Raw genomic sequence first — 57,533 nt, forward strand, 5'->3', positions numbered from 1 at the left:
CCTGCCTGTTATAGGGAAGGTTTTTCGTTGCCACCGTACTCTACGGAGGAATTGTTGTAAATGATAAATAAGTCAGAGAGTGTGGTCTATACCTGCTCTGTAAAGTGTCCTGAGATAACTTTTGTTATGATTTGGCACTGTAAATAAAATAAAATTAAATCGAACATGTTAATGAATGAGCGTGGTTAACCTAGCTTAGCATAAAGGATGAAGTAGGGGTAAACGGCCTGTTGCTGCCTAAATATGAGTGACCTTTTGTATCTTGCATCCTCATTATGCACATTTCCAACCTAATACTCTGCTCTTGAATACAGAAAATGAAGTGCTCATGGACATTTGTGTCTTTTGGTGATTCTGCTTTAATAGAAAAAGTGGTTAAGAACATGAATGCTTATCTTGTCTTTAGACTTCCTCTCAAACAGACTCCAGGCCGTCATAGGAGTAGCACTGTTTATTTAATGGAAGAATATATATTTAATCCCCACAGAGAGCACATGTCAGTCTCACAAAGCACATACCGTTACACAACAGCCTTAATCTGCTGGATTTCTACCCCACCACTACTCACCACACTCTCCAGCTCATACGTACGCCCTCACACCACACAGGCACACACATACAAATAAGTCTTGTCGGGCCTGTGCTGCTTCCTGTCACGCACACAATCTCTGGGCAGGTTCACAGCACTTTCCTAACTTTATTGCAGAGGAAAAAAAACACAACTGTTGAGTGATTACATGGTTTTAATTGTTCAGGGGCGTTGCATTTACACTACTACACTGTAAATGGATTTCATGGTGCTATGATGGTGAGCTGCATCAGGATTAATTTACTTTCCAGGCTCCTGCTTTGACTGTTGCTGCCAACTCAGCTTAGCCACCTGAAGTAAACCTGCTGCTAATGTAGAGACACCGCAGGTTTCATGCTGCGCTGCTTGGTACCAATATATCCTCTCACAATCTACGCATGACATGCAACTTTCACTTTGTCAGTCCAGACTGCCCAAGATTCTCTTCCGTCTGACATTGACATTCGCTGTCCTTTAGGCAACTTTACTAAGAATTCTGAAATAAAAGGGGTTGCCATTTTCTTAACAATATTGTCCTTACATGAAGTTGGGGGATTTGTAAGAGATAGAATCAAAAAAGTACACTTGTTCTGACATCAATACCAGAATTGGAAATGCTGATACTGCTAAATATTGGCATTGGTATCAGAGAGTCTATGCACCTATCTGCCCAGATACATGGTGATCGGACCACAGACTGTATGAAAAAATGGACGTAGCATACCGGTTGAGGTCCATTCTCTCGACTTAATCTAATCGTCCTCGCCTACAGGAGTCTCCATCTGTCAGACTTTGACTCTGCCTCATTTCCTCTTCCCAAAAAAGGGCATGTATGTGACGTTGGGGGGAGGGACATACGTCCATCTGGCTGAAGTTTACCTCCGAGGAGAAGTGAGGGCCAGAGGCTAGGCTGTTGGTAGTGTGTGGCTGCTGCTAACTTTACTGTGTGCTGTTGAGTTTTAATAAAGTTGATTCTGCAGGTTTGGAAGCTGTGCCTCACACTGCCTTCTGGTACAATGACGTATGTTTCTTAAGCATTTTTAAGCAGATTGTACCTGTTTTTTTGTTTTTTTACACATTTCTGTGTAGTTTTACCTATTGGAGGGCTGCCTGAAGATAAATAGATGGGTAGATGAGCTGTCATATCATTTGGTTTTAATAACTTCATGCAAAGCCGAAACAAAAGAATCGCCGAATGCAACGTCTGTGGTGAGAAAATAAAGACGCTGGATCGACCACATCAACTTTTATCAGGCACCTGAAACACCCAGATAGGTCAGTCAAGTTAGCAAACATGATAAGCTCAGCTGCATAAACGATCAACATTAGCTTTCATACTAATGTTAGCTTTGTGAGAGGTTTACTTTTAGATTGCCGTTCATTAAATTACATAGTTTTGAAAAGTGTTTTCTTGCAGGTGCTGTCTCATAGGCTGCTAACGCCGTTAAAGCGGGAGAAATACTCATTAATTATTAATGTCAGCTAAAGGCAAGTTTACGTTACAGGTTTATTGTTGCTGTTAATGCTACTGCCTTATTACACTGCATTTGATTGATTTATTATTTATTGATTTAACAGTTATTTAACTGGAACAGCTGGCTGACATTACAAATACTGTGTCAAGACAAGCAGCAGCATGACTAACAACGCATACTTCTTTCTCAGTTTCTATCTCTATCCTGTGAAATTTTTTAATGTTATAGTATATTTAAACCATAACAGGCTTGATTAGGACTTGCTACTGCCCTCAAAGAATTGAGACTTGACTTAGACTTTCAAAAAGTGACTTGGGACCATCTCTGTCAGATCCTTTTAGAGCTGTCGACCCTTACTGTATCTGCAAAACGTAATTATCATTTTGAGCACCAGCAATAATAACAAACAGGCTCAAAGACTTTATAAACTGCGTATGTTACTGGTCTCATTTTTGAATGACACAGGATGACTTTAATGCACATGTCAACTGGAAACACATGCACAGAACAGATGAGACGTACACACCACCATCTGCTCTGATAAAAATAACATACTAATTAAAACAATAATTCCAGCCCATTCTCATTCTCAGGGCGTATGGTATTTTCACTCTCGAGACATCTAGTTAATACAGGAGAAGTATGTTGAGAAGTTCCACCTCTAACAGCTTTTAGATCTTGTTCTAATTTGATTGACTTGCTATAGAGAAAAAACAGTTAGCATGAGCGATAACACCTATGGCTAAACAGATCAGGAACAGCAGTTAAGTTAATATATTCTGACTTTTTAATGAATTTCCAGCATTTCCATTGTTTTTTATGCGCAAATGTAAAATGCATAAACAAACATGTGGACTGAATGTTCATTTTTACTCACACTGCTGACTGACACTATCACTACCTTTAATTAAAAGTAGCTCCTAGGGAAATAAAGTAAAACCATATCTGAGATCAAATAGTCTGAGCAGCAGTGCAGATGTTATCCCCCCCCCATACACCAACAGTGAGATCTGTAGGGAGTGCAGTGCAAAAAAACACACCAGTAAAAACCTTAAAACCAACTTAGGACAAAATGGAGGCAACTTCAGAATCAGATGACCACTTTAATGATAAAGAACTGTGGTAAAGTTCAGTGCATCCATTTATTTTGGTTAGCACCTTCTCTGTGCTAAAGGTGAGGATGACAACAGTGTATAAGCTACACAAACACCTTATTTACATGTGGAAAGTAAAACCAATGAGGAGAAAAATCACACAGGTAGAGTTTAGATTATCTGTCTGAGTCTGAGCTCGGCCAGACCCAATCCACACAATGCGCACAGCACACAACCTTTCTGCTCCACTCGCACACATGACACAGGGTCCTGATTTGCTGTGTGTGCACTGTGTAGCTTAAAAGTGCAAAATGGAGCTTGAAGATGTAAAGACAAAAATGAAAACAGAAGAATAAACGTTGAGTTTGGACTTTATCACAGTTTCCCTCACTCCAGTCAGTGCAGGACATGTACCCAGAGCTACAAGAGAAGCTGGAGACCCGCGGTGAGCTTGAGCCGATAAAAACATTGCAACTGACACACTGAGCTTTCTGGTCTCCTTTTTGGAGCCATTCTACAACAATTCCCAGAGAGCTGGAAGGCAAAACAGATAGGCCACCATAAACCTGTTTGCCTCTGACATGAGAGACTGAAGAGACACTGCAAGCCCTCTCCCACCGACTCTCTGCAGTAAGCTTTTGGAGTTGAAAAGGTCAGTTATAATGGCCCACTTGTTTAAAAATATGTCGCGTTTAAATTTGGCTGACGCTCATAATCACAAATAATGGGTCAGGCCAGACAGAATGCGCACAGGCTTGGGTTGGGTCAGGCTGGATTTTTTGGGCTGGTCACCAAGAGATTCTCATCAATGGAATAGTATGATATCGATATTATATAGTGTGAAATATGACGTTCTATTTAATGTTGTGAAACGAATTAGACCAGCGATCCGGATGACGTGCTCCATTCGTTTATCCACCAGCGGGGCCAACTGGTAGATTCAACTTTTACCATAACCAGTCGGCAGTACAGTAAATACATCCTTTCTTTGGAGGAATTGCTCCAGGGCAAGTTTCTGCTCAGTTTTCAAAGTAAACTTGCCTTTTAAAGCTGCAGCGGCAGCTGCATCAACGGGTAGCGGTTGCTGCGCTTTAGTGGCTGTCATGTTGAATGTAAATTGTAAACACAAAACTGCTTGCGATGCTTCTCTGTCCTCATCTTGTTAACCAGCCAAAAGCGCGCCAGGTGAAAAAAGGTTGGTGATTGGATCCAGAATAAAGGGATAGGAAAACGCAGGAATATACCTGCTCTGTTGCAGACCCAGGTGCAGAGGGAATTCAAATCACCGGCATAAGGGGGTGGGCCACCAAGTCTACCTCTCTACGTGGATTTTGCGGCTCTTACACTACATGATCCGATGTCCTTCTCTGCTCTGTTCATGATTTGTACAGTAATAAATATATGGATTACATATAAATTACAGGGCATTTCCTTTCATAGGTTTATGTATGAACAGTGAATGGGGACAGCCTGAACACACACACACACACACACACACACACACACACACACACGCACACACACACATAATATGTTCTCTTTGGAAGCCCCTTGGGGAGATGCACTCTGGAGAAAACCTATTATCAGGTCAGGAGCAGACACACAGCCACACACACACACGCACACACACGCACACACACAAACACACACCAACCCCACAGAAATAAGGCTTTCATCATTCTATTTAAAGCCCCGATACAGCTGAATGAACTAGAGCGGAGCAGCAAGACAGGCAAACACACACTCACACTCACACACACACACACACACACACACACACACACACACACACACACACACACACACACACACACACACACACACACACACACACACTTACTGACTGTTGTGTGTGTGTGTGTGTGTGTGTGTTTGTGTGCATGTGTCACAGATGGCACAATCAGCTGCTGCACATGTGAGCCATACAGATTGCAGCACACTGATGATGTCACACATGAGCCCAGAAGTGCCCAAATGATGTCAGTTCTCAAGTAAAGGAGGCAAGGAGATCAGCAGGGACCCACTGGGCCTCATTTATCAATCCTGCGTGAAAACGGGCACAGATCTGAGCGCAGAATTGGTCCTAGGAAAGGAGCCACGTGTGATTTATGAAACATTCGTATCTGACCAAACTCACCGTACGAATGAGCGGGCCTTGATAAATGCGGCGGCTGTATTCGATCGTCATTAACATGAGCTGAAAGAGACACTGTAACTTTAGCCAACAGGTGGTAATTATAGGATAGTGTAAGCATTTTTATTCATGTAGGGCCTTTCTTGATCAGAAGTCACAAGTGTTTCACAATAAAAGTTATAAAAGCTAAAAATGTAAGACACAAAATACAGACAAAAATGTCACAGTGAAATCCCCATTATTCTATTGAGTTAGTAGCTTTAAAGATATACTCGTAAGATTGTTGAATCTCCTGGGAATGGATGAAAGGGCAGCACTGTAAACTGGAGATAAGTGGTGTCTCAGACCTCCTCTGTTTAGGGATGGTTTTTCTAATTTTACATAGACGGCTTCTTTTCCTCCTCTTTCAAATCATCTGTCCTCTCTGTCCAGGATGTGGACATTGTTGTCATCAAAGGAGTGGGCTTTCTCCTTGAGTTGTGAGTTGACAGCAGAGTCCAGGCCTGAGGGGTTAGCTCTCCTGTGTTGGGCCATGCGTTTATTCAGTGGTTGTTTTGTTTCTCCAATGTAGAGATCTTTGCATTCCTCGTTGTATTGGACAGCATAAACCAGATTGCTTGTGTGTGTGTGTGTGTGTGGTGTTCTGTCCTTGGAATGTACTAGTCTCTGTCTGAGTGTGTTACTGGGTTTGAAATACACAGGGATGCAGTGTTGGTTGAAGATCCTCCTGAGTTTCTCTGATACCCCAGCCACATACGGGATGACTATGTTGTTTCTCTTTTTTTTTGTTTTTCAGTCACTTTGGTTTGCTTTCTGGAAGCAGCTGCCGTTTTCAAGGTCCAGCTGGGGTAACCACAGGTTGTGAGAGCGCCTCCTCTCAGGTGTTTGCGTTCTTCCCCTTGGGGCTGTGAGCTGGTAGGGACGTTATCAGCTCTGTGTTGCAGGTCCTGATAACTCCAAGCTTGTGTTCCAGGGGGTGGTGGGAGTCAAACAGTAGATATTGATCCGTGTGAGTGGGTTTTCTGTAAACCCCAATGTGGAGACTCCTGTCATTCTCCATATGGACGTCACAGTCTAAGTTTATATGTTCAGTAAAAGTTTGAACCTCTTTGGATTTGATTTTAACCCATGTGTCATCCACATATCTGAACCAATGGCTCTCTGTTATTCCTTTAAGGGATTTCAAAGCCTTGTCCTCTACCTCCTCCATGTATAGATTTTCTACAATCGGGGATACTGGTGAACTCATGGCACAGCCGTGTTTTTGTCTGAAAAAGTGCCATTAAACTGGAACATTTACAATGCTGCCCTTTCATCCCTTCCCAGGAGATTCAACAATCTAACCTCAAAGAACAACTGTTCACAAATGGCCTCCTGTGACTCCAACAACTGTCGTTAAGACTCAATAGAGCACTAACGAAGTCAAAACCAACTTCCCACCAACGACTGTCACTCTAACGACGGTCGTTGGCACTTGGAGCACAAAGGGTTCCAGTGACATCATCGGCCTTGTGAGAGGTTAAATACCTGGATCTCCACACCAGTTAGTTGGACCAGTCCCACACTGGTCAGATGCGTACATGAACTGATGAAGCCTCTTGGATGAGAGGTCAAACGTCTTCCAAGACAAATAACAAAGTCCAGTTGCTTTTGACTGAAATTGCTTTGGGGATAAGATGGAAATATGCCTCCATGTTAGTGGCGCTGCTGACCGCGGTTGGTCGGTCCATAGACATATAAACATAGACGCTGCATTGACTGTGGAGGGACGTGCCTAAAGCGCAGCCATCTTGGAACAGGGTTAGCAGAGGCAGCGGTGCATCAGCCTACGAAGGGAAGAGGTACTCCTCAATCTCTAAGTTGAATTATTTGCTTGATTTTGGAGCAAATTCTAAATGTATTGATTTGTTAAAACTGTCACAGATGTAGCTATGATACAAGGGCTTGGATATTTTAAAAATGCTGGTTTTACTACCCAAATACAAATTCTACTTAATGCTATCAGCAGACAAGCTTCTGACAGAAGATTTATGAAGACAGCAGACCTGGAGACAACACATCCTATGGCTACTATAATAACAATAATTATAATAATCATAATTATTATAATGATAGTGATATAATAATAATAATAATATAATATGAATGTAGTAATAATAGCAATGGCAACAATAATAATAATAATAACAATAATAATAATAATAATAATAATAATAATAATAATAATAATAATAATAATAATAATACTAAAAATAATAATAATAATAATACTACTAATAATAATAATAATGATAATAATAATAATAATAATAATAATGATAATAATAGCAATAATAATGATGTAATGCTAATAACACCAATAATAATCCTGTGAATATTCTCATTTGTCCAGGTCATCGTTATCCCCAATAACCAACAATATTATATAATATAATATAATATAATATAATAATAACAGATTCACCACTTGAAGAAAATATACAATGCAACGTTTGAAGATAACCTTTAACCTCTGGGGAAGATGAAGTGAACCGAAGCCTGCATGGCTCCAATCATCCTGTTTTTACGCAGCCATAGACTGTTTCTCTCTTTATTTAATCTTCATTGAATAACAGCCTGCTTCTGTTTAACCATCAGCATCATTTAATTTAAGTGTATGCCCATTTGTTGTTGTTCATTATAGACGTTCAATCTGACACAGTCTGACACAACTTCAGGCTTGTAGTCAGGGCGGAAGTGTAATAGGAACATGTGTTTGTGTGTGTGTGTGTGTGTGTGTGTGTGTGTGTGTGTGTGTGTGTGTGTGTGTGTGTGTGTGTGTGTGTGTGTGTGTGGAACATATAGGGGACAGACCAGAAGTAAAGAGGTGAATGTGTTTCAATAAAGTTTACAAAAGAGCAAAACAAAAAGTCGACAGATGGAGGCTCTGAAAGAACAGGCTCACATGCAGTTACATCTTACTGAGAAAGATAGAAACAAGGGATCGGAAATCTTACAGATTATAACTTTAAGTGCTAATAAATGCATAATAATATGTTTGATTGTGCTTATAAATGTCTTATAATCTAACAATAAATACATTTCTGATGCAATTATTAACGCTTTAGTCTTAACACATGTTAATGTTAATAAACATCTTCTTAGGACATATAAGGCCCTTATTACCTATGGACTAACGCTTAATACAAAGACCTTAATTAAAGTGTTACCGTTTCACCTTGCCCAACACGCCCAAAAGTGATGCTGACTGCAGTCAGAGGTGAGCTCTGTTGTACCTGTAGTACAGCCATCAGTCATGTCACACAGTACAGACACATCCTGGAGTACAGTTCTACATCATTACAGCAGGAAACAATATTGAAGCACTGGAGGTCGGCAAAAACGAGACCTGCAGCTGCAGTTAAGTTGTTCTTTAAACAGCTTGATCTCGCAGAAATATGTAAAAACAATGCAAATGGAAAGTCCCTGGTCAACACAGCCATGTCTCAAAGTCCACCAGGGGGAGGAGGTCTTGGATGGATGGATTAAACAAACAGGTGCCTAACTTCTGTATGCAACTTAAAGGTTGAAAAAGATAATACACCCACAGGGCGTTTTGATGTTTTTTCCGGAATGAAAAGTGAAAGGGGGCGTTATTTGTCCCAGCAGCTAAGTGAGCGAGGCGGGCGAAAACCAGAGTCAATATAGGCCAAGCATTCACTCCATGGACTGAGAGAAAGGAGAGAACCGCCATTAAAACGCACGCCCAAATGGCTACGTTTCTCCTTGATTGCTAACATCACTTTCATCTTTACTTAGCTGGAACGGCTAACGCTAAGTGTCAGTCAAACTCCTCTAATACTTATTTTTATGGTGTGATTTGCTGGAGGGGATGGGTTCAAACAGGTTCAAACAGACTCCGGTCTCCTGTAGCTACTGGGTCTGACCAACCTGGCAACCCGACTGCTGCAATTATTTTTTGTTGTTGCGACTACGATCTTGAGACACTAGATGGTGGTGTTCTGCTCATTCTCTATATTCAACCTCTAAGTGGTATAACCAACATACTTATTTCAACCCAAACACGATCTTGTTGCCTAAACCCAAATTGTTTTCATGTTGCCGGCACTTAATGTGTCACCAGTATTGCTGTGTTCAAAGGTCATGGTAATTTCACATATTTCAATGGGATCAGGTTGTCTTTGAAGACATCATCCCATAAGTTTTTGCAGTCTTCATTTATCTGCCCCAAATAGTTTAAAGGGAACTTGCAGTACATATTGTGACTCATATTTTCATCCCCTCCTCTGTTGTAGAGATTACTTTGTAGAAACGAAGGCTCCTATGTTCGTTTTTATTGCTTTAAAAAAAACTTTTTCTAAATGTTTTTTCTTAATTTAATATTTTCCTTTTACAAATTATAAATTGTCTCTTGCATGATGTGTTTAACATTCATTTGGCTGCTAAAACAATTGTTTTGAAGGAAACTTCAAGAAAATAAGTTGAAACGTTTTGAAACAGATGAGGCTCAGGGGTTGCACACATTCCTCACTCATTAAATCAGCAGCAGATTTTACTCTATTGTTTGGAGAAGTGTGTCTAAATGTATGAATTAATTGGCAAACAATAAAGAGCAGCTGCTAAAACACGCATTCTGTTTGTGTGGGTGTGTGTGTGTGTGTGTGTGTGTGTGTGTGTGTGTGCGTGTACCATAGGCTATCCCATCATCTATCTTCTATTAGTGATCGTTGAAGGGGATAGTGGACATAACTGCAGTTGCATACGTTACATAATTCTAATTTCCTTGGTGACAGGACTTCCCATACAGAAATAAACACGCACACACACACACACACACACACACACACACACACACACACACACACACACACACACACACACACACACACACACACACGCACACATACACACACACACATACACACACACACACACACACACACACACACACACACACACACACACACACACACACACAAAGCGCACAACACGTCAAATACAGCACCTCTCATTGGCTGTTATTCACGACCTGCATCAAGTTTGTCTGGGTGAAATTACAACATTAAGGTTCATTTTTTTACAATTGAGAGCACATTTTCCATATACAGGTATGTCAACCTACCTCAATTCAAAAGTGTATATTTAACGGTGGAGGACGTACTGTACGGCTCAATATTATATTAAGAGACGTTACATTCCTTAGTCTTGCTACTGTTTTTCCAGAAATAATGCTGAAATACATGAAAACCGCTGTTGTTTTACCAAAAGTCATCACTCTAAAGGCTCTAATGTGAAATACCTATTGAAAAACATTCCAACACATCCCTCTGTATGCAGTGCATAAAGAAGGAGAATACGCAGGCCAAACCAGGCACTTCTAATTAGAAAGAATGGTCTGCAGTCAAGCAGCAATGAAATTCAAAGCAGCTGAGCTTTATAAGGCTGAGCCATGCCTGCTATTTTTAAAAATGAAAGTGACCAATGGTTGCTACTGTGACTAGGGCCTTGCATGGTATTTCTGAGGCAGAGCTGTCCTGGTAGCAGAAACAATCCCAATGGTTCACTAAAGCTTAAATGGATGGATCCCAACAACAGCTTTTCTGCCAAATCAACCAATCAAGTCAATGAAGCGTATGACGTACTAACAGCATGGAGGCAAAGCTAAGAGAGCAAACAAACATGTGGGTAAAGGATATTTTCTGTTTGTGAAACGTGAATTTACGGATCAAAGGCCCAATTTCAGGAGCCCGGTCCAAATTCAACAGAAGGATCCAGATAAAAAAGAGTTAGTGAGCGGCTTGCTCCATAGCTGCTCGTCTCATCTGTGGAAGCCGCCATGTTGTTTACACTGAACAGTGTCTTCTCGTTTCTTCACTTAAATCAACCTCTAAACCAACGCTGATTGGTTCGGTCGCTGCTCAAACTTCTCCAAATTTCCTCTGCTGCACATTGCCAGAATGATCTGAGAGTAAAATACAATAAAGCTCAGAGATCAGGATGGACTCACGGTGCAACGGAAAATGTCCCGTATTTTCAAATCCCAGTCTTGACAGGCATGTGCTAAAGTCCACATGCTAACTTGTATGCAATGACAATGCTAACATGCTGAAGGTTAGTAGGTATAATGTTTACCATGTTCACCATGTTAGTTTAGTTTGTTAGTATGCTAATTTGCTAAATAGCACTTAACACAGTACATGGTGGGCTGATGGGGGTGTCATTAGTTGAGCAGGTATTGTATTGTAGGTATTTTGTCATAAAACAAAGTAGTTAAGTAATAATAATTCCTCCTGTGGGGGACATGAATGTCTCAACTACATTTCATGACAATAATTTCAGTCTAAATTAAAAAAAATGCCTGTCTGCTGGTGGCGCAGATACAGGTCAGGGAAACACCAAAGATGTCCTCAAAGCGTCATGGTGATTCATCTAATGTTTGTCGAGAAATATGTGGAATGAGTACGCCTTAAAGTGTAGTTCAGGAGAAAAACTTGCATGCATCAATTGAGTCATCGAGACAGTTTTTTTTTGTGTATAAACTATTAAAGGATTGCATTTGGTAATTGACTTGAATGGACTTTACTATGAGAGGAGCTGGTACAGGGGCCAGTAGATAAGTCTTTAAAACACTCTTTTAATAAACTCTGGGTTCTCTAACTACATTGTTGGTGCTTTGTTTTCTGTGTAGGGACTCTTCTCATGCTGCTGCAGAGGTTTGGTGTTATTTTGAGCAGTATTAGTGGTTAAAAAATATGTTTAATGCCTTCACCGTACTGCCCCGAGCTTATCACTGTTATCACTGATTTCTCCTTTAATACTTTATACATGACAAAAAACTGTCACCATGGTTTTTTTGATGAATGTAAGTGTCAAAAAAGACCATGGGATGATTTTACGCCGGAATTACTATTTAACAAGTAGACTACAAGTACATAGAAAGCTGTTCAACAAGAGTAATTCAGTGGTTCTCAGTAGTTTGTTTTACTGCTGTGGAATTCTGTGGCAATTCTCCAAATAAGAACGACAAATATAATCCTTTGTCACTGGGTCCCGTCAGACAGCTGCACACTGAATCTACAGCAACTGAAATCAAATGGGACCTGAACTAAATGTGATCAAATGGATCTGTCTGTGACATGAAAACATGAGAGATGAATGCAGTAATGGGGAATTGTCATTATAATTTGTCACTCTCACCTCCCGCTTGTCCCTCTTTTGTCTCCTCCTCCCCCTCCATCCCTCCCTCCTCCTGTCCTCCTCCCCTCTCCTCTGCTGAGTGCTGATAACAGTCGTGATGTCGATTTCAGGCCCGGATGTAAGAAACTCTTTTGTGTCTCACTTCATAATGATGCTGGAGTGTATTTATGCCTCTGTGGTTTGAACTCAATAACAAACAAGTATCAAACGACTACACAGCAGGATATTATAGTATGATTACTGTATATTATATGAGTGTGCTGAGTATCTGTAAAATACATATGCGTTGTTGAAAATAAGTGTATATCCTTAGAACTAAATAGCACACACATTTGTATTTATACTGTCAGAAAACACTTACCATGACTATGTAAGTGACTGACATAAGCCCTAACATGAAACAATCCTTAATATTACTCATTCCCAAGGGTTAGGTTAGTTGTCAGGTTCTTTTCTTTTAACTAGAAAAAGCACATTTATGCATTCTTGTTGTCCTAACTAGGATGTGATCGTGTGAATCTGTCTCACCTGCATTCACAACACATTATGTAGATTCAAAGGTTGCTGAAGAGGTAGAATACCAGTCATTTGTGAATTGAGCCTACATCTACCTGTTGGCTCCATACACCAAGACTTAGAGCACACTCACACTGTCCATCTGTACCATGCCCCGTGCTTTAGGGTACTTGTCCCCCCCTCCCTCTCCCCTCGTGGCCCAGGCCCGTTTGTACTCATACTACCTGGGCCTCGGCGAATGCTTCTTGCTGCCTATACGTCATCCCCATTTGTAACCTATAGCACCCTTTTTCTATCCACACGAAATGACTGCATAAAGGCTCACTGAAGTACACTGGTGTGTTTCCTACTATGACAAGTCAAAATGTCTGTATGGAAAAAAAGGGCCTTTGCGTGTACTATCATGGTTTGGAGTAAAGTTGTGCAACAATAAAGGCCTATTCCCACTGCCTGTTTGTTGTGGCGCTATTGCACCTTTACTATGCCTGTTATGTCACATTAAAATGCCCAGCTTTGTAGCAGAAATAAATATGTTTTTTGGATTAGCCAGAGTCGCTCACTTTGAGCTTCATTTTGGCTCTTTATAAACGTCCACATTTTATAGTCTATACTCAACACCAATCTCTACCAACTTCCTGTTTAGAGGCTCTAATTTGCCTGTGTTCTCTCTATTTGTGTCCTTTCTGTATGTATTATGTATAATGTGTCTCTTACTTTTGTAACTTTGTTTTAAAAGGTATAATCTTGCTTGCTTGCTTACTTATTATTTGTAATGTGTTTGGAAGGCACTAACAATAATCAGGGAGATCACATGGATTGTTCTGGAAGACACTCTCAAATGACCTCCTAAGGTCAAGGAGCTTGTTATCTTTTGGTTATAGGCAACCTTTAACCTGAATCATATGACATTTTGATAAAGTTTAAGTCTTTATTTGGTTGTTCAGTGGTAAGGGGTGCATTGTGAGTGGTGGGAGTATTCAGTTACATGATGGCCTAAATGTCTTTCAAAAAGTGCTCCACCTGCAGATGGATGTCATTTGAATTCAGACATATTGACTATCCGTACAAACTAACCAGTCCAAACATGTGAATGGTTGCAGCCTAACAAAAGTGTCTATCCAAGCTCACAAAACTGCCCTCCAATTTCCCTCTTATTGCTTTTGTTTCCTTTGTTGTTGTGCCCACCCCTGGTTGGATGAGTCTGTAAGGGCAACGTCCGGAGTGAGAGCTACATGTACTGTAAGGACACACACTGGCCATTAGTACACACGTGGCCAGTGTTTCACGGAGAGAAGATATAAAGGCAAAGTCCTAGAAAAGCCTGGAAGCTTCAGACAGCAGAGCTGAACTGGGCTCAGTGAGGAGGACATGTCAGCTCCTTCTGAGTCACTTCAGTGAATCACACAGTGAAGCTCATGTATGTTGACCAAACCTCTCAGCTGTTTCACCTAGAATACAGGATATGTATTTTTAAACCCTTATCTAGAGAAGGTTTTACGCCATGCATGCTCGATTTCAGCTGTGCCACAGTTCACACTATTGACACATTTAAATTTCTGAACAACGATTCTGATGGTTGTTTGGAGGAATAATTCATGAACACGTTTTTATGCTTCAAGTGCAGCACTCTTTCCTTCACTGAGAGTAAAGTGAAACTGTGAATGTGCATTTGCTACATTAATAAGTGATTCAAGGAAGACTTGAATGAGGATTTAATTAATCTATACATAAAGAATTGACTGAATCTAGTCCAGAGTGGGACACTTTACACTTTCACGTTATGCTAACAGCAAATAAATGAATACAATGGAAATAGTGGACATCGCTGGATATTAAATGTACATTAAAATATATTTAAGTAGAAGTAAGACTTTGTGAAAATACAATCTAAAAAATGTAGGTTTAAATGTGATACTCAATGCAGTTGCCATTATCACTGAAAGAAGTAAGTGATGCTTATTCCTATGGGTTGAATTGAATTGAACTGAATCTTTTCCATGGATGAAAACAACTTTTTGGGGTACTTGCAATTTTGAGGTAACTTTTGCTACCATCAATGTTAAATGCAGTCTCACTAACCAAACCTGCTACAGTAATGTTAACTGGACAAATCAAGTTAGTCAGTAAGTAGGCTGTCAAGTAACTTTAAGTGAGTCATGATACATGATGATACATTTCCAAAATGTTGGACATTGGAAAGCTTGTCTGTTGTCACGTCAGCTAACGTCTGTGTATGACAACGTTGGTTAAGAATGAATCAGAAGACTTTGTTGAGTTAACTCAACTCCCACTGCATCTGTATTGTTACCTGATTTTTATGTCCGTAACTGTCCTAAGTTAATAATTGAGAGGGAAATAATAATGAACACGTTATGAAACAAGACCCACCGGTGTGGTTTAATGAGCGACCTTGTTAATTATGCATGCATGTTAACATGATTAGTGTTGTTTGTCAATGTATTCAATTTCCATATTTAAAAATAGTGAAGCATTTTTCTTTAATGTAGTGTTTAATATTTACATATGAGGTTCACCCAAGCCCCCACCACAGCAACTTCCAGGTTGATCCAATAGGGAAGTGCCAAAAACTGCAGTTTATGAATCATTAGGGGTGTGGCCTATTGAGTGACAGCTAGCCTCTGGCCCTCACATCTCCTCGGAGGTAAACGTCAGCCAGATGGACATATCTCCCTCCCCCAACGTCACGTATATGCCCTTTTTTGGTAAGAAGAAATGAGGAGGAGTCAAAGTCTGACAAGATGGCGACTCCCATAGGCGAGGACGACTGGATCAAGTTGAGAGAACGGACTCAACGGGTATGCTACGCCTGTTTTTTATACAGTCTATGGTTTACCTTGCTCATATCTATTGTTATTTGATTCTTCTTCACTAGTATAGTAGGTTTCATGTGGGGCAGTACCAGTCAAACGTTTGGACACATATCACCTTTTTAACCACTTGTAAGTTTGCAGGTCTGTATTTAGATGGAATCAGATCAATATGTGTCATTAAAACTTCGGTTCAAGTCTCCCCATAGTCCACCAGTTACAAATATTTAATCAGCCAACAGTGCAGTAAAGTACGTTCTATATGCTGCTCTGCGTCACATATTGTAGGAAAGTCTGAACCTGTCTCCTATTTGTGAGAGAAAATGTGTTTGTCTGTCCACAAGAGCAAGAGCAGGATATCCTGACGTTTACACACACACACACACACACACACACACACACACACACACACACACACACACACACACACACACACAAAACACACACACACACACACACACACACACACACACACACACACACACACACACACACACACACACACACACACACACACACACACACACACACACACACACACACACACACACACATGCACACACACACACACACACACCAACCTCCAAAAACACAATGCACCTTTCACACTCTGACCCTGAATACATAGTTTCTCCATTATCCTGCCAACAGAATGACTTGTTCCACCCTTACACTCAATGGCAGCTCTATCTTAGAGGCTACACTATCCTCTATATCCACACACCATAAAGACACCATAGACCTGCCATGCTTTCTTTCTCTTACTGTCTGTCTCTGTCCCTAACTATGAAAAGGCCACACACACACACACACACACACACACACACACACACACACACACACACACACACACACACACACACACACACACACACACACACACACACACACACACACACACACACACACACACACACACACACACACTGTCTCACAGTCTTTTACACATATGCATAAGACAGACAGAATAAACTGCATCACTTAAGCTGATTGGCTAAAAAAACACAACCTTCCTTTCTCTCAGAGAGATTCCCTCTCCCTCATAGAGACAAGCCCAAATTACTCTGCTCTTCATGTCACTGGGGTTCGTTGCACACTGCAGTTCATCCACTGAAAGCCTTATCAAATCTTAGGGTAAAACTCCACTTAACTACACATACCGCAAAAAGTTTGACATGCCTACTGTAGATTTTCCCTAACGGCCCAAGTGCTGGTGTCAGGTGTGGTCACTGCAGCAGTGAGCAGCATGGAGGGGGTGCTTCGCTCAAAACAACATATGTTGAAAATGATGCCAAACTATTTTCTCAACAACTTTTAGCCTACATCCTAGTGTTTTTTCGTTCTGAAATAGTATTTTGAACAGAAGATTGTCTTAGGCTCCGTTCACACTGCAGTACCAAGTGACCTGAGTCTGATTTTCCCCCTATGTGACCCATATCTGATTGGCTTTTGAATCTGACATTTCCAATCAGAATCAGGCCACTTTTAAATGTGCTACTGAATCACATAGGTATCTGATTTTTTTTAATGCGACCACAATCTGAACAGCTGGGTCTCATTTAATGACGTCATTCTGACCCGAGCTGCACTGTTTTGGAAATGAATGACAAATAAAGTTGATTGAAAAAAAAAAAAATTTGCCACAGCCGGGAGCCAGGAACAGAATCAAAACAAACATGGAGGACAGCAGTGACACAGGGGGGAGTCTCGGGGAGACGCGCTGACAAATGTGGTGAAAGGTATTCCTCGACATTCTAAAGTTCTAGAAGAAATCCTTCTCGGTGTAACTAGCCACAGCCCGATTCCACCACTCCTGGCATCCAAACACTCCTCTGTACGGATGTTGCTGCTATTGCTCCGCACTGAACCATCATTAAAATATGAATTTGCTTTCCTGATTTCAACCACTCACAAATTTGCCGGCCGCCCCCACACAATGTTTTTAACATTAATCCATAATGTCCTACAATACGGGTTGCCGTTGCCGTTTTCTCTTCCGTAACACGGTTGTGGCGTGACGTCATCAATAATCAACTGTGCATGTGGGTCACTTCAGGAGCGTGGCCACATCTAAAGACGGAATGTGAACAGCCACACAAAAAATAAATAATAAATAAATTGGAATTGTGCATTAAGAGCTGCAGTGTGAACAGAGCTTAACAGTACTCTCCGGTAAATTCATTGATGTCAGGTTCAGCAGCGGTTACAAATATCTCTGTTTTGGGGCCTGGAGACGGCAGAGGAGTGAGGATGCCAGGTGTGAACGTAGCAAAAGATATGAGTTTTTAAACAAAAACATAGTATTCTAGTCCAAGTTCAACTGGAACACAGCATCAGTGCTAACATTAGCAAGCTGCAGGACTTGGCATTTGGAACTGGAGGGACTGGATTGTACTGGCAGCACCGCCTGGGACCTGCCTCTGTGCCCTGTGCCTTTCTCTCTGTTAAGTCCTAATGTAACGCCCTTTCAAAATAGGATTTCGGGCCCCAGCTAGTCCAGGCCTCGTATTGATAACATGCTGCAGTACTGTGTTCCCCTTTGTCTCAACAGATGTGAGTGAAACAGAAAAATGTAATTGTCACTTTTCCCTACCAATGAAAAGATGTCTTCTTGAAGAAAGGAGTGATCGCAATCAGCTGTTGTTGCTTTGTTAAACGGAGCGTTCGGACTGGGAAATCTTATTTTGAAAGGGTGTTACGTCAGACTTAACAGTCCAATGGGCAGCCCCCTCTCTCTGACATCTCCCCATTTAATGCATGTGTATAAGTCCTGTTTGTGCACGTGTGTATTTCAGGCCTGTGTAATGCGGGAAATATGAAACTTTTCCCTTCAAGGGAACAACAATAAAGGTATTCCTCCCATCTTTCTTTCTTTGAGTTATTCTGCTTAAGACCTGCAGAAAGGCCTGAAATGTCAAAGTAAAGTAACCCAGAAGACTTCTCTTCTTGAGTGTTTACAACCTATGAGGGAAACAGCAGGAGACACACAAAGAAATGACGGGGAGCTTGTTGTGGTTGATGCAAGCTTCACCTCATCTCAGTCAAATTCAAGTTTGCTTGTGCATTCAAAATCATATGCACCAACATGCATGCTTTGGATACGCTGAATATGTGTGTGTGTGTGTGTGTGTGTGTGTGTGTGTGTGTGTGTGTGTCAGGGAGCCTCTCCTCACCTGGGCCATGGTGTTCAGCAGGACTTGGGCTGGCTCTTGGTCCTCAGCATGGCTTTTGAAACCTCAGGTTGCTTCTTGGTAGATGGTGTCGGGTTTTGATGATGAGGGTGTGAGGGGAGTTCACTTCTTACACACACACACACACAAACACAGACACACACACACACACACGGATCACTCGTGTCGCTGGTGTGTTGCAAACCGACACGCTCACACACATCACCTCTACCTCCTCCTCTTCTGTGACAGCACCGTCCTCTGAAACACTCGCTCTTGGAAACACAGTACTGCTCCTCTTTCCTTTTCTTCTTCCCTTTAGTCTTACTCTTCGCAACTCTTCCTGACCACAACCTGCGTGTAATCCCCTCTTTTTTTCTTTTCAACTGACACAGAAGGAAAGAATATTTCAGAGGAGCTTTTATCCCTTTATTTCTGTCCTCCACGCTTCTGTCTTCCCTGCTTCAGTATCTGGTTGGTTGTAATCTGGGCTCACACTGCACACTGCCTCTCCTTTTCCTCCTCCTCTGGTTTACTCTGCTCTCTCTCTCTCTCTCTCTCTCTCTCTCTCTATCTCTCTCTCTCTGTTGCACCCCTCCTCCTCCTTCCTTTAAAAAACCCTCCCTCACTGTACACAGCATTAGAGAGAGACAGAGGGGAGGGGAGGGGTGGAGGGATCAGAGGGATAGAGAGAGAGAGAGAGTGTGTGTGTGTGTGTGTGTGTGTGTGTGTCTTTGTGCACCATGTGACCTGATAGTGTAGTAGGATTCCCCCAGCAGCTGTCACACTCATTCCTTCAGTGCTTCACTATGAGCTTCATGCACTTCCATTGATGAGCAGTTTGTAAACTCAGTAGAGCAGGGAACTTTGTTTTGTTTTTAATGGCCCACACGTTTTTATTAGTTGGTTACCAAGTGGTAACCTCCGTTGCTGAACAATGAAGCCAACACACGAGTGCCAAAAACTGCAGTTCATCCAGTATCCACTTGAGGCTGGCTCCAAAATTGAATCAATCCCCATAGAGCCTCATCTTAAAATGTCCACCTTTACAGCAGAAATACAGCCTGGTCTATAGTTAAAGTCTGTGTAAAGCAATGGCAAAAGTTCATCCCAAGCGCAGAAAAATGTGTTATAAAAGAGGGCGGCATGAGGGTCTAGCGCCATGCAGCTGGATTGACATTCACGAGAGAACACCCAAATTCTTTTCAGAGATGAGAGCAGGTTCACACTGAGCATGAGCCAGGTGTGGAAGACTCTGGAGATGCTGTGGTAATTCTTCTGAGCTTCAAAACCCCACAGGTAAATGAAGCTTGTCTTCACAATAACACGAGATAGGATTAAAAAAAAAACACCGTACTCACGTTTAAAATGGATGGAGCGTCCACTGTCCAGCACCCTTTCCTGACATTAGGCATTAGAATCCTGTCCTTGGTGGAGCGGAACTTTCCTTACCGGTTTAACCTTCAGTAAGGACTCAGGCGCGGTCAGCTGCGCATCCATCCCGTCCTCAGCGCCAAATTATGAAATAAATTCTCTGGAGTCCTCAGTGTTTCTCAAATCATGTCTTTACTGGAGAGATGCTACCACAACCGGGTCAGAAATGTTCTCTGGCTCTCTCCAAGTAACTTCAGCATATATACAGTTACATCAAAGCACCTTACAAACACAAAGACATCAAAGTAATAAAAATGACCCCAGTGGATGTTATCAGTGTTTTACTACTACCAAATGTCACCATTTGCAACCCCTATGTGACTCCTTTCCGCAATCCCCCTACTACTTCATTCACAGCTCACTGTTGTGTTAATCAACATACAGAAATCAAGGATTTACATCATAGAGCCTTCCACAGCTCACTGTTGTGTTAATCAACATACAGGAACCAAACCATAAACTAAAAACACATACAAAGAAAGTAAAAAGTAAGTATTTCCCACAGCATTCACGAGAGAACACCCAAATTCTTTTGATGATGAGAGCAGGTTCACACTGAGCACGAGCCAGGTGTGGAAGAGTCTGGAGATACTGTGGTGAATGTTCTGCTGCCTGTAACATCATCCAGCATGACTGGTTTGGCTGTGGGTCAGTGATGGTTTGGGGAGGCGTGTCATTGGAGGGTCCCACAGACCTCCATATCAGAGCCAACAGTACCCTGACTGCTCTTAGGGGATGAACTTGTGTACCTAACAGCAGTGTGAGTGTTTTTCAGACCTTACTCTGGTGCTATGGGCCCTCGGTTCCTTCGAGTGCAGGACAGTGCCTGGCCTCATGTGGCCGTTCCCCTGACCTAAATCCATTTCAGCACCTATGGAACGTTATCGGTGTATCCGATGCCACAGAGGACTGCCTCAGACTGTCCAGGAGCTCACAGATGCCCTGATCTAGGTCTGGGAGGAGATCCCCCAGGACACCATCCTCTGACTCATCAAGTAAAGATTTTCAACTTGAAAAATTCCTTCATCATGATCTGATGTTTGATTTAAGTTTTCCATGTACATACATTGTCCGTGAACATTTTTTCTGACTGAGTCATATCAGACAGAATTTGACTGCAATGGTGGTTGAAAATAAGGCTACAACTCCCATGAGCCCATGCTACATAAAAGTAATCAAAAAGTCTGTCTCTGGCAGGCCTCTGAAAGGCAAGGTGAAAAGAAAAAACAGATCTTTTCAGCTTAGTTGGCCAAAACCCAAGTTTATCTCGTACATACAAGATACTATCGCCTTTCAGGGCTTCCGTAGTTTCGATAGTGACACCCTTGGCAGCAGAAAGTTATATATTGTAGGTTTAAGGTCATCCTGCTTTGAGTGACAGGTGGGTGCCGTCGCAGGTAGCTAGCATTGACAGCTCTAAACACGCAGATTCATAATTTTAAAGAATGATTACTGTTTATTACAATTATTTTGTATCATCACATCAAAGTCCAACTGTCAGGAACGGTACGGGGATAACACAAAAGGTGGACCCAATGCAGACACGGACAAAAGGTAAAGTTACAAAAGAAACGTTTAATATAATAGACGGACAAACGCAAAACACTACAGAGAATATAAATACAAAGACTAACTAAATGAACACGGGAATAACAGGAACAGGAAGACGACGGAAGATCAGGGAGACGGACGGGAAATGGGAACACGGGAAACTAAGGAGAAAAACAGAAAACAAACACGATTAATCAACTTACTTCGGGGATCGTGAAAACCACAACGAGGAAAGGGGATGCCAGTCCGGGGGAAATAGTTTTACCAATACAGGGTCGACGATGGTCCGGCGCTGCATGCCTGTCAGCTTCAGGTATTTATGGTGGTGGAGTAATCAGCATAACAGGCTGCAGGTTGAGGGAAATGCCTCCCGGACCTACACACAGACAAGGGAGAGACACATGCAGGGAAACACAGACAGAGGGAGATAAACTCACACAGAACGGAAGAGAGGAGAGCACTGGCAGACACAGATCATGACAGTACCCCCCCTCAACGAGCGCCTCCAGGCGCTCTACCGGGCCTCCCAGGGTGAGCCCGGTAGAAATCCCGGATCAGGGACGGATCTAGGATAAGGGCTCGGGAAACCCAACTCCTCTCCTCGGGACCGTAACCCTCCCAATCCACCAGGTACTGGAACCCCCGGCCACGACGTCGCACGTCCAAGATCGAACTGACCGTGTACGCCGGATGGCCGTCAACGGTACGGGGGGGTGGTGGGCCGACGGCAGGCGGGCACAACGTGCTGGTGGTCACGGGCTTGACTTGGGAAACATGGAAGGTCGGGTGGATTCTGAGGGACGCAGGAAGCTTCAGGCGGACAGCACTGGGGTTCACGATGGCTTCGATCTCAAAGGGTCCAATGAAACGTGGGGCGAGTTTCTTAGACGAGACACTCAGGGGAATATCACGAGAATTCAGCCACATCTTTTGTCCAGGTCTGTATTTGGGTGCAGGGGTGCGATGACGATCTGCCATCTTGCGGTTCTGCTCCGCCGTTCGGAGCAACGCCCCATGGGTCTCCCTCCAAATCCGACGCACTCTTCGGAGATGGTGCTGAACGGATGGCACCGCTATCTTGGCTTCCTGGGCCGGGAACAAAGGGGGTAAGTAGCCCAACGAAGCCTCGAAGGGGTGCATACCTGTAGCGGTGCTGGTCAGGGAGTTGTGGGAGTACTCGACCCAGGAGAGCTGCGAAGACCACGAAGAAGGGTTGCGGGCACAGATGCAACGAACAGCAGTCTCCAAATCCTGATTCGCCCTCTCCGTTTGGCCATTCGACTGGGGCTGGAACCCCGAGGATAAACTGACCTTGGCCCCTAAGGCCTGGCAGAAGGCCTTCCAGACCCAGGAGGTAAATTGCGGACCACGGTTGGAGACGATGTTCGCAGGTATCCCATGGAAGCGAAACACGTGGTCCACAAGGATTTGTGCCGTCTCCATGGCCGACGGCAACTTCGGGAGAGGAACAAAGTGCACCATCTTTGAGAAACGATCCACTATCCACTACTAACCGATGGTGTCTTTACCTACAGACACGGGGAGTCCGGTAACGAAATCCAATGCGATGTGGGACCATGGTCGACCGGGGACCGGGAGAGGGAGACCAGCTGGAGGTCGATGAGATGCCTTCCCTCGTGCGCAGACGGTGCAAGCCAGGTCAAACTCCTTCGTATCCGTGGCGACGAAGAAGTTTGAGGGTTCTGGTGATTCCGGGATGGCAGGAGAGACGACACAAGTGTCCCCACTGGAGTACCTGAGGGCAAACACTGGCAGGAACAAACAGGCGTCCTGGTGGTGGACCACCAGGACGCCTGCGCCTGCCTGACCAAAGCCTCGATCTCCCAGGTCAATGCTGCCATGACACATGACAACGATGTTCTCCATACCAAATTCCTCCTCCTCGGCAGGTCCAAATTGCCGTGGAAGGGCACCAGGCTTAACGTTCTTACTTCCTGGAATGTATGTCAAACTGAAATTAAAGCGACCAAAGAACAAAGCCCATCGGGCTTGGCGGGAGTTAAGCCTTTTGGCCGTCTGGTTATAGGCCAGATTCTTGTGGTCCGTCCAGACCACAAATGGAATCTCTGCCCCCTCCAGCCAATGCCGCCACTCCTCCAACGCCAGCTTCACAGCCAGCAACTCACGGTTTCCGACATCATAATTTCTTTCTGCAGGAGAGTTTCTTGGAGAAGAAAGCACAGGGGTGAACCTTATTGTCGGACTTGGCTCGCTGGGACAAAACCGCCCCCACTCCCAGATCCGAAGCGTCCACCTCAACGATGAACTGAAGACCAGAGTCAGGCTGCACTAGCACAGGAGTGGATGAAAACCGCTTCTTCAAAGTCAAAAAGGCGCTGATGGCGGCAGGGGAGCAGTCGAACGGAGTAGCGGGAGAGGTCAACCTGGTCATTGGAGAAACTACCTGACTGTAGTTACGGATAAATCGTCGGTAGAAATTGGCGAAACCCAAAAACCTCTGAAGTTGTTTGCGAGAGGTAGGTGTGGGCCACTCAGTCACAGCTGTGACTTTCGCAGGGTCAGCCCTCACCTGTCCGCTCTCAATAATATAACCCAAGAAGGCTACGTCGATACATGAAACTCGCATTTCTCGGCTTTCACAAGTAACCGATTCTCCTGGAGACGCTGAAGAACCTGACGAACGTGTACCACGTGTTCGTTCAAGTCCTTAGAGAATACCAGGATGTCTTCTAGGTACACAAATAAGGAACGGTTGAGCAGGTCCCGAAGCACGTCGTTAACTAGAGCCTGAAACACAGCCTGAGCATTGGTTAACCCAAAAGGCATGACCAGGTACTCGAAGTGCCCGAGTGGCGTATTAAAGGCTGCCTTCCACTCGTCCCCCTCCCTCACCCTCACGAGGTGATACGCGTTGCGGAGGTCGAGTTTCGAGAAGACGGTTGCGCCATGCAACGGCTCGAATGCGGAATTGATCAACGGTAACGGGTACTTATTCTTGATGGTGATGTTATTAAGTCCCCGGTAATCAATGCAGGGACGCAGGGATTTATCCTTCTTGGCTACGAAGAAAAACCCCACTCCCAGTGGGGACGACGAAGGGCGAATAATCCCTGATATAAGGGAGTCGTTAATGTAGGTCTCCATCGACTCTCGTTCGGGACCTGACAGATTGTAAAGACGACTAGTGGGGAAAGTTGATCCGGGCAAAAGCTCAATGGGGCAGTCGTAAGGACGGTGAGGAGGCAAAGATAAAGCCTTAGTCTTGCTGAAAACCTCTGCGAGATCGTGATACACGGGCGGTACGGAAGACAAATCAGGCGGATCAGGGACAGCGGAACTGAGAGCACTAGGACAACTAGGAGGAGACAGGAAGAGTGACAATGGTTACTCCAACTCACAATCCGACCCGTTATCCAGTCAATGACCGGGTTGTGAGTGATGAGCTAGGGAAGACCAAGAACTACTGGGGCATAACATGAAACGCTATAGACTCAGAGTGATTACCAGCCAGAGACATATTTAAGAGCAAAGTCTCAGCGGAGATCTGAGCGTGTTCGCTCCCACTGAGACTGTTAACACTTAAGGGAGTCTCCAGCTGGTTCACGGGAATAGCGTTAGCGGCAACAAAATCACAGTCGATTATATTAGTGTCGGCACCTGAGTCAATCAGTGCCTGAAGGGAATATTCCCTGCCCTCACAAGTCAGAATAACCTCCAGATTTATGCGCTGACGGGAATTATTTGGGACCACTGAACGACTCACCAGAACCCCGCCTGTAGACTGGTGAGTCTGACCGTTTAACCGTCTCTGACAATGAGCTATCTGATGATCCGAACTTCCACAATAAATACATAGCCTATTACGAAAACGTCGCCAATCAGCATAACAGGCTGCAGCTTGAGGGAAACGCCTCCCGGACCTACACACAGACAAGGGTGAGACACATGCAGGGAAACACAGACAGAGGGAGACAAACTCACACAGAACGGAAGAGAGGAGAGCACTGACAGACACAGATCATGACACCAACAGGGAGAAAACACGAGCAGGCGGACAATCAGACAGATCGTAAACAAATCAACAGTTAATCCAGATCTAAACCACTTTAACTGGAGATAAACCTGAAATGGTGGAAATAATGGCTTATTACAACAGGTCTGTTAGGTCAAAGAAGAAGCAGGAAGTGGGTTGGTAAACTGTGACTGATGTTTACAATGGACAGTTTGGATATAATCATACTTTTCAGCTGACTCTTCTCTTCCAAATAAATGTGGCTGACCTGTGGTGTGGTTTTTCGTTATCTCCTGTTCTTTGCTCTGACTTCTTCTTTGTGATGTTGCGGTATTCCAAGATCAATTTTCTTGGTGAGTATATTAGTATTATTACAGAAGGCAATGATGGCCAAAACTACAAAAATTAGTATTTCCACTCCAAGTCTGAATGTATGTGCCAGATAGTTGCACAAAACAGCAGGTGCTTAAATCCTTGAGTTGCCATGGCCTAATACTATGACCTTCAAAGCTGTTGTTGGTGGGGGAGCAATGGAATCGGTGTCTGTTAAACAACCTAAATGAGATGGATATTTTGAGTTTGACATCATCCACATTTCATGAATCTTTTTATTATCATTGACAGGATGAAGTCAACAAAAGCTCTCAGATAGAGAGACCAGGAAAGAGTCTTCTTTTCTGACATCAGACGTATCGTCCTCTTGTTGCCTGACCAAGATTTGGTGAACCCAAATGTTTTTTTTCCTTTGTGGAATAGAATGAAAAGAAAACTCAAATCAATGCTCGGAGCCAGCTCACAAATTATTTAAGAATTTAATCTCAGACTTGATATGCATTGTTCTCATGAGAAATGAAAACACACAATTTTATTATTGCAATTTTGGTTCTGAGCCGATGGGCAATGACTTTACAACTAGTTGAAATAAAGAGATTGTTCTGGATTGAGTTTTGGCCCAGGTATATTTTAATGGTCAGCTTTACACCAGAATATTCCAAGTGGGAAATATTTTATAGCATTTAGACCATGGGACGTCTTAGCTCTATACTAAAATCCATGGCACACTACTAATATTAGCACTGCTGCTACTACAAATTAATCATAGTTGTGTGAAATCTCATCATTACAGAATTCAGCTTCAGGGCATCCTTATGACAACTAGTGCAGTTGTACAATAACTATGTCATAAACACACACACACACACACAAACACACACACACACACACACACACACACACACACACACACACACACACACACACACACACACACACACACACACACACACACACACACACACACACACACACACACACAGACACAAACACACACACATAGAGTCATTATATCCTTGAGGAATGAGGAAAAGGACATCCTGTGGTGCTTCCCTTGAGCTGTATAGCTGGAAACTCCCGGCCCACAACAACAGGAACGAGCAGGCTGGCCCACCACAGCGGCCCACTGTTCTCCACACAAATCACTCTCATTACTCCTGTTTGCACAGTAGCTACAGTGCTTACAGGCACATGGTCTGGAAAATAAACATCCAGCGCACTTATTTAATGAATGGCTTTTCTAATGTTTATTTTCCTGCTGATTACCACTAATTTTAGCTACACTGGACAATAAAGCTGTGACCACAGCCTTAACCTTTGGCGTTACTCAGTTTAATCTTGGTATAATTAAACAACCTGTTAATTTACCAGTGAGTTATTATGTGGAGCACAGAGTAATCTCAGATGCTTGAGACAGGTGTGAAAATGCTGCTGAGGACAGGAACTATGGAAGGTTGATGCTGCCATCTGGTGTACAACATGGTAAATGGACTTGAATGCACGGACGCCATGAAAAAATAATAAAACCAGTTGGGCCGGACCTGCTATACTCAAAACTCATTTGAACTGATTTAAACTGGATGTTATTTAATACTATAACAATACGGGTGCCCTATAGCTCACCTGGTAGAGCACGCACTCTATATACAGAGGCTTGGTCCTCACGGCAGCGGCCAAGGTTCAGCTTCGACCTGCGGCCCTTTGCCTTTTTTTTTTTTTTACGTTCAGCTGTCATAAAGGCATAAAAAGCAAGACGTTGGTTTGAATTGATACGACTAGTGGCAAATGCTAGCTATTTTAACCATTTATCCATTATCTTTAGCTAAGTATTTAAATCCATTACTTTTAGATACACGTTTCAAAACTTATCAACTCTTTATTTATTACTTTTACCCAGTAGTAAAAGTTTTTAGATAATTGACTTAAGTAAAAGTTCTAATACCACATTGTGTAAATACTCCACTATAAGTAAAAGTCCTTCATTCAAAACTTAAGCAATGGTATGTAAGTATTTTCAGCAGTAAAAAAATGGAGCCTTTAGATGTTTTCCTATTAAAGCTGATGTTTGTGGATGAATATTTCTGCTGCATTACTGTGAATAATTTTCCTGCTGTGTGTTTGATATCATGATTTTACATCTTTATGTCCAGTTGTTTAGTTTTATCTACAGCAATGTATCACACTCTATAAGATCAACTCTTCGTGTTTTCGGCTTTGTGCTGATGCATTTTCCAGCTGATCCCAGAGGCTTTTAAAAGACTTGAGAAGTAGGAGATTGTTCTCATCACATAAAGGAACACTTCATCCTTCACTTCATCAAAAACATAGTAGCCTACAAAGGCTACCCTGAAGAAGAATTAGAAGAAGAATTCCTTTTATTTATCTCGCAAGGGAAATTAAATTTCTTACTCTGTTATTATTATTATACAGGTTACAGACACACAGGCCCGAAATACACACACATGCACAAACAGGACCTATATACATGCAATTAATGGAGAGATGTCAGAGCGAGGGGGCTGCCAATGGCTCAGCGCCCAGAGCAGTTGGGGGTTCGGTGCCTTGCTCAACCGCACCTCGGCAGTGTCCATGAACTGGCAACTCTTCAGCCACCAGCCACCTATGGACTGAGCTATTGACGCCCCATTTTTTTTGGGCTGGCTGGGCATCCATGGTATAAAGCGGTGTAGCTGCTAGAGGGTAGAAAGAGCGTCTACTTAGTTTATAGTTATGATGTGTAACGTTTCTCAAAAGCCTAGTGTTAAGTGTGTAGTGTTGGCCTACATTACTTATATTTGAATACCTGCTGTTAAGGATGCACTACAGAAACGTGTACTGGACTTGAACAGTAGATGGCGGTGATGTGATTTCTACAATGAATGACAACCGAAGAAGAAGAGGCCGAGCGTCCTCAAGCTAACGCTATGTTTTTAACTTTTTAGCGCTATGACATGTCACTTCTCCCTGGTTCGTTAGCTGTGCAGCTATTAATGCACGACGAACCGGCCACTCCTTAATACAGGAGCCGTAACAGTAGCAGTCAACAGCTTGGGTTCTCAATGTGTCAGTTTGTTCTTCTTTCAAGCTCTTGGTTGTATGAAGTGGCAGCTCAGCGAGCTAGCCTTCCTCAGCTAAAGCTAACTACTAATTCAACAATGGCCGAAAAGACCAGATGTGCTGTTAGAAGGGTAAGCCCAAAAATGTTCATGTTATTCTGGTTGGTTATTTCCCACGTGTAACTTGCCGAACGCGTGAACTGCTTTTTAATTCCATTCAATAAAAGTTCTCGCAGTTGTTTCCTTGGCTACCACTTAACGCACACACCAGACCCGTCTAATGGCGCTCCGGTTAAAGCGACGTGACGTTACACACTGTTCGGTGAACACACACTGGAATAAGCAGGACTCCACGACACTGTAACGTGTGAAAACAACCCAAGTCAAGTCTTTTCTAGGCTATTTTATATGTTCAAAATGTTTTATGAGACAAGACTTTTACTTAACCTGACAACATTCAGAATTCACCCCCAGTGAATTTTAATCTACAGTAGATTTATTAAAGCCGACAGATATGGAATTTTGAGGCCATTTTAAAAGAGGGGGGTAATTCACAGATTACTGATATGGTGGCCGAAATACTTCAGTTTTTCACTGGAATGAATATAGACCATTTCTATGTGGATTGTGTACAGATATTTTCATTACCCTTTATTTAACCAGATTTATTCCCATTGAGATTTAAAAATCTCTTTTCCAAGGGAGTCCTGGTCAAGACAGCAGCATAAACACACACGTTTCACATTTAAAACCAAAACATGACACACAACTTAACATGATAAATCAACAAAATAAAACAACATTAAAAATAAAAAGCAGATCAGTGCTCAGAGACATTACATGTGCAAATTGTATTTAATCCTGCTTTTGAAATGCCCCCTGCTGATGAAGAATTCCAGTTTGAGATGATCCTGTAGTTTATTCCAAGATAGGGGTGCTAAATATTTAAACACAGTTTTGGTTTGAGGAACATTGTGCACTGATTTGACTCTGAAAATGTTGCAAACATTATAAGAGGGCTGCAGTCAGTTGCTGACCATTTAAATAAAGAATGAATCAAAATAAAAATATATTTCTAAATCACCCCATGAATAAAACCAGTGGCATTCAGGAATCTAGAGCAATTAAGATTTATCTGATCTTGCTTTAGATACAAAAATACATTTTCTGTGTTTGCAGACATGGCCAGAGCAAGGTGGGATCTGAGGACACAGCTAGTTCAGGTGGAACGATAAGGAGTGGGGAAGAGGCTCATGTCAACTTGACAAACGCTCACACCCCTCCACTCTGGCTGTGGAGAACACCTCATCATGGCAAAGACAGAAAAGATGGAGCTGCTGAGAGCACTGGTCAGCGAGCGTTTGTCCGCTGCTGCTGAAGAGATCTTCAAGATGGTAGAAAGAACCATTAGAGAATATGAAAGGGAAATGTCCTGCTCAAAGTGGGTGGTGGACAGCCACCGCAGACTGCTGGATGTTGCCAAGTCACATAGTGAAGGTCAGTTTATCAGAAGTTTGCTCTGTCTAAAGGAAATCATGACATGGATCAATGTCTGAAGTAGAGATGCACAGATCCAGTTTGTCTCAATCCAATACAATCAGATACTTGGTCTGAGCGTATCGGCCGATACCCGATACAGATCAGATCCAACTATGAATGAATGAAGCGTATACCTGTCTATGTTAGTGAAGGCATCAGGCTTGATATAAACATTTAGCCTTGTTAAAAAAAAAAGGATTAACACATATAAATGTACTTAATATTATTTCCTAACAAATAACATCAGTGTACATCAGCAGAAAAAATAAATAACACTTCCATGTAAAGTGCAAACAGATATTTTCAAATGTAATATAAAACCCTAACTGCTGTTGCAAACAGAACTGAAGTGACTAGATCTCTGAAACTGTACTGCTGTTCCAGTTAATGAGTCAATATCAGAGCCCATATCTGATCCAGTTAATCAGTCTATATCAGAGCCCATATCTGATCCAGTTAATTAGTCTATATCAGAGCCCATATCTGATCTAGTTAATAAGTCTATATCAGAGCCCATATCTGATCTAGTTAATAAGTCTATATCAGAGCCCATATCTGATCCAGTTAATAAGTCTATATCAGAGCCCATGTCTGATCCAGTTAATAAGTCAATAACAGAGCCCATATCTGATCCAGTTAATGAGTCAATATCAGAGCCCATATCTGATCCAGTTAATGAGTCAATATCAGAGCCCATATCTGATCCAGTTAATAAGTCTATATCAGAGCCCATATCTGATCCAGTTAATAAGTCAATATCAGAGCCCATATCTGATCCAGTTAATAAGTCAATATCAGAGCCCATATCTTATCCAGTTAATAAGTCTATATCAGAGCCCATATCTGATCCAGTTAATAAGTCTATATCAGAGCCCATATCTGATCCAGTTAATGAGTCAATATCAGAGCCCATATCTGATTCAGTTAATAAGTCTATATCAGAGCCCATATCTGATCCAGTTAATAAGTCTATATCAGAGCCCATATCTGATCCAGTTAATAAGTCTATATCAGAGCCCATATCTGATCCAGTTAATAAGTCTATATCAGAGCCCATATCTGATCCAGTTAATGAGTCAATATCAGAGCCCATATCTGATCCAGTTAATTAGTCAATAACAGAGCCCATATCTGATCCAGTTAATGAGTCAATATCAGAGCCCATATCTGATCCAGTTAATTAGTCAATATCAGAGCCCATAGCTGATCCAGTTAATTAGTCAATATCAGAGCCCATATCTGATCCAGTTAATTAGTCAATATCAGAGCCCATATCTAATCCAATTAATTAGTCAATATCAGAGCCCAGATCTGACCGGGGTTTCAGATCCCTGCATCTCTAGTCTGAAGTTTATAGTGGTTCATCAGTGTTTCCCACAGAGCAGGTAGCAATGTGTGGTGCAGGGCTGTACGGAGACCTTTTGAGGAGCAGGGGCTCTGATCTCTCCCCTGTGCAGACTCTGACAACAGATATGTGAACTGCTCTTATCTGAATCATAATAAGCAAACATACATAACTATATGTCTGTGGGTATAGCATCTTTTTAAAACCTCAATGTTTCTTGGAACTGAATAATCACGATCCCATTTGAAGTTTACAGTGTGATGGGACTGACATTTATGTGATTAAGACATCTATTAGACTATACTTATACTTATACTTATATTTATGTGGGACACATTAGAGCCACCCAGTCCCTTTGATCTGCAGAAATACATTTTTATTTGACTGAAAGATCTTTTTGGCACCATGACGGAAATGACAGAGCTTTTCTTTTGCTTTATTATCGTATTTGTTTGGACAATCTTTAACCAGGCCAGGTGCCTGACAACAGTAACAGGAACAACGAGAACAATAATGCAGCTGGACCAGAAGCCTGTTATTAAACACAGTTGAAGGAGACTGATCAGTAGGGATGAAAGGATACACTGACTCTACCATTGGATTCAACGTTACTGAGTTCACGATACGATGTTTTTAACAAAAGGTGATCAAATCTACAAATATAATGGCTATTCTCTTCTCTTTTTTTTTTTCAAATTTAAGAATGATTATATGATTCAATGATTAGGTATAAACTGCAAAACAGTGCACGTTTCCTTTTCTTTGTGAAAGTTAAACTGAACATATATATATATTCTTTTAAATAACAAAAGCAATAATTTAATTAAATACTAAGGAACTAAGGCTTGGCCTGTTTTCCTACAGTAGTTTGGAATTGACTGATTTGACTGTTTTTTCCGAATATCAGCATATCTATATTTTCAGAAGCTGAGATCTCTGCACATTCACAAATGAGTGCGTTTACATGGACATGAATATCTAGTTCATGAGGCTTATGATCATATTCAGGATACGGTGTTTACATGAGCACAGAGAACTCAGGTTATTCATGTTCCCGTACACATGATGAATACCATTCTGTTAGCAGAGGCGCTGTTTACGGAGCAAACGAGCGTCAGGAAATATGAAACATTTACCAAAACTTAACAACTTAACTGCTAAGTTCTTCTCCCACCATCAGCAGCTACAGCTGTGTGCTCTGAGTTCATCCTCCGTCTCTCTTCACCTGCACACACACACACACACACACACACACACACACAAACACACAAACACACAAACACACAGACTAGCGTCCATAGAGTACTGAGCTATTCCAGAACTGATCTACGTAATAACCTGCTCTGCACTGCTGCCAGCCTGTGTCACTGACAGCGCGTAGGACAGGAAATCAGTGGATGAAGATACACAACTTCTTTCACTTCCAAAAGCATGTCGTGCTACGGCTGCGCCATCAGGCACTGATGGAGAACACCAACAAACAAAGTCAAAAATAGAAAGCAGCATCTGATTTATTTTTCATCCGAACTAACACACATTTCACACATTTGAATCGATTTTTAACTGTCTCAAGATGCATCGTTACATCCTGAGCTCAGATTTCAGCACCAAGCAGAAGTTAGAGCAAAACTGTGGACACACACACACCGCTGACTTGCATATATGTCTACTCTGTGTAACTGAACTCGACACACCTAACCAAATCAAAAAACTGACTAAGGTGAGATAGAGTTGCGCAATTCAGCTAGCATGACGACTGAGTTCAAAATCATATACTGTTTCTTTTTACTCTTAGTATGTACTGCAGCTGCTCTTACAAATAACACACTGTTGCATGCACTATGTGCACATTATTAATACTTGATTTATTCTGAAATATTATATTTTATTGTCCATAATGTGATAGAATATATTCTGTGTCTATACCACTGCCGTACTAGCATGTTTTTTAAATAGCCAAGGCACTTTAACAAAAACCTTTATTTTGTGAAAAAAAGCAGTGATCAAAATTAGAAAACAGTAACCACTGTGTCAGAAGAGAAGATTTCAACAATGTTTTCTTCTACTGAAAAATCCGACCGGACACAGTAGGACATTCTGGTATTTGTGACATACTGCCTTTGACATTAGAACTGGGTAATGCCTACAACCTCACAATACAATACATATCATAATACAGAGCTACAAAACATATCATGATACAGAGCTACAATACAATACATAACATAATACAGAGCTACAATACAATACATATCATGATACAGAGCTACAATACAATACATATGATACACAGGTACAGTACAATACATATCATGATACACAGATACAATACAATACATATGATACAGAGCAACAATACAATACATATCATGATACACAGGTACAATACAATACATATCATGATACACAGGTACAATACAATACATATCATGATACACAGATACAATACATATCATGATACACAGGTACAATACAATACATATCATGATACACAGATACAATACATATCATGATACACAGGTACAATACAATACATATCATGATACACAGATACAATACATATCATGATACAGAGCTACAATACATATCAGGATACACAGGTACAATACAATACATATCATGATACACAGGTACAATACAATACATATCAGGATACGCAGGTACAATACAATACATATCAGGATATACAGGTACAATACAATACATATCAGGATACACAGGTACAATACAATACATATCATGATACACAGGTACAATACATATCATGATACACAGGTACAATACATATCATGATACACAGGTACAATACAATACATATGATACAGAGCTACAATACAATACATATGATACACAGGTACAATACATATTATACACAGGTACAATACATATCATGATACACAGGTACAATAAAATACATATCATGATACACAGGTACAATACATATCATGATACACAGGTACAATACATATCATGATACAGAGCTACAATACAATACATATCATGATAAACAGGTACAATCCATATGATACACAGGTACAATACATATCATGATACACAGGTACTATACAATACATATCATGATACACAGGCCCGGTACAATATGTATCGCAATCAGTGTTGGGCAAGTTACTTTAAAAAAGTCATTACAGTTACTAGTTATGTCTCCCAAAAAGTAACTGAATTAGTTACTGAGTTACAAATGATAAAAGTAACTCGTTACTATGGAAAATGACTATTGCGTTAAGTACATTTTTAAATGCTCAAATGTGGCAAAGAATTTGGACCCCACCTCCACCCCTCTTTCAAATCTAAACTATTTTAATGTTGCTGTGGGACAAAGTGAGACTAGTCTCCGATCAAATTTCATGTATTATTGTAGATATTATAATTACCATATTTAAATAGTCAATAAAAATAACAAAAGATGTTTTGGAACTTTGATATATTTATATTTTATATTGAGAGAAGTCACAGTGGAACTGACATGTACAGAAGAAGGAGCATTACAGGGCATGATGTGCATTTCATGTATACATTTGTTCCATTCATTTCATGTAAGGAAAAGTAATGGCTATACTTCCAGTTCAAGAAGGCTGCTCTGGGATTATCTGGGCTTGCTTTTCCTGTTGTTTCTCGTTGAGTCAGGCCTCGTCCACAAAACAGATTGGATGAAAACGATCTGTTTCCCACCCCCCGTTTTTTAAAAAGTTTTCCGTCCACACGGCCTCAAGGTAAATCTGCGTCCAGACGAAACCACTGAAATTCCAACTCTTCCTTGATTGGCTTTCCATGAAAGGTTACTCTACCTCAGCCAATCATCATCATTTATGCGGTTGTTTCGTCCTCCTCACCAAGGAAGAACAGTCTCTGGCGTTCCGCTTAGATATCTAGTTGGTCAGATGAAAACAGCTTCAACGAGCTAATAATAATAGGATCGTGCCGCATTTTTTGCCAGTAACGTTGACGGCATTATAACGATGGGATGAGTAATCAGTTAGACTTAATTCAATTCAATTCAATTTTATTTACAGCTCCAAATCATATCAAAAGTTATCTCAGGACACTTTACAGAGAAGGTATAGACCACGTTCTATGACTTATTTATGATTTACATAGACCCAACAATTCCTCCATAGAGTACGGTGACAATGAAGACCTTCCTTTTAACAGGCAGGAACTAACAGACCCAGCTCTATGGAGGACGGACATCTGTCTGCACCGGTTGGGGAGGAAGAAAAGGAGAGAGAAAGAGAGAAAAGACGGACAGGTGGACAGAGAGAGACAAAGACAGACACACTTCCAGAGATGCAAGCAACCACAAAAGTAACAGTGACATAGGGATAGCTAAAGGTAATGTGAATATGACTTACAAGTTACGGCAGTTAATATAGTAGAATAATAAGAAACAGGCACAGCTAGAGTGACAGAACATGGCAAGGATTATAATTATGGAGGCAAACATGAAGTTGAATTAGTAACATGCATTGATGAGACATGAATGATACAGACAGAGAGGAGAGATGGTCAGAGTATCAGGAAAAGTATTATCCCCCAGCAGACTAGGCCTAGCAGCAGAATTAAGCAGAACAAAATCAGCTTAAAAATAACAACATTGCTAAGGGCTTGTAAGCCATAGCTGTAAGCTTTATCAAAAAGGAAAGTTTTAAGTTTACTCTTAAATATGGGGACAGTGTCTGCCTCCCGAATAACACTTGGGAGTTGGTTCCACAGGAGAGGAGCTTGGTAGCTGAAGGCTCTGCCTCCCATTCTACTTTTGGAGACTCTAGGAACGACAAGTAGCCCTGCATTCTCAGAGCGCAGCATTCTAGTCGGGTAATACGATACTATGAGCTCTTTAAGATGCGCCGGAGTCGACCAGTGAGAACTTTGTAGGTAAGGAGAAGGGTTTTAAATTCTATTTTAGATTTTACAGGTAGCCAAAGCAAAGAAGCTAATACAGGAGAAATATGTTCTCTTCGATTTGTTTTAGTTAGTACACGAGCTGCAGCATTTTGGACCAACTGGAGACTTTTAACAGACTGATTGGAGCAGCCTGATGATAAGGAGTTGCAGTAGTCCAGCCTAGAAGTAACAAATGCATGGACTAGTTTTTCTGCATTTTTCTGATAAACAATGTTCCTAATTTTCGCAATATTACGCAGGTGAAAATATGCAGTCCTTGTCGTTAGATTTATGTGAGAATCGAAGGACATATCCTGATCAAAAATAACACCCAGATTCCTGACTGTGGTGCTGGAGGACAACACTACATCATCCAGAGTAACAATATCTTTAGCCATTGAGATTTGGAGGCCTTCGGGGCCAAGTACGATAACTTCAGTTTTATCTGAGTTTAACATCAGAAAATTGAAAATTGTTGTAAGGGCAGCAGAGGTGTATTAAACTGTGACTCTGCATCCTGATCCAAACCAGCAACCCCAGAGAGATCTTAAAAGTTGAATATTCTGTTTCTATGCTGGCGTAATTAATAAATGAAGATAACATATTCAGACATTTTTAAACTTAACATGCTTGAATGAATGTTTTTTTTTAATTAAGACATGTTTTCACGTTTGTGAAAATGTGGATTGGCCTTGGCTGCCACCTACTGGATGTATACAGTACAATACGTCTTCAACAATAGGCTTTTCAGCAAGGATATATATTTTTCTTTCTAGTATTATGCAAGAATGGGTATTGGAAAGCAGGGGAAATACGCATGTCTTTTCCCAATGTGAACTATTCCCAGCAAAAAGACAGAGCAAGGCTGGCTGACTGTTCAGAAAGCTCGAAATCTCAGTAGCCATTTGGTTATAGGATGAGTGGCATTGACCAACAACACTTTCAAGACCCTACTTATAAATCGTGGTTATTTTGAGCCACCTGTGCGTTAAAACGTTTACTGGATATTCACAAAAATATTATATTATCTTGGGGTTTTTGAGATGTTCGAATCGGGCAAACTAAGGTTAAAAAAGTATGGATACTTCAAAACTTCTCAATACCACATTTTAAGACGGTATCATATCGATAGTATATTATATATAAAAAAACAATAAAAAAGTAATTATCCTATTTTGTGTGCACAGAACCTTTTTCCCCCTTGGTATCAAAAGAGGTATTGATTTTTTTTCTTATTCTAATATTGTATGTTTAAAATTCTGGTATCATGACAACCGTAGGGCAAAACTTTTTAAAAGTATGAAAAGGGTAACTTTACTCTCGCCAGATGAATTTCGTTCTGTCTTGACTCTGCCTAGCTCCACTCAACCATCTGGGATTGATCCATTGCAGAGGGATTTCAGGGTCCGTAAAAAATGGTCAGGCCAATCAGGACCACCGGGCGGGGTTTTATAGATGTGACGTAGCAGAGAAACAACTGAGGCTGCTCGCATGGAAACAGACGTCAACATGGATGCTGTTTCATCTGTGTTGTCCAATCTAGAGAATCTTTCTTCTTTAAAAGAACACCAGAGAATGGCTCTGAAGGCGTTTGTTGGTGGAAACCATGTCAGCTGTTCTGTTTGGCTTTTTTCCTGCATCACTCTCATCAACATCACAGGTTGGTTTCGATGTGAGTGGTTGAAGTAGCACGTCTATAAAGATGATGGACAAGTGGTTTATCCATCATATGGAAGGGTTTTTGATAAGGCCCAGCCTCCTGAAATCACTTCCCAGTTGAGCGATCCCAGATGGATGAGTGAAGCAAGTAGGAACGAAATTCATCTGGAGAGAGTCGAGTTATGAAAAAGGTATCAGTTTACAAAATAAAAAGGTACTTTACTGATTAAGAATTGTGCATCTGTGAGAGGAAGATAAATACAATTAAAAAGAATGGTCAAAAGCATCAGACAGCTCCTGCCTGTGAAATTAATGTTTCCTCCTTTGCTCCAGGCTCTCTCCAGATATCTGCTTCAGATGTGAAGGTACAGTGCAGTCAGAAGCAGCCTGCTGCCAGTGTCAACGTCAGTGTGTGCTGGGAGGGACCAGAAAACACTGGGTCAGAGCCAACACAGGACTGTCCCAACATGAATAACACTCATCCAGACACCTCTCCTGCCGGGGAACATAATCAAAGTGATCAGGAGATATTGATTGATATTGAAGATGATGATGTGAAGCAGGAGTGTGACCTGGACATGTCTTTGGCAATCCTCAAAGTGAAGAAACCATTCAAATGTCCCATTTGCTTGAGTGGTTTTTCTTCCAAAAAGTTGATGGTACGACACATCAAAAAACATCCAGAGCACAGTTTGTCAGTCTACCAGTGCCTGTTCTGTGACAGCTACTTCTGCCAAAAGTCTGAATTCATAATTCACAGCGAAACACACACAAGCGCCAAACCATACAAGTACCAAGACTGTGAGAAAAGCTTTGACAAGAGGGAGAGTCTGTTCGTTCACATACAAAAACACACTAGGGAGAAACCTTATCGGTGTTTTAGTGAAAAGATGGAGGCTGAAGCTCACCTCGGATCAGTGACACCTGCCGGTAAGAGTGAGGAGCTGGACTGCAGACAGGATCCATCTGACTTAAAGACATTTCCACTTACTATCAGTCCCTATGATAGAGGTGAGTTTGATCAGGAGTCTCTGCAGCCCCTGTGTCTTTACCAAATCCACACTGTTGCTGATATAGATAAAGACTCCTCAGCTGCATTTACACTTGATCACATTCGAACAGAGCCCAATGGAGCTGATGGTATAGTATCAGACAGCACCACGGATGATCAGTTGCTCCTTTCAGTGAACCCAAGTGAAGAGTTTGGTGGTGAGACAGAGCCCAAACATCTCAGCGTGAAAAATTTCCTTCCGAAAAGACCTTCAGGAAAATCCGCAGAGCTCCTCATGCAGTTTCAAGCAGGAACGTCACAGAAACCCTACAAGTGTCCTTGTTGCAGCAAATGTTTCTCCTTGACTAAGACTTTAATGAGACATGCAAGGATCCACACAGAGGACAAACCGTATCAGTGCCAGTTTTGCGGGAGGAACTTCTGTCAGAAGTCCGACCTGATCAATCACACAAGGATACACACAGGAGAGAGACCATATCAGTGCCAAGAATGTCACAAATCATTTGCACAGAAAGGCAACCTGGTGGTTCACATGAGGAAACATATGAGGTAAACCGTATCAGTACCAAGAGTGCAGCTTTAAGACTGGGTAACTGAGTGAAATGTGTAGCAAGTTAAGACAAGAGCTCATGGTCGAACTCATCTTATTCTTCCTATTTGAATCAAATAGCTTACCACTTAAAAACCTCGAGGTCCATGAGAACAGTCCCAGCTGCAGCCTCCGTTCTGTCCCCTGACAAGGCGGAGTTCACTGTACAGGGTTCCTATACATTTTCCACTTCAAAATTCCATAATATTCCAGACTCAAATTCCCAGACTTTTCTGAGGATTTTTCAGTCAATATTAAACATCTGAATACCAGTTGTAAGATGCTTATGTAAATAAATATGTTCAATTCTGACTATCTCTGCCATTATGTTGCCCTGTATTACAAGACATTTTTACATACGTGTTGTAGATCATATTAGTGAATGAACTCTGTTCAATGCACAGCATTTTATTCAAGCTAAATGCTAAAAGAGTGAAATGAATAACTGTGAACCTGTAACTCTACAGACAGGAACAGTAGAGATGGATAATTAAATGAACAAGTGAACCTGTAACTCTACAGACAGGAACAGTAGAGATGGAGAATTAAATGAACAAGTGAATCTGTAACTCTACAGACAGGAACAGTAGAGATGGAGAATTAAATGAATAAGTGAACCTGTAACTCTACAGACAGGAACATTAGAGATAAACATTAACCAGGAACTAGAAAAGAAAACACAAGTCTTTGCTTCATTGGTTTTAGATGGAGTAAACATACTGTAAATACATAAAATAAAGAGAGATAAATCTTAAATAAAATGTAGATAACAAGTTTGGAAAAAAATTAATAAATGAGGGAAATGGTAACCATGGTAACCCTGACACCGTTCTACAGCAGCTTGATTAGTTTCATATAATCTACAGGTCAGTTGTGTCACGTTAGTAAACTTGTTTTGATTTGTATATATGAATATATTTTATTTTAGAAAGTGAAATAATAGTCTGGAAACAACACAAACATTTTCCAAACTCTTTTCCCTTTTTCCAGACTTTTCCAGACTGCATAGGAATCCTGACTGTTAACGCGCCCATTCAAGTGCCATCCGCTCTATTGCAGGGTGTCATCATGAGATGGGGCTTCCTTTGCTATAGCACTTTAACACAAACCAACGTTTGAGTCGTGTTTATTTAGGCCATGATTAGTACAGTATGTTTCCCAGAGTTACAGTAGTTACTGTAACTTCAGTAATATTTGCCATCACTAGTTTTACCAGTAGTTATTATTTATTAAATTACATTCCTTTGGCTGATGCTTTTTTCCAAAGCGACTTACAATATGTGCATTCGACCATGAAGTTACCACCCAAATATAAGAGTAAATTATTCACACGTTTTTAACAGCATAGCCTGATTTCACCCACACATTTCAACTTAATGACTCTGAATGTGAAAAGTGAAATGCAACAAAAAATAAATAAGTAGCAGCTGATAACAGGAGGGACTAAAATGAACTTCATCTGATTTGTGGGGTGGATAATGTGTAGTTCGTGATGGATTCATGGATTTTTGTGCAGCCTGTATTTTAATTTATAATTTTAGATTGAAGGAACAGGAGGAAGGTACATCACGTTGCAGATGCTTTCACTGAGCTCTGTGATCCAGGATACGATGACCTGAGTCTTATGTGTGTGTTATAATCAGGCTGGCATTTGAAATGGTTTATTTTCTGTGTTATATGTACGTCTGAAACAGGACACTAGTTGAGGAGATTTCATCTCATTCAGGCTTTTCCTAGTTCAATTCTAAATCAAATCCCATGAGTCTACAAAATGTCTACTGCACTCAAAGATTTGCATTTATAAGCCTATTGTCTGTCTGTGTTTTTAAATCATTTTACAGAAATATGCTTCTACATAAAATATTAAACTTACAGTGTAAAACGAAGCTTCTGTCTCGTTTGTTCCATGTATCCCCCAATTTAATTTGTACTTATAATTTATTTTTTTTAAATTAAAGTCAATGGTACTTGATGCTTTGGTTTGTGTTTTATGTGATTTTCACATCATTAGAATCAGAATATAACCGTATACAATTCAATTCCATTTTATTTTTTGTTGCATTTCACTTTTTTCCCTCTCTTGATGACACAGGGCCAATTGATGTCCTTTTTAACTACATAGACATCAAGTCATGGATGGCAGCAAACGTCCTGCAGCTCAAGCAGGACAAAACAGAGGTTTTAATCATTGATCCTGAGGGCCAGAGAGAGAAACCTTTACCAATGTTACAGGATTTTAAACCCTTAAAATCTGTAAAAAATCTGGGTGTGATTTTTGACTCTGAGCTCTCTTTTATTCCACACATCAAAAACATAACAAAGATTGTTTTTTACCTTCTTAAGAATATAGCCAGAGTCCGCCCGTTTCTCTCTCAGGCCAGCACGGAGGTGCTGATGCTATTATATCCTGTCGTTTAGACTATTGTAATGCCCCGCTCTCTGGTCTTCCAAAAAAGAACATGTACAATTTACAAGTACTACAGAAATTAGCTGCACGCGTGCTGACGAGGACCAGAGGGCAGGAGCACATTATACCAGTTTTAAAATCGCTGCATTGGCTCCCTGTGTGCTTCAGGATGGATTTTAAGGTTCTTTTACTAGTTTTTAAATGTCTTAATGGTCTCGGGTCTCCTTATTTATCTGCAATACCTTACCCTATCGACCCTCGTGGACCCTGAGGTCCTCTGGTGCTGGCCTTTAAACCATACCACAAATAAGAACCAAAACACATGGGGAGGCGGCATTCAGTTATTATGGCCCCCACCTGTGGAACAGCCTGCTGGAGAACGTCAGGGCCGCAGAGAATGTTGATGTTTTTAAAAAGAGGCTCAAGACCCACCTTTTTAATCACGCTTTTAACTGACCTGTTTAATTCTTTCTAATACCTTTTATGCTTCTTATAAATTTTATTATTTAGCTTCTATTCCTTTTATCTTATTTTAATGTTTTGACTGTTTTATTCCCTCATAGTTTCTATTCTGTTTATCTTATTTTACTGTTTTGGACTGTTTTTCGCTTCTATACCTTTTTTATCTTATTTTACTGTTTTAGCCCCTTGATTTTCCGGTGTTTCCTCCAGGGGGTCGACCACACCAGGGCCCTTTTTCACAAAGCAGGTTTATTGAAAACTCTGAGTCTCTTAACCCTGAAATGAGGGAAACTCTGAGTTTTCCGTTTCACAAAGGGAGGTAACTCAAACCAGAGAAAGAGGGGTAACTCTAGCCTGTTTCACAGAGAGAGGTAACTTAACCTCTCGGTCAGTTACCATGGTAACATGCTCTCTGAAACTAACCTGGTCGGGACCAGGTTTTTCTCAGAAAACCTTGAGTTTCTCTCTGTCTCCGCCCTCTTTCAGCCACACACGGTGTTTGATTTCCTCATTCATTCAGTCAGCGGGTGAGTTTTGGCGTAGTATAGTTCCGTCAGTTTTTCCAGAAAATCATTGCAAAAATCAGACATTAGAAGTTATATTAGGTGGCAGCTATTTCACTACCATGGCATGTCCTTTTGATAACGATCCCGTGGATGAAGGTGCAGAATTAGTGCGCAGAGAATTAAATATTCGTCGGGAGATGATTATCAGACTATTGATTATAGATGTTCTTGTATTTCCAGGCAATTCTCTTTTTGAGCGGTACCGTTTCATATCACAGCAGATATTCTGTGTTGCGCTGCGTTTTTTTGCAAACGGGAGTTTTTTTAATCAACATATAAAACAGCCACTTACGGTAATATTTACTTTACAATGTAAAACATGCTCAAAATGAGGCGTCACCCACAGATTGTGCCGATGTTTTACCTGTTTGAACAATGTTTTTATGTTTTCATCTTCATCGCCAAGTGCGCTTCTACCCCGTGTGAATGCACCTAAATTAAATAAATTAATAGGCTACCACTCAAGCAGTTTCCCCTGTGATTTTACTGTGATTGCAACAGGATTACATTTAAACTTATGCACTGACCCAAGCCGCAATGTTCTCCCGCACCGTCTCCCTCTCTTTTGCTGCTGCAGCGGTGTAAACCTGCTCAAACTCTCCGTATGAGCGCATTAATATTTCCATTTCCAGTTGTAGTGTAGCCCTCCGCTTCCCCGTTGCTATGGTGACTCGTCGAATCAGGGCTCCATTGATGCTGTCTTTTTTTACTTGTGGTGCACGCGCTTAACTCCAGGTCAAACTACTCTGAGTTGATCAACCTAACGCAAATCTGCTGTTCTGGAACCGAAAACTCAGAGTTTCCTATCTCAGAGTAGACCAACTCAGAGTTCAGGGTTAGACTCAGAGTTTTTTGAACCTGCTTTGTGAAACGGACCCCAGGAGTTGTCTCTGGTCCACCGATGCGGGTGCTGTCCCGTGGACGGCCCTGGCCTGGGTGTCCGAGAGCTCTACACCGTCTGCCTGGGCTGGGGGAGTCCCTGTGGCGGTACCCCCTGCAGCCATGGACTGTGATTCCTCTCGGAGTGTGCAGCCCCCAAAGGAGATTCTTCCTCACCTCAGATCTTAGTGCAAAGCCATGTCTCCTCAGCAACAGCTAGTGTATGTGTGTGGGTGTGTGTATGGCTGTATGTGCGTGAGTGTGTATGTCTGTGTATCTCTGTGTGTATATTTTTTGGGGGTGGCAGGTTTGGGTTTTCATGTGGGTTTTTTTTGTTTGTTTTGCTTTATTTTCTGTAAGGCAAGTTTGAAAAATGCCATATAAATAAAGATTGATTTGATTTGATTTTTTATTTATAGTGCCAGATCATAATAAAAGTTATCTCACTTTACATATGGGGTAGGTAAAGACCACACTCTATGATTTATTTATGATTTACAGAGACCCAACAATTCCCCATGAGCAGCAACAATTCACACTATCTTTAATAATAATAATAATAATAATAATAATAATAATAATAATATTTACATACAGTATTAATCCAGCAAGCTTGTGAACACAGTGGCGATGAAAACCTTCCCTATAACAGGCAGGAATGTCGGACAAACCCAGCTCTTTGGAGGACGGCCATCTGTCTGCACCGGTTGGAGAGGAAGAAAAGGAGAGAGAAAGAGAGAAAAGACGGACAGATGGACGGAGAGAAACAAAGACAGACACAAAAATGGACAGATGGACAGAGAGAAACAAAGACAGACAGATGGACAGGCTTCAGATATCAGCCTGGCCATCAGCCAAGCAGCTATCTGCAAGCCCTGATAACCAGGGAGAGCTGTGAGCCCTTCTAGCACAAAGGATTTATACAGCAATAAAGTTAATTGGCTAGTTGTGATTGGTTAAGAATATTGCTGAGGCGGTCCCTGGTCCAGACTTTGGACCGTCCATCACTCCCATACAGGCTCTTATTCCTTTACTGCTGCTGCATGAGTTGAGTCCTCCACCCCCTGGTCACACGATTCCTCCAATGAACAGCCAGTTTCTGTTGAAAGAACCCTCACCCTCTGTAACTTTCCTCTTCCACGGGCTGATCCCCTCCCCTTTTAACCTGGGGCTTGTGTGCAACATCCTTTAATTATGTGTCATCTGTGTTAAATTGATGATAATGTAAAAGCATGCTAAATCTTTTTATTTAAATGTGCACAGTGAATAATAATAACATTTTAATTATATTGGGACAAAAAATAAACACTTCATGATGACAAAAATCCCGAAATAGCGCGAGAGAATTGCTCACCTGGCGCATACACCACAAAGGTTTCTGGGCTTCCGGGTATACTTCTGAGATATGCAACCCAGTCAATGCAGTAGTGTTTCTGAAATATGGTAGTGTTTTACAAACTTCATGAACTAAAACTTCATAATGAAAAAAGTCATAATCAACCTTTGCAGTTGGAGGTGTCCTTTCATCAGTTTTACAGACGTCTCTCTTTCAACAGTATTCTATTAAGAAAATGCTTTTTTGTTTCTTTTGGATTTGTGTCCACTGGGAAAAAAATGGCTGCAAGTCTGAGCGGTGGCGCTGTATCCAGTTATTATGGTATATCCATGAGTGAAAATCTTGTTTGCTCTTTGTACTATATAACCTGGGGTCCGTTTCACAAAGCAGGTTAAAAAAACTCTGAGTTTAACCCTGAACTCTGAGTTGATCTACTCTGAGTTAGGAAACTCTGAGTTTTCGGTTCCAGAACAGCAGATTTGCGTTAGGTTGAGTAGTTTGACCTGGAGTTAAGCGCGTGCACCACAAGTAAAAAAAGACAGCATCAATGGAGCCCTGATTCGACGAGTCACCATAGCAACGGGGAAGCGAAGGGCAACGCTACAACTGGAATTGGAAATATTAATGCGCTCATACGGAGAGTTTGAGCAGGTTTACACCGCTGCAGCAGCAAAAGAGAGGGAGACGGTGCAGGAGAACATTGTAAGTTCTTGCGTAAGTTTAAATGTAGTCCTGTTGTATTCACAATAATATCACAGGGGAACTGCTTGAGTGGGAGCCTATTAGTTTATTTCATTTAAGTGCAACCCCGCGGGGGAGAAGCGCACTTGGCAGCAGCTTAAGATCAGAAATAAAAACATCGTTCAAACAGGTAAAAAATCGGCAAAATCTCATGGTGACGCCTCATTTTGTGCATGTTTTACATGGTAAAGTAAATATTACCGTAAGTGGCTGTTTTTTATTCAACATATAAATGTTGGATAAAAAAACTCCCATTTGCAAAAAACGCAGCGCAAAAGATCCATTTCATTCATTTTGTAATTATGGCTGCAGTATATTAAGGACGTCTATGCACGGTCTGATAATCATCTCCCGACCAATATTTAATTCTCTGCGCAGTAATGCGTCACCTTCATCCACGGGATCGTTATCAAAAGGACATGCCATGGTAGTGGAAATATTCACCACCTAATATAACTTCTAATGTAGGCCTACTGAATGATTTTTATAGGTTGTATACAAAAACTCCCGTTTGCAAAAAAACGCAGCGCAACACAGAATATCTGCTGTGATATGAAACGGTACCGCTCAAAAAGAGAATTGCCTGGAAATGCAAGCACATCTATAATCAATAGTCTGATAATCATCTCCCGACGAATATTTAATTCTCTGCGCACTAATTCTGCACCTTCATCCACGGGATCGTTATCAAAAGGACATGCCATGGTAGTGAAATAGCTGCCACCTAATATAACTTCTAATGTCTGATTTTTGCAATGATTTTCTGGAAAAACTGACGGAACTATACTACGCCAAAACTCGCCTGCTGACTGAATGAATGAGGAAATCAAACACCGTGTGTGGCTGAAAGAGGGCGGAGACAGAGAGAAACTCAAGGTTTTCTGAGAAAAACCTGGTCCCGACCAGGTTAGTTTCAGAGAGCATGTTACCATGGTAACTGACCGAGAGGTTAAGTTACCTCTCTCTGTGAAACAGGCAAGAGTTACCCCTCTTTCTCTGGTTTGAGTTACCTCCCTTTGTGAAACGGAAAACTCAGAGTTTCCCTCATTTCAGGGTTAAGAGACTCAGAGTTTTCACTAAACCTGCTTTGTGAAACAGGCCCCTGGCTTCCTCCTTTGATCCCGCCATAACTGCTACTGCCACTAGAGGTTGCCACCTAACAAATGTAAGTATGGGATGTAATAAGCTTCTTGCATAACAGACCTACAGCATATGACTGTTTTTCTGGGTGAGGACAGTCTGTTCAGTAGCCTTTATTCCACATTTTGAAATTCCAACCAACCATAGCAACAACAACAACAACAACCATACTCTTACTCTATGAGCTCGACAAATATTCTACAACATTGATTATGGCCTGACAGTATAGTTCAATTTATCTATTATTTCTCATGTTTCCAAATTAAATTCTTCCAAACCCATGTATGGTATTCACTCTCTGCTCTCTGCCTGGAAGGAGCCACATGCCTAGTTAGAACCCTTTTTGGACAATATCCTTGCCACTCACTCACACAGAGGGCTATTCATATCTTGAGATTTTTGCCTTGATAAAAGCTTTCTAAATAAAACATGTCGTTATTATTATTACCACAGAAACCGAAGGAGAGGGAGAAAGGATGCAAACTGGAACAGCACACACAACTTAAAACAGATGTCCAACTGAAATATCTTGCTTAATGGAAGGCTAAAAGCACCTGCGGCACGAAGTGGAGCTTTTTATTCATAATATAGTTCACAGTAACAACACTAAGGTGTACTCTTGACCCATTTTTGTTCAACATTAGAAATGACTCAAGATCAGTTTACAATAACTGAGTGAGACTGTTTTAGGGATTATGTCTTATACTTTATTTTTTACTAAGGTTTAGATAGATATAAAACGTCAATGCAAAGTTGACTGCATACCGACAACACACTGTAGAAATGCCTATATACTTTGGCAACACTATATGCAATGCAAACATAACTGATGAAATATTTATAGGTGTAAAATCCCATCTGAAATTCATGCATTTTTGCCTCCATTATTAATAAGCACTGACTCTGTGGTGAGGTTTACAGTCTATAGTGGTCAAAGATAACTTCTGCTGTGGGGATAGTTGATGGTTCACTTCTGTGGGGGGTAGTGGGTGGTTAACCTTTGGTGTGGAGCTGCAAGAGCAATATGTGTATTCATGCTCACAGTTTACAACACTTAAAAAGCAAATTAAACCAAATCACATGTCTCCATTCCTAAGGTTATTAAATAAAGATAGTACTTATTCGTGATGCCAAAAGAAGAGAACCAAATGAGGATGGAGAAGGATTGTACACCTGCACACTGTTTGCTCATTAACAGAATCAAAATGGCTGCTACAGCCGATCAACAGGAAGTACCAGGGAATACCTGGGTTAATAAAATAAAGGTCTGCACTTTGAATTAAACTTTACCAAACTAAAGTGTTGTGCAGTACATTAAAATCCCTGGCTTCCTTGGATGCCCCATTACACTGCCTCTATCTCCAGCAGCAGAGCCACTTCCGAGACAGGTCGCAGGTAAGTCCTCGGCAGGGGCGGAGTGGCCATCGGGACAACCGGGAGATTTCCCGGTCGGCCGGCTCAAGTGATGTTCAGCCATGTGATGTTCATGCCCGGGCCATTGAGTCAAACCTCTTCAGAATCAAGCATGTTCCTGTGAAAATCTCAGAAATCTCTATAAACCCTAGACACAGAGAGTCCAACGACTATATCTAACACTTGTTGTGTCTCTACATCACACTCATGGTTGCTACAGTGTCACACTCACTCCACATTAACTGTCACTGTCACATTAATCTAGCCTACTGATTTTTGTTTAGCCTCCTATCTTGATCTAATTATTTTGATTCAGACGTTACATAACTTTCATGACCACAAATATAAAATGGCCAACGATTGAATTTGTTTTTTGGTTCATAAATTAATGCAGAATGGTCGAAGCAAAGCCTCATGGGAAATGGGAACTGCGTATCCTCCGCGTTTATCCAATGAACAAATGGGGGTGAATGAGCAGCTGTCAGACAGAGAGAAAGCTGCAAGGTTGGAGTAGTGGATTTTCTTACAGTTGAAAAGGAATCGAATTTGCGTGTTTGATATGCTCAGTTACACCTGATGGAGGGCAAGAAGAGAAAAGAGAAAGGAGGGGCTGAAAAGGCCAGAATGAAGAAGAAGCACATGCTGGACGAGAGTGCATCAAAATGGTCAAAATTCACGGATTTATTCCGAAAACAACCAGGTGTCAACTAGTGATGCAGGTGAGTCGACAGGAAAACGGTTAGCTCAAGCTTTGACATTGTTGTGAATTAGCAAAACATTTGAGCTGAGTTCTTCATAGTTCCTCCTCAGTGGGGCGGTGTCGTCATATCACAGTCTGCACCGCAGGTTTTACACACACACAAACGCACACACACACAAACACAGACACCCACCTGTCCTCGTTGAGAAGATGGGTTGGACCCGTTGTGGGCCGGTGCAGTCAGAATTGTCCCGGTGGTTTTTGTGTCCCACTCTGCCCCTGGTCATCGGTGTTTGGTGAGACGCCTCCTTTACATCCACCTTCTTAACCAGTTCGTCATTGCTTTTGGAAAGTCTTCGTTATCCTTCCTATTGGCCATTTGTGTTGTCTTGCCTGTTTGCCTCGGGTACTTCAGCGCAGCCGGAACCAAACAACAGCAAGCAGTAGGAGCAAAGGGGCAAACAAAATGAGTGAGAGCCCTGTGGTTTGGGGCCCGTTGCCAACGTCTTGATGTCTGGACATTGAGAGGTCAATTTAAACCTGAGAGCAACAGAGGTAACCATGTTTAGTCGGTTGCGGTATTTGGACTGTATGTGCTGTGTCTGGCTGAATTCCTGCTCAACAAGATAGGAAGCGGGGAAAGGGAGGAGGAGAATGTGAACTCTCTCTCACAACTTAGGGAAACGCTGGCCATGGGTTATCCAGAACGCTCGCCAACCAGAGGTATGGAACCTGGCCATCACATCTGCATCATTTTGGAGGTCAATGAGGCTCTTTTGGATGGCATCCTCACTACTGGCAGCATCTTGTTGGAGCAGCTCCATCACCAATCGGGGACGGCTAACTGGTCCAGATCGCTAGAACGGACCTCCATATCTCCCTTGACTGCCTTCAAGTGGTCTGTGTAAACCAGCAGATGGCCATCAGTCAGTTTATCCAACACCTGAATGTAGTAAGTACAGTAAGTTATTTTATTGATAGATAGATAGATAGATAGATAGATAGATAGATAGATAGATAGATAGATAGATAGATAGATAGATAGATAGAACTTTGATTGACGTTACGAGCGAACAGGGTGTTGATTGTAGGACTCCTTGAATGCTAATTCCTCAGAGACTTGAAGAAGGCCGGATCTTTGGAGGCTTTTCAGGATGTTTTTTGATCAAATGTTTTTGTAACTGCAAGGGTTTCATGGACTTACACATGAGTAGTGTTTACCAATGAAGGAATAAATCCATAATTTCTGTAACTTGCACTGTACCATGCAGTTTTTCTTGTTATCTGCCATGTTTGATTGTGTTTATTAAAGTTGAATACATCACAGTGAATTGTGGAGCCTACATTTTTATTGGTAATTAAACTGTTAACTCTCGAACTTGGTTTATGTTTATCGGCCTTACTATAGAGATCATGACGATAGCTGACATGACTTACTGCACTATTACATTGAGACATACAGAATGTTAAGTCACAGTTCTATAATGTTAAGGTTCAGTCCTAGAATGTTAAGTCACATTGTCACGATGTTGAGTCACAATTCTAGAATATGAAGTCACTGTTCTGGAATGTTAACGAACAGTTCCAGGATCTTAAGTTACATTTCTAGAATGTTACATTACACTTCTAGAATGTTAAGTAACAATTCTAGGATATTCTTGGACAGAGGAGCATGCGCGACACAGGAGGTCGGAAGGGCTGAGAGCTCCTGACGGCGTTTCAAACAAATGGTCTAATTACGTTTAAAACTCACAAAATTTGAAAGTAACTTTTGCTAACATTATTACAAATAAGTCTGGCACCGGTACAGATCACTCTTGAGACTCTGTTGTTAGATGAGTGACTATATTCAATTGGCACGTGAACTAGACGAAATCCAGCATGGAACCCAGTAAAGACAAACCAAAGGCCGGAGTAGCATCTGCGAGGTAAACTAACACAAGTGTGAATACTAGACTTGACGAGATGGATGCAAACTGGATAAAATACTTGAGAGTAACATTTTAACGAAACAACTGTTGGACACTCTGTTACTGAGAGTAAACTCGCTAGACAAACACGTGGAGACGCTGACTGGGAAAACTCATGACAATGAAGTCGACATAGACGCACAGAAAACACGAGTCACTGAACTAGAAAAGAAATTAGACACTGCTATGGAGTACATCGATCAACTGGAAAATTGAAACCGGCAAAATAATTTGAGACTCCTGAATGTGCCAGAAAGTGAGGAGAAAGACATTCAAATGATCCCCTATTTGATTGGCATTTTCAAGCAGAAATGGAACTTGGATTTAAAGGAGGAGGACTTCGAAAGAGCGCATTGTGTCGGATTAAGGAGTAAGACGCACATACACCCGCGAGCAATTATCTTCAAACTGCACCATTTCCAGAAAAAAAAAAAAAAGCCTTAGTAATATTTAAGTCATTCTTTGGTATTATTACTAAAATATACTTTTCGTGTATCTATCAGTATTGTTTGTACTCACTAGGATGGCAATGGTGACTATGATGGGATTATGATGTCACCACTTCAATTTATGTTAAGTCAGGTGAGGGCCTGGAAGAAACCAATTTAATTTCTTAATCATTTAAAAAAAAAAAAAAAGAGGGGGAGGAAGTGAAGGATTAATGAAACAGTGACTGAATTTCTATGTAGGAGTGAGTGTCGGTATATATATAAAAAACATTGTTTGTACGCCAAAGTGAGTGGGGGTTATAGCTCTAGCAAAGCATGCTCTTATATGGGGAAACCAAAGGGTTAATGTTTGTTTGTGTGTGGATGTGTGTGTGGTTGGAGGGTCAAGTAAATATATTTTGTATCTTAGCTTTCCTTAAATTTAGCTGGCGTGATCTCGTTAGGTTCTCTCTTGAGGCTTCCTTGGATTACACCATAGATTATGGTTAATACAACGGAAAGCTCTATAAAAACCCTTCCTAACATGTTTAAAATAGCAACTTGGATCGAAATGGTTTAAAGGAAGGGACAAAAAAGTGAAAGTAATGCAACATTTACAGAAGTGGTCCGCTGACATTGTTTTAATGCAGAAGCTCCACTTCAAACCTGGACAAATTGAACAACTCAAAGGGCAATGGGTGGGTGAAGCATTTGAAGCTGTATTTACTTCTAGAAGCAGAGGTGTAGGCATATTAATTAACAAAAGGATACCCTTTAAGTTGATCTCACAACACGTAGATGTCCACGGTCGGTTCTTAATAGTTAAATGTGAAATGTTCGGGGAACTTTATACAATTATTAATATATATAAACCTCCTAACTCCGATATGTCTTTTTTGAGTAAAATCCAATTAATTTTAGACAGATCTCCAACAGGAGTGATTGTTTTTGGGGGAGACTTAAATAGTATTTTCAGCTCTCAGGATAGCTCCACAAAAAATAGGAAAATTAACCCACCAAAAAAACTTTTGAGATTCTTAGTAGATAATGAACTAGAGGACATCTGGAGAACGTTACATCCAAAAACATTAGATTACACATATTTTTCACACCCTCAAAATAGCTATAGTCGAATTGACTACCTATTTATCTCCAGGCTAGATTTGGACAGAATAGTATCAAGCAATATAAATGAAATTATCATATCAGATCACGCAATAGTAGTATTTAATATGTCACCCAGACAAAACACGTTACACCATAGAATTTGGAGAATGAATAGGAAGCATTTAACAGAAGTTGAATTTCTAAAACATATTAAAAACCATATTGAATGATTCATTCAAACTAATGTCAATGTTGGGAACTCTGAAAATAGACCAGAAATTGGTATAATATGGGACACATTTAAAGCATTTATAAGGGGGATAATGTTAGGATTTGCAGCTAAAAAGAAAGCAGAGTTAGATAAAGAAATAAATAAGTTTACAGAACAAATAAAAAGACTGCAGAAACAACATGCAACGCAAGCTAGCAGTAGTGTGTTGAAAGAAATTCAAGAAAGTAAATTAAATCTAGATAATTTGTTAATACAAAAAGCTAACGATTTCAGACATAATTCAAATAAGCTTAATTATATCTCAGCTGATAAAACAGGTAAACATTTAGCTTCATTAGTCAGAGACAACCTATATCAATAAAAAATAAAACATCAGATTTAGTTTATACAAATAATCAGATGATTAATAATGAATTCAAAATGTACTATGAGAATCTATATACATCAGAATTAAAAGAATCAGACCCCATCCCCTTCCTTAAATCACTTAACTTGAAATGTCTAACAGCAGAACAAAAAGAAAAACTTCGGAAAGACATAACTTGTGAGGAAATACAATCGGCAATAAAAACATTCCCTTTAAAAAAAGCCCCAGGAATGGATGGAATTCCTATTGAATTTTATTCAACATTTTGGTCAAGTATTGAGCCCCTTTTTATCGAAGTAGTAAATACAGCACAAAAGGAACATACGCTGCCCCAAACAATGTACCAAGCAACTATTTCAGTGATACCAAAACCAGGAAGAGATGGTGATACCCCTGCAGACTATAGACCTATTAGTTTAATTAATTGCGATAAAAAAATTATTACTAAAGTTATTAATAACAGACTCACTCTTATTCTACCTGAGATCACCCATCAAAATCAGACAGGATTTATACAGAATAGAGATTTAAGAACCAATACCCGGACTTGTTTATCATTAATACAATATGCAAAGAAAAATAAAATAGATTTAACACTTATGGCGGTGGATGCAGAGAAAGCCTTTGATAGGCTAGAGAGAGCTTATCTATTTAAAGTGTTGGAAAGTTATGGTTTCCCAGAGGAATTTATAAATATAGCCAAAACAGTTTATAAGTCACCAAAGGCACAAGTATATACAAATGGAATTCTCTCGGATCCATTTCCATTAAATAGAGGCACAGCCCAGGGAGACCGTTTATCACCTTCTCTATTTGCACTAGCAATAGAACCATTAGCTCAAAAAATTAGAGAAACAGATCAAATTAGAGGTATTACTATTGGAAAGCGTGAATACAAACTTAGTATTTATGCTGACGATTTATTACTTTACCTAAATAAGGCGAATACATCTATACCAAGGGTAATCGAAATATTAACTAACTTTTCAACTTTATCTGGATATAAAATTAATATTAAAAAAACTGAATTATTATTAGTAGATAAAAGTATAAATACATTGGAAATATGTGAACAGTTTAAAGTCCAAACACAAAATATTAAATATCTTGGTTGCTACATCAGCACAGATAAATCACAACTCTATAAAGACAACTTCATTCCTTTGACTAAAGGGTTACAAAAAGACATTGAAAAATGGATGAATTTGAAAATAAATATAATAGGTAGAATAAATTTGTTTAAGATGATGTGGTTGCCAAGATTTTTATATATATTCCAAACAATTTCCATCACTCCACCAAAAAACATTTTTTAAAGAGGTTAACTAAATTCTAACGTCCTTTATCTGGTCAAAAAAAGCTCATAGATTAAAAAGAAAATTATTGTATTATCCACAGGAAGAGGGAGGTTTAAACCTGCCCAATCTAGAAAGCTATCACTGTGCAGCGCAGATGTTTTATATTGATCATATAGTAAACAATGGGAAAGAAAGCTCATGGATAGATATTGAAAATCATCAGTTAAGGCCTAAAAACTACCTATCCATCCTTTTCTCCAAACAAAAATGTACTACTGGGAACTTTATAATCAACTGTACATTAAATACTTGGAATAAAATACAAAAGCAAATAGGACATGAAACTGAAATTCCTAGACATATAAAGATATGGAATAACCCTTCTATAATGATTCAAAACACTAAATTTAGTTGGGGAACATGGGAGAACTCAGGAATCCAAATAATAGCAGATATCATAAACCAGGGATCCATATGCTCATATAAGGAATTAGAGAATAAATATGGACTAAGGGACACGGAAAAATTTAAGTATTTGCAACTGAAAAATTGGATAAGGGACAATATAGACCTCAAATATGGAACAGCTACAGTAATAGGGAACTTTTGAAAAAGGAAGGAGATAAAAAGAGGAGATTAATAGGAGCAACATATGACATTCTTATTAAAGCTGAGAGCAATGAAAAATTACTATAAAATATATATAATAAATGGAATGTAGACTTAGATATAAAAGATGCGGGCAGAAGATGGAAGGAATGTTTAAGACTTACAAATAAGGTCACCACAAATGAAAACTTACGATTAATTCAATTTAAAGTAATGACACGAATATATTATACATGAGATAAAATAAATAAATTTGATAGTAACTCCTCAGATAAATGTTTAAAGTGCAGCACACAAAGCGATTCCCTCACCCATGCCTTTTGGTATTGTAGGACAATTCGAGAAATCTTGGATTAAATTGGGATGTGGATGTCTAGAGTCTGCAAGCGTGAGTTTGTGCTTACACCAAAGATATGCCTCTTTCAAGATATTGAAAATATGAGATACCCAATGGGGTGGCAAATCATTTTCTCCTCACTGGTTTATAAAAAAATTATTTTGCAAAATTGGAAAAATAAAGAAGCATCATCCTTCGAAAACTGGAAAAGATTAATGAAATACTACTTAAATATTGAGAGGACAATGTCAGAAGACAGCAATAAAGAAAAACAATTTGATAATGTATGGACTATAATTTATGAAGCTTTATAGAGAGTGGAGCCGAAAGGCATTAACATAGGTGATGACCAATGACTGTGTGTGGGTGTGTGTGTGTGTGTGTGGGTGTGTGTGTGTGTGTGTGGGCGTGGGTGGGAGGGTGGTTGTGTGTGTGTCGAGGGGAGGGTGTAGGGATGGGCGGGGGGGTTGATGGATGGATGGGTGGATGGGGTGCATGTATTGAAGCATGTGTGGAAATATATGTGGAAGCAGGTGTGGTAATATATATGGAAACACGTGTGGAAATATATATGGAAGTGTGTGTGGAAGCGTGTGTGGAAGCATGTGTGGAAGCATGTGTGGAAATACATGTGGAAGCAGGTGTGGAAATACATGTGGAAGCAGGTGTGGAAATATATGTGGAAACATGTGTGGAAATATAGGTGGAAGCAGGTGTGGAAGTTTGTGTAGAAGCAGGTGTGGAAGTATGAGTGGAAGCATGTGTGGAAATATACAGTATGGGGAAGTGTGTGTGGAAGTTTGTGTGGAAGCAGGTGTGGAAGTATGAGTGGAAGCATGTGTGGAAATATACAGTATGGGGAAGTGTGTGTGGAAGTTTGTGTGGAAGCAGGTGTGGAAGCATGAGTGGAAGTATGTGTGGAAGTTTGTGTGGAAGCAGGTGTGGAAGCATGAGTGGAAGCATGTGTGGAAATATATGTGGAAGTGTGTGTGGAAGCATGTGTGGAAGCATATGCGGAAGCAGGTGTGGAAGCATGTGCAGAAATATGTGTGGAAACATGTGTGGAAGCAGGTATGGAATCATGTGTAATCATGGGTGCACATGTGAGGGGAATGCGTGTGTGAATAGGGTGTGGGGGGGGGGAA

The 57,533-nt window shown here is 40.9% G+C and overlaps 1 protein-coding gene across 1 annotated transcript; it reads left to right on the forward strand.

Annotated features, from left to right (window-relative positions):
* Positions 1 to 29,383: 29,383 nt before the first annotated feature.
* On the forward strand, positions 29,384 to 50,948 carry LOC310960812 (uncharacterized protein; the record flags this gene model as incomplete). The annotated part of the gene is made up of 4 exons (XM_083932618.1): positions 29,384 to 29,482; positions 30,530 to 30,847; positions 39,129 to 39,454; positions 50,667 to 50,948. Exons 2-4 carry the CDS (start codon positions 30,661 to 30,663, stop codon positions 50,946 to 50,948), a joined length of 795 nt encoding a protein of 264 aa, XP_083788744.1. The 5' UTR covers positions 29,384 to 29,482; positions 30,530 to 30,660.
* Between the last annotated feature and the right edge of the window lie 6,585 nt (positions 50,949 to 57,533).

The sequence above is a fragment of the Echiichthys vipera genome (genome assembly GCF_963691815.1).
Source record: "Echiichthys vipera genome assembly, chromosome: 18".
In the NCBI taxonomy this organism is placed as follows: domain Eukaryota; kingdom Metazoa; phylum Chordata; class Actinopteri; order Perciformes; family Trachinidae; genus Echiichthys; species Echiichthys vipera.